We start from the raw sequence: 72,089 nt of genomic DNA on the forward strand, positions 1-72,089 counted from the left end.
AGATGCATCGGCCAATGGTGCTATTTTGTCGAAGTCTTACGATGAAGCATTTGAGATTTTGGAGACCATTGCAAGTAACAACTACCAATGGTCCAACACTAGAGCTCCAACAAGTAGAAAAGTGGCGGGAGTCCTTGAGGTGGATGCAATAACAGCTTTGACAGCTCAAATGGCTTCCATGACGAATGTTTTGAAAAATTTGCGTATTGGGAACGCTAAAAATATTCAACCAGCTGCTGCCATTCAAAGTGATGATGTCTCATGTGTGTTTTGTGGAGAAGGGCATGTGTTTGAGAAGTGTCCATCTAATCCGGAGTCCGTTTGTTACATGGGAAATCAGAATTTTAACAGAAACAGTGGGGCATTCTCAAACTCTTACAATCAATCTTGGAAGAATCATCCTAACTTGTCTTGGGGGGGTCAAGGAGCAAGCTCAAGCACTGCACCAGCCCAAGGAAGACAAGCATATCCACCGGGTTTTTCACAACAACCGCGACATCCACAACATGCTCAAAATTCCCAACCAAGTTCTTTGGAGAATCTAATGCGGGATTATATGGCCAAAAATGATGCGGTGATACAAAGTCAAGCTGCCTCTCTTCGAAACTTAGAGTTGCAACTTGGACATTTGGCCAATGAATTAAAAGCTAGGCCGCAAGGTTCTTTGCCTAGCGACACGGAAAATCCAAGGAGGGATGGGAAGGAACAATGCAAATCCATTCACTTGAGGAGTGGCAAGCATCTGAAAAATTCCGAGGAGGAAATAAAGGGTAGTGGGGAGCCCATTTCAATCCAAAACGACGAAAAAATGAGTAAAAAAACTGCCCAGGAAATTGCTGATACCAGACCAGTTGATACAGCATCGGGTCAGCAATCCGCACCAGTATGTACTAAACCACCCCTTCCATTTCCTCAAAGATTTCGGAAACAGCAGCAAGATGGGCAATTCAAGAAGTTTTTAGATGTGTTGAAGCAGCTCCATATCAATATTCCCTTGGTGGAAGCATTGGAGCAAATGCCGAACTATGTCAAGTTCTTAAAAGACATTTTGACAAAGAAAAGGAGGTTGGGGGAGTTTGAAACTGTAGCTCTTACCGAAGGATGCAGCGCCATGTTGAAAAGTAAGATTCCACTGAAGTTGAAGGATCCGGGTAGTTTTACAATCCCTTGTTCTATTGGGGGGCGTGATGTTGGAAGAGCTTTATGTGATTTGGGTGCAAGCATCAACCTCATGCCTATGTCGATCTTTAAGAAATTGGGTATTGGTGAAGCACGTCCTACAACTGTTACATTGCAACTTGCTGACAGGTCCATGGCCCATCCGGAAGGCAAAATAGAAGATGTTCTAGTACAGGTTGACAAGTTCATTTTTCCAGCTGATTTCATCATCCTAGACTATGAAGCTGATAGAGATGTGCCTATTATCTTGGGTCGACCGTTCCTTGCTACCGGGAGAACTCTGATTGATGTGCAAAATGGGGAGCTCACAATGAGGGTGAATGACCAAAAAGTCACCTTTAATGTGTTCAATGCTATGAGATTTCCGGATGAGATAGAAGAGTGCTCCCGCATAAGTGTAATTGACTCGATAGTGGCTGAAAAATTTCACAAGGAAGCTTGGAAAGATGAGAAATTTATAAGTTCTTTTGATGAGCTTGAAGACTTGAGTGAAGATGAAGACAACCAAGTTGCTTGGGTGGAGCCATTGCAACCTATGCCTAAATTCAAGAAGCCCTTTGAATCTTTGGAGTTGAAGGAAAGTAATTTTAAGCCTCCAAAACCCTCCATCCAAGAACCACCGAAGTTGGAGTTGAAACCCTTCCCAAGCCATCTGAAGTATGCCTATTTGGGGGAGAATGACACGCTACCAGTTATTATAGCATCAAACTTGGTAGTTGAAGATGAAGGTGCCTTGCTAGAGGTGTTAAAAAAGCATAAGAAAGCAATCGGGTGGACTATGGCGGACATAAGGGGTATTAGTCCAACGATTTGCACGCACAAGATACTTTTAGAAGCTGGTTGTAGCAATTCTGTTGAGCATCAGCGAAGATTGAATCCCGTCATGAAAGAAGTGGTGCGAAAAGAAGTGATCAAGTGGCTGGATTATGGTATTGTGTACCCAATTTCGGATAGCTCATGGGTGAGTCTTGTTCAATGTGTGCCCAAGAAAGGAGGAGTCACGGTGGTGGCTAATGCAAACAATGAGTTGATTCCTACTCGAACCGTGACCGGTTGGAGGGTGTGTATGGACTACAGGAAGCTAAACAATGCTACTCGGAAGGATCATTTCCCGCTGCCATTTATTGACCAAATGTTGGATCGTTTGGCGGGAAAAGAGTTTTATTGCTTTCTTGATGGATATTCGGGTTACAATCAGATTTCTATAGCACCAGAAGATCAAGAGAAAACCACCTTCACTTGTCCATATGGTACCTTTGCCTTTAGGAGGATGCCATTTGGATTGTGCAATGCTCCCGCGACTTTCCAAAGGTGTATGATGGCTATTTTCTCGGATATGGCTGAGAGTATTTTGGAGATATTCATGGATGACTTCTTTATCTACGGGGATTCATTTGGGGTTTGTCTGGAGAATTTGGAAAGAGTGTTAGCAAGATGTGAAGAAACCAACTTGGTGCTTAATTGGGAGAAATGCCACTTCATGGTTCAAGAGGGTATTGTGTTGGGTCACAAAGTGTCTAGCAAGGGGATAGAAGTTGACAAGGCAAAGCTAGAAGTGATTGAGAAGTTACCAGCCCCTACCACAGTGAAAGGCATAAGAAGCTTCCTTGGACACGCGGGTTTCTATAGGCGTTTCATTAAAGACTTTTCTAATGTGTCCAAACCCTTGTGTAACTTGCTGGAACAAAATAGACCATTTGAGTTTACCGCTGAATGTAATGAAGCATTTTTGAAGTTGAAGACAGCTCTTGTTACGGCCCCCGTGATTGTAGCACCCGATTGGTCATTGCCCTTTGAACTCATGTGTGATGCAAGTGATTTTACCGTTGGGGCTGTTCTTGGGCAGCGGAAGAATAAGATCTTTCATTCCATTTATTATGCAAGCAAAACTCTTGTTGATGCCCAAATTAACTACACCACTACTGAGAAAGAGTTGCTAGCGGTGGTTTTTGCCTTTGAGAAATTCAGATCGTATCTTGTGGGAACCAATGTTGTTGTGTATACTGACCACTCGGCAATCAAGTATTTGATAACCAAGAAAGATTCTAAACCGAGGCTTATTCGTTGGGTTTTGTTGCTACAAGAGTTTGACTTGGAAATTCGAGACAGAAAAGGGACAGAAAACAAAGTAGCGGATCATCTCTCTAGGTTGGAAACAAACAATCACAGCAGCCACTTAGAGGGAGAATTACAAATTCAAGACTCATTCCCAGATGAGCAACTGCTAGTGGTAGAGCAAACACGGGTACCATAGTATGCAGACATTGTCAATTACTTAGTTGGAGGTGCCTATCCACCTGATTTTACCAAGCAGCAGCTCAAAAAGTTCCTTCATGATAGTAAGTTTTATTTTTGGGATGAGCCATACTTGTACAAGCAGTGCCCAGATCGTATCATGCGGAGATGTGTGCCAATGGGTGAAGTTAAAAGCATCTTGGAGCATTGTCATTCAGCTCCTTATGGTGGCCATTTTGGTGGACAACGCACGACGGCCAAGGTTTTTCAATCCGGGTATTATTGGCCCTCTATTTTTAAAGATGCTCATGCTTTTGTTCAACAATGTGATCGATGCCAGCGAGTGGGAAATATCTCTGCCAGGAATGAGATGCCTCTTAATTGTATTTTGGAGGTGGAGTTGTTTGACGTTTGGGGTATCGACTTTATGGGACCTTTCCCACAATCCTTTGGGAATCTCTACATTCTAGTGGCGGTGGATTATGTGTCAAAGTGGGCGGAGGCAATTGCTAGTCCCAAGAATGATGCTCGAGTGGTTATGAAATTCCTTCATAAACATGTCTTTGCAAGGTTTGGGACTCCTAGAGCTTTGATAAGTGATGAGGGAACAGACTTTGTGAACAAAGTGTTGGCTGCCCTCTTGGCAAAATATAGTGTAAAATACAAAATTGCTACTGCCTATCACCCACAGACTAACGGGCAAGCTGAAATATCTAATCGGGAAATTAAAGGCATATTGGAGAAGGTTGTAAATCCCAACAGAAAAGATTGGTCCCAACGCCTCGATGATGCACTTTGGGCGTATAGGACAGCATATAAAACTCCTCTAGGCATGTCTCCATATCGCCTAGTTTATGGGAAAGCATGCCATCTTCCCGTGGAGTTAGAACACAAGGCGTTTTGGGCACTAAAAAATCTCAATATGGATATTTCAGCAGCTGGAGAAGCAAGAAAGTTACAGTTGAACGAGTTGGATGAATTGCGTTTGTTTTCATATGAGAATGCTAAATTGTATAAGGAAAAGACAAAGAGATGGCATGATGATAGAATCAAGGAAAGAGTTTTTGCAAAAGGACAAGAAGTGTTACTCTTTAATTCAAGGCTCAAACTCTTTCCTGGAAAATTAAAGTCCCGTTGGTCTCCGTTCTTGTGCAAGAAGTGACTCCTTTTGGTGCGATTACAGTGAAAGATCAACAATCCGGGAGGGAATTTAAAGTGAACGGGCAGCGGCTGAAACACTATTGGAGAGGCGAGGTCAACCGAGAGAAGACCTCGATTTCTTTGAAAGATGCTTGATCATTGTAATTTGGGGTGCCTAAAAAAAAAGAAAAAAAAAGAGACAAAAAAAAAAAAAGATTGATTGAATTGAAAAAAAAAAAAAAAATTCTCAGTGAAAGGCACCCCTTGGAAAAAAAAAAGAAAAAGAAAAGCAAAAGAAAAAAAAATACATATATAAAAAAAAAAAACAGAAATTATATATATATACTATAATTAAGTCTAAATAATTGTCATGGTGAAATTGAGATTGTGTTCTTTTCTGTGTGCAGAGAACCAAGTGAAAAAGGCTGTGGAAGTGAAGAAGTTTTGAATTGGGCAAAAGCATTAAGTTTGGGGTGGCAGGTTGCTGTTCAGTTGCTATAGCAAAAGCTTAGCAAGAAGTGTTTTGGTACTAGGCTGATCAAATGAACTGGGGTTTGAATAAAAATAAAGTGAATGGTCTGTTAGAAAAAAAAAAAACATGTGATTGCCATGTTGTTCATGATGCAATCATTGGAAAATTCTATTTTTGTTCATATAATCATTTGGGGTGTACTTAGTTTTGAATTGAGTGAGCCCAATTGATTTTGGAGATACAAAGACCCCACTTTAATCAGTTTGGGCCTGATTTCTTTTTGGTTAACTGGGCCCCAGCCAATGTTGACCCGCCCACTTAGCATTCAACCCTAGACTACACCCATCCTCATCATCACATTCACTTCCCTCTTCTCAGCCGTTTGCCTTCACTCAACCTTCGAACCACCAAGTCACCTGCACCCGTAGCCACAGAAATCGCACCAGCAGCTCGCCATTCGCACCACCTCCGTTTGACTTTCACCACCTCACTCATCAACCACGAACCAAGCACCAAGCCGAGCCATTGCATAGAGTCTCAGTCGACCCACCACCGTCGCACCTTCACTCAACCTAGAAACCCCCATTCACTCAAACAGTAACCCAGGAACTCATACCAGAGCCATTCACAACCAGGTGCACCAACTCAAACCCACTGCCCCTCCGTGCACACAAGTCGACCCAACAACATCTCGACCCAGCTTCTATTCGCCGAGCCCTTCCAGCAATCACCCTTTCACTCGCGCCAACCACGACCTCACCATCACCTCGCACCAGCAGCTCACCATTCGAACCTAACCCAGTTGAATTCCACTTCTGTTCGCGCACACACAGAGCGCATCAAATCTCACATACAGTCGAGCCTTCCCCAGTCGACACTCATTCAATCTAGTTCAAATTAATCACCCACACTGTCCCGAAGAAGCCTGCACCATCCTCATTTCCATCCATGTTCAACGACAAGCAGTCAAGAGTGAGTTTTTGTAACACCCTAACTAACATAGGCGTATTACGTGATTTTTAAACATACTGTGCAGCTCGTTGCTAATCAACGAGGTTTATGGAAAAACGTGATTAATTAAAATTTTGCTTTTTAATTAAACTTATAAAACAATATTACAAAAGACTCGGGATCCCGATTATAAAATCATTTACAAAAAGATTTAACTGTTTAACTGTTACATAAAATAAAAGTCGTCTAACGACCAGTTACAAAAATCAGCCTCGCTGTCCCGATGATCGTACGCTCCAGGCCTAACCGCCCCGACATGTACAATCTTCTCAAGCTTGCTCACGGTCCATCAGCTTTAGCCTTGCCTTTACCTACACATAAACGTAGATCTGTGAGTCGACAGACTCAGTAAGAAAAGCATAATAATACTCATACATAAATCTAACTGCCGTGTCCAACACGATACTGAGTCCCGCTACTGCCATGTCCAACATGGTACTGAGCCACTACTGCCATGTCCAACATGGTGCGAGTTCGAACGTTCATAGGGACGGTACTATTGACACGTAACGGCTGATCGGTCGAGCCGGTCATACTCATTTCTTGGTCATACTCCGGCTGTACCGACGTGTTACTATATCCACACGATCGGTCGAGCCGGTCATACTCCGGCTGTACCGACGGGATACGTCAATAGTACGGAACCACCAACCAAGTGTCGGCTGATCGGTCGAGCCGGTCATACTCATTCTTGGTCATACTCCGGCTGTCTCGACGTGACAGGGTTGGATGGTTCGAAGCCAACATACATAACTAATGTAATCTAACAGGCTTCCTACATGCACGCTAAACATGTAATCTACATATGGATACTGTTATACTAATCTTACCTGGATTCCGAATTCAGGTGTGCGGTCAACTTTGGAACCGAAGGCCGAGCGGCGGACATCGGCTCCTAAACCATAAAAATCACAACGCTATAAGTGACACGCTAAATCACTTCCCGGGGACTTAAACTAGGAACTAAAAGTTTCCCTATCGATAAAAAGCATGGCAATACCCCTAAAAACATAAAAACGAGGAAAAACACGGGTTCTGAAAATTCCCCAACCTAGGCCAGGTTGCCCAACCGAATTCGGTTACGGGAAAGTCGGGACCCTCATCCGAATTCCGGATGCACAACCGAATCGGTTCCTCGCGACGACAACATCAAATTTTCATAACTCGACCAATTCAATCCCAAATTGATTCAAACTTTCCAGACCTGTTCTATACCTTCCCTAGAACATTTCTAAGGCCTCAAAACAACCCAGAAAACACAAAAACAAAAATCACCATTGGAGCTCAAGCTTTGAGTTCTAAACTCAAACTTGAGCAAAACCACCTAATCATGCATTCCACTAGCTTAATTCTACTTAAACTAGCATAAAATCATCTCTGAAAACTATTAACAACAACAACAATAATTCAGAAACAGATTCACAACATTTTCTTCCAAAAACCACATTTTTGCATAGAAAACTCAAAGCTTCAAAAAACCTAACTAACATGCTTCAAACAGCTCAATTAACATCAATTAAACATGCTTTAAACCTCAGAAATCTACAACAAAATACAGCAATAGCAACAGCCACAAAAAGCATGCATTTACTCAACTTTTCACCATTTTCTTCAAGAAAATAAAGGAGGAAAATTAAGAAACACTTACCACAAACAAGAGTTCCAAAGTTATGATGAATCTAGCTTGAATTTTGATGAAAAACCCAGCCTTTGAACCACATGCACCCAGCCAAAAATGAGAAGGAAAAGAGAGAGGTTTTCTTTTTCAAAGTTTTTTCTAATTTTTGCTAAGTGTTGAAATGAGGAAAATAAAAGAGTAATGCCACTTAATCCATTTTATTTCAGCCACTAAATCAATTAAAATAAACATTAATTCCATTTAATAACTCACATAAGACAAAACACTAATGGGGCAAAAAGACCATTTTGCCCCTCCACCATAAAATCACATAAATCATACTAAAGGGGTATTTTTGGGAAATTCTAAATTCCCGGCCAATCCCGACATTCCCAATGTCTAAAACCCGTCCCCAAACTACTAACATACTAAGTTGTGATTTCTACTGAGCCAAACGCCGAGTTCCAAAATACCGGGCACCGGAAATGCAAAATATGAAAACTACTGAATAACATAACCATGCATTTCTGAATTCCATAAATAACAGTATAATAAATTATTTAAATAGCTATAAATAATTTCATAATTAATCATAAACAGCTGCTAATTTCCAAATTAACTAAGCGGGCTTTACAGTTTTGATTTTTAATTTTTTTTTTTTTTGGACAAATTACTGGCTGTTGTATATAGTTTGAGGAGTGGATGTTGCAATTTGGTTAATATTGATAGTTTGGAGTTATTGGGAGGGTTCGGCTGAGTGGAGTAATGTTGCGAACAATTTTTTATGTGTTTTTTGTGCATTAACAAGGGTGCCACGATGAATAGATGCTGAGTGTTGGTGTGAGAATTTTCACTTTGAATTGGTAATCAATTGTGGTGGGATATTGAAGTTCTCTTGTGGTTTTGAACAATGAATTGCCTGGTTGTCATTATTTGAGTTGCATTGGAGATTTAGTGTAGTATTGACAGTGTTGTGGCTTTTAGACGGATCATTGTTAGAAGTTTTGGTGTTGTTGCTGGAGTAGTGTCGAATTGAAAAGAAGCAGGGCACTTTTGTTGTGGCTGCCGAGAGTAAAAAAAAAACAAACAAAAAAAAACAAAGTAAATTAAAAAAAATAATAAACTTGGTGTGAGGGCCTTGAATTTTAGTTGGTGTGGTTCGGAAAGAGTGGTGATTTGTGAACAAGATTGGGTTGGGGACAGTGAAGTGCATTGTAAGAGTTATTATTGTGTTGAGGGGCAGCAAAGAGAAATTCATTGTGTTGGGGTAGTGTGCAAGTGAAAAGAAAAGAAAATGCCAAAAGTTAAGAAGACCGCCAACAAGAATAAAAAGAAATCACTGCATGAAATTCCTAAGTTTCATTGCCCGGCAGCTGAGACAAAGTATCACGAAAAGGTGGAAAATCGGGAATTTTATATGGAGCGTGGATTAGTAGCCAATATTGAGGATATTGATGAGTTGCCCGAATGGGTCAGTGCCACGGTTCATAAGCGAGATTGGGGACTTTTTGTCCAGCAAAGAGAGCCGGCGGTCATGGAAGTTGTCAAGGAATTTTACGCCAACTTCCTATCCCAAGAATGGCCCACTGTAGTGGTGGTGCGTGAAGTCCCAGTCTCATTTTCAGCTGTAGCAATCAACAACCTGTTTGAATTAAACTCTGTCGAGTGCCAATACTCCGCGCAAAAAGGGCAGGTGAGCGACGAGACTGTGGGTGACATGATGCCGATGCTTGCTAAGCCAGGGTCCGAATGGGGTTTCGATAATTATGGCAATCTTCGATTTCGGCGCACTGACTTAGAGCACGAGTTGAAATGTTGGTATACATTCGTGCAAACTGCCCTCTGCCCCACCTCACACGATTCGACCGTCAGCAGAGACCGCGCCTTGATGCTCTATTGCCTTAGAATGGGTTGGGATGTTGATGTAGGGGCTGTCCTTGCCCAAGAGATTGCTGATTATGCACACAGGGGGAAGGGGAAGTTATTCCTCCCTGCTACCATCACTGTTCTTTGCCGCGAGGTAGGTGTACCCATATGGAAGGAAGAAGGCGCCCTGAATCCTTGGGGGCCTATCAATTTTGGTCCACCTCGAGCTCCGAAAACAACGCCTACCCCAGCGACGTCCTCAGCCACGGAGCCTCCCGTAGATCGCTTTGCTCGCTTTGAGCAAGTGCAACAACAAATGTGTGGCCGATTGCACGCGATGTGGGATTATGAGCAGAAGCGCGACGCCATCATGGAACGTGCATTCAAGAGGACTACGCCCCGTTTTGATCCCAAGTTCCCGGACTTCCCTCAGCACATTCTAGACCCGTGGGGAGGCCCATCAGCTTCGAACACCGAGGAGCCCCACGAGGACTCCGAGTAGAGGGAGTTTTTCTCATACCTAAGCTATTTTTTATATTTTTCTGTTTTGTGTTGTTTGTTTTTCTATTGTATTGTGCTAGTTGTGTGTTGTTTTTTGTTTGTGCTTGGAACTTTTATTCTATGTTGTTTATGTGGTTGTTAGTTTGGCATTGAGAGTTTTTTGAGTTTTTCTGTGGCCTAGTGTTCTGCTCGATGATGATACTTTCCGCCCATTCCATTATTGTTGCTGCCTAATTTTACTTGTTGCCTTATCATGCTGCATTGTTGGATATTATGGATGTTTCCCTTTAGTCTCTCCTCACTAGTTTATACTTGTATTTATTCCACCATGCTTTGCCTTTCTCATACGATTATTTCACATGTAATTTTAGCATCTAGAATTGGTTAGTGCATCTCCTTGACGCGAAATCCTAGTTAGACTTGTCCCTAAGAAATGATTTAGGCCTTCCTTGGACGTTTGAGCCTTTCTAACCCTCCCTATCAATCAATTTTTCCCTAGTCACCCAAGTTTGAGCCGTTAGCCTCGTTTTGTTGTGCAACCCAATCATACATATCACATCCATCCTAAATTGCATTTCCACCTATGTCCTAACTTAATTGGTCACTTGTCAAGAGCCAAGTTTTACATTAAGTTTGGGGTGAGTGCGGTGAGTGTCATTTGTGGCGAGCTAATTCAAGATTATACTTTTAGCCACATTGGGGACAATGTTGGGTTGTAAGTTTGGGGTGGGGGAATTAGCTCACAAGGTATATTAGTATGCATTTTTAATTAAATTTCTCTTGCTATATATAAGTATAATATAGTACTAAATTCCTTTCTAACATATATAAAAAAAAAAAAAAATCAGCAAAGAAAAAAAAAAGAAAAAAAAATACATATATTTATATACTTGCAACTAAGTTTGGGGTGTTCCACCCATTTTAGTTTTTTTTTAAAAAAAAGAGAATAAACATAGCAAGAGAAGTCAATTTTAATATCAAGTACTTGTGAGTATTGAATTAGGGAAGTGAGTCAAAAAAAAAATCATAAGGAAGAGGTTCGGTTTTTGACAAGTGAAGTGGTTAGGTGTTGAGCTAGCTAAAATACATCCTTTACCATACCCTAACCCAAGCCTAACAGTACAAGCCTAATAAAGTCCTATTGATCAAGGGGATAAGTTTAGACTACATTAGTAGAGAGGAGTGCACTAATCCAACTTATGGAGCTTGAATGAATGAAAAAGAAAAAAAAAAGTTTAAGGTAGTTGTAGAAAGTTCAAAGTTTAGGTGGGATATACTTGTATAAATTGTTGATTAGGTGACTTTTGGGAAATATTAATGTTATCCAATGACAAAAACTTTAAAGGGGCAACATATAAAGTTACGGCAAGCAATTTCCTATTCCATTTAATTCCATTTTTTCTGAGAGCATCAATGTTCGCTAGGCCAACTTGAATTTCTATGAAATCTCTCATTTGTCTTGTATGTTGAGTCTTTGTGTAAAAATTTGTTGTTGTGTTTTATTTTGTTTAGTTTGTATTGTCATTGCTCGAGGACGAGCAAGATTCTAAGTTTGGGGTGTTGATAACTCTAAGATTTAGAGTTATTTTCATATCTTTAAGCTTGAATTTAATGTGAATTGTAGAGCAATTAATGTCTATACTATGTAATTGTGTTTAGTTTGTTGTGTCTTTGTAATAAATGGAAGTGTGTGTGTTAGTAAGTGTTAAATAGACTTATGTTATTGTTTTTATGTGTTTTAAGCAGAAAAAATACAAGAATAGGTATTTGGAAATATTTGGGACAAGGAGAAAAATGAGCAGAAAAATGATTATTGCTTACTGGCATTGCTATAGCAATCATCGCGTAGCAATTTGTCAGCCCAGTAAGTTTATTTGGGCAGATAGTCTAGCTGGCTTTAATGAAAAGAAAAACGAGCTGAGGTGACGGAATTTGGCTATTGACTCATCAAACATGTGGAAAATGAAGGACAAGTGGGTGGTGACTTGGATTTCCAATTAGGGTAAACTTTAGTACCCTAGTTGGGGGGCAAAAAGAAAAAGAGGAGGACAATAGATATGGTGGCTGCACTTTGAAAGGGGGGTACGAAAATTACAGCAGAAAGATAGAAAAGTACAGAGAAAGAGAGTACAAAGAAGAAGAAGATTGAGAAGAAGGAGAAGAAGGCAACTTCCAAAGAAAGGATTTGAGCTCACCACTCATTTCTCTTGCTCTCCACTTCATTTTGTATCATTTTCTCCTCTCTAATTTGCTCTTTAACTCCATGAACAATTTATTTTCTGGTTTGTTGTTTTTAATTTCAGCTATGAACTAAACTCTTTGAGATTTGGGTGGTTATGAACCCTTGTATGGACTAGTGTTCTTATTTTGCAATGATGAAGTAATCTTGTCTTAGTTCAATTAGTTGTGATGAAAGGTTGAATGAATGTTAATTTTTGGCCCTTTTTTAACATTTAGCAAGCTAGATCTTACTTGGAAAAGCAAGACCTAGTTGAACCCCTCTAATTGATGCATGATTTTTACCTTTTCTTTTAGGTATTAATTAGTAGTGAAATAGGAATATTTTGCTACCATGCATAACTAAAGATTTGATACTTTATTGGACTATTTGTGATCTAATCTGATGTAGGAATGCATTATTGAGATTATGAATAGTATATTGCATGTTTTGGAAAAAGCTTGCTGGTTTTTTTGAAATTTGTTAACTCTGCCAGGATTGCTGAGTCATTGCTGGGTCATTGCTGTATCAACTGGGACATACAAGTGGAAATTAATCACCCAAGTCTAATTTCCGAATCTGAAATTACCACCATTTTAATTACTTTTAGATTCTCATTTTTAGTTTATTTAGCTTAAAAAGTTAGTTCTCAAGTTTAGAATCAAGGCTATAAATTTTTCTCGTGCATTAATGTGTGACTTTATTTTATTTTTATTTGAAATTCTTGAAATTACTTTTAGTTGATTTAACATTATTTAGTAAAAAGTCCCTGTGGAGACGAACTTTGATTACTTATCATTGTATTACTTGTTTGTGATTGTGTACACTTGCGCAATTATAAAGCAATATAATTTTCACAACACTCCCAAAGAGGCGTACAATTCCTCTCCTTGGGAGATGGATTAGTACACAAATAATTTTTGGAATTATGACAATCTTTGGAAGTACGAGACGAACCATCGCCTCCAGAGTGTTCCAAGTTTGTTCTGGAATAGGCTCTCCATCCTTAAGGAGTCACCCTATAAATGTGCGGACGACTTCGACGTCTGGAGTTGGGCCTATGTTGAGATGGAATCCCATTTTCCACTTAAGAGCTACGTCGCCAACTTATTTGCAGTAGTAGGCATTTCCCCTTTCCAATTCATTCCCCAAATTTAAAAACTGCTTGAGGGTTGGTTTGTGCTTTGAAAAGCCAAGAAGTTGGAGGTCCCTACTCTAGAAGAGATTTTCTATTTTTATCAAGTAAAACCTCAACCTATGCAGAAGAACAAGAGCAAAATAGTCTTCTACCAGCTTGAGAAGCACTTCAAGTCTTTGATCTATCCAACCAGTTTCATGAGGCACACACACGACTTCCGAGACAATTAGTTTTTCACTATGGGTATCCCGTTGAAGAGGGTTCAACCCCCTCTTTAGATTTTTGTATTGCAAGTAAGTGAACTTACTCTCTTATTTGATTCCTCTCCCCATCCTTCTTTTTAGTCTCTAATTAGGATCATTTTGCCTCTTTATTTCTAGAACAACCACCCCTTTCTTGGAGGCCAGACAAGATTTATACTAGGGCTTTCCTCCTGAATACTTGTAGGTGGAAAATCTTGTTACTACAGCCAACCTTAGGCAAGTTGGTTTGCTTGCTCCTCATCAGAGCATAGATGCCTTTCACGTCAAATACTTCGTTCATGGTGACTCTCCAGATCTTAAAGAGGTTATTACAGAGATAGTTGTTGATGAAGCATGAAAAACCATAAAAAAAAAAACCAGAGATGGCTGGAAGAATGGTCCTGACTTCATTTGGAGCGATGAGCGAAGAAGTAGAGCTTGAGGTTTGCTTTAAGGTGATTTTTTGAATGGAGGCACTCTGAGAGCAAGTACATCTAGAAGAGGTAATTCTCCCTTCCGTTTAATCTGTGATCCAAGTCTAGCAGACTTGAATCGAGTTGATCAAGGGGCTTTGACCCATACCTCTTGGAGTTAGATCCTCATAGATATCTCATGATTCGATGCCTCAATAGGATATATGAGATGGTCAGTAGCGCAAATCATTTCCTTTCGCCTACGCAGAGTGTTAGAGTAGACCCATTCCTTTTAATAAAGTATTCTGGGTTCTTCCAGTATGGTAGCTTCTTAGGCAGGGAGGATATCTCCTCATTTTATTGTGGGGATTCCAAGTATAATAGTGTTAATGGTTAGAACCAAACTTGAGCTTTTCATTTGGTTATGGTATATTTTTTATTGATTGCTTCTGTGTGACTAACTCTTTCATATTTTTTGCACAGAATCCTCAAACTGTCCAGATGGGTCTCCTAAATAATTTCATAGGGAGCATTTCCAAAAGGACTACGGAGGCTACGGAAGCTGCCAAGACTTCCAATGGGAAGGGAAGGTTTGGATCATCTTCCTCGGCAAGAACTAAAGAACTAGAACCTTTGACAAAAGGGTAAGAGGTCGTTCCTCAGGTTCCTACTTCAGAATCTATTCCGAGATCTTAGGCTTCTGTGGTTGTTGTGGAAGCTTCTATTCAAGAATCTGTTCCTGAATCTTAGCCAACATAGGTCATGGTGGAAACCCAATCTCAAGGAGCAATTACAATAACTACCCTTTCAGTGGTTCCTTTGTAGAAGGTGCCAATTGATGTTGATGAGGAAGACAAAAAAGAAGACGCTGAGGGACTTGTCTTTAAAAACTAAAAAAGGTTAGGGTCTAACCTTGGTAGAGAGATCAAGAAGAAAGCTAAGGAGGCTCTCCAGCAGTTGGCTGCTCGTCAGAAGCAGAGAAAAGAGGTTGTCGTACAGAAGAAGGTGGAGCCTCAAGGTGTACTAGAACCTAGGAAGAGCTCCCGTAGTTGGAAGGAAGCTTCGTACCTTGAGTCCCAAAATATGCAACCAACTTCCAGTACAAATATTCAAAACCAATCTGAGAGGACAAACCTTCCTCCACTCCCAGATTATTCTCTGAGTTTTCCTGTTCCCCGCTAGAGTTATCAAAAGTGGAGTGCATCCAGTTGGAGGTGTCGAGCCAATTTTTCCAGAAGAAGTTTGAGGCTGAGGGGGCTAAAGTTTAGAAGCGCACAACTATGATTTCCACTAGGCAGAATGTTGAGTTGGATAATTTGGCAGTTAGATCTGAAGCGTCCCTTCCGGTCTTTGACCGTCAGGCAATCATAGAGAGGCTTTGAACAAGGATTGGCAGTGATCTAGCTACATTTGTAGTAGATCTTCTGGATCAAACCAATAACACCTACTGTGGACTTTGTGTGGAGAGATGGGCTATGGTGGCCAGTGAAGATTTGATCATTCTTGTTGACTGTCTTCGACACAACCAAGTTGGGGTAAGTATTTTTAACTTTACTTAACAATGACTTTTTTTTTAACACTTGTCTTGTATTTAATCACTTTCCATTCTTCCAGGGGAACTTATTGGCGGAGAGGTGCTCTGCAGTCATGGCCAAGATGTCTATGGAGTTAGAGACTCTTAGGAGGGAGTGAGCCGCTTCTGACTCAAAGAAGGAAGAGGCCATGGCTACGATGAAGGAAGCCCAAGCCCAAGTTGACAGGTTAGTGGAGCAGCGAGTCAAGGCAAGGGTTGAGGCAAACCTCAACAATGATGTGGCCAGCTATAAGGATGAAGCCAAGAAGCAGTAGAGAAGTACAGATGACTATAAAGAGAAATACCAAAAATCTCAATCTTGGGTCGGAGTGCTGAAGAGTCAGGTGGAAGAGCCAAAGCTGATAGTTCAAGACTTGGAGAGGAAGATCAATGCCCCTTCACAAGAAGTAGATCGATTGGGTGGAGTGATTAATGAGAAAATCATCAAAATTCATACCCTAGAGAAGAGTAATGAGCATTTGACCAGTCTTCGAAATCTTGCGGTGGATGCCAAAATTGATCTTAAAAACAAGATGGCTATAGTGGAATCTAACTTTTCAGTCAAGCTTTCTTAAGTGGAGCACGATCTAAAAGAGTCGAGAGCAAGGTGAAGGCGGAGCTGGAAGCCCAACTAAAACTTGGGGAAGAGAAGAGGTAGGTGGAAGAGGAGCTGATTGAAACCAGAGAGGAACTAGCTAAGACCAAGGCTAAAAGAGTTGAAGAATTATCTCATGCCCTTATAACTACTCTCTATCTGCTTTGGCAAAGGGATATCCCAATTTTGTGGAGATTCTTAGGGAAGAAAAGGAAAAATATCGCCCTAAGATCCTAGAGATCGAGAGGTTGGAAAATCTCTCTAAAGAAAAAACTGTAGATTCCAGATCTGGAACAATTCTTCTGGCTAATGAACCACCAGTGGAACCTTCTCTTCTGGCTTTCAACGTAGATCGAGCTACTGATTCGTCTGCACTTCAAGATAAAACCATCCAGCCTGATTCATCTGCTCAGGGAGACATATCTGCCAAATATGAACTTTTTTCTTTATTTTTAACTTTTCTTTAGGGGGACAAGGGTCCCTCTTTTTATTTACGCAGAGACAATTTCCCTGTGCGCTTACTGCATGGGCCTTTTGACATGTTAATATTTAGCCTTTAATTTTCTGGAGGTGTAAACTGCTTTTATTTATCATATCGCTTTCGTTTAAATTCATTAAGCATATTATTACTACTTGAATGATTTTTTATTTGCTAAGCTAGTTTACTTCTGGATTCCCTAAGGTTCTGGCTCCAACGACTTGGACCTTGAGATTTCAATATCTTTATTATTAACATAAACAAAAATTTGCTTACTTACAGATTCCTTAAGGTTTTGGTTCCAAGGGCCTAAACCTCTTGGGTTTCAACTTTGTTTTCTTTTTTGAAGCCTGGACTTCTTTATGATTAGTCAACCTGGATTGACTTAATTATTAATCTTAAGTATGGTAAGATAGCGCCTTATTCCAGTTCCCTGAGGTTCCAGTTTTAGGCAATACTTTCTACTCCCATACTAATTAATTGACTTAGTGGATTTATTAATCTTAGGTATGGTAAGATAAGTGGCTTACTTCTAGTTCCCTGAGGCTCCGATTTTAGGCAATGCTTTCTACTCTCATACTAATTAATGTTGATTCACATTTTGTAATTTAGAGAGATACATAATACATGCTACCCCCCAGTGATCTGAGAGTCTAGGCTCTTGGTCACTTATTACAATTCAACAAAAAATTACAAAAGACTTTAAATTTACTTTAAAACTTTCTCTGTTTTTATTTAAATATTTCTTGCCCTGAGGCGTACATGGAAAAGAGGAAAAAATAAAATGTAGATAAATAAGAAGATCTGGCCACCCCCAGTTTACTAATAGTATCAGTGCAGGTGGTCCGCATTCCATGCTCGTGGAAATTCCAATCTATCAAGTCTTTTGAGTTCGTACATTCTATCACGCACTTCATGTTATATTTCATATGTCCATTCACAGTTAGGTTCGAGGACCCCCATTCCTGGCTCCTGAGATGTCGGAAACACTCTTCTTAAGACAAGGTCACCAACTTTAAACTTCCGGCTTTTAACTTTTGAGTTGAAGTGTCGAGAAATTTTGTTTTGGTACAGTTTAAGCTGGACTTATAATTTTTCCCAGAGTTCTTTGATTAAATCTAACGATTTCTGAAGTAAAGCATGGTTCCGGTGGGATCATAAGTCTCTCTTATGTGAAAAGAAACAGTGTTTTCTACTGGGATTACAACTTCACATTCGTAGGCCATTTAATACAAAGTGTGCCCCATTGAGGTTCTTTATGTGGTCTGGTATACCCAAAGAACTCTTGGAAGTTCTTTTAGCCAGTGAGCTTTGGATGCCTGAAGCTTTTTCTTCAACGTGGTCTTTAAGATTTTATTTACAGCTTCTACATGTCTGTTTGCTTGTGGTCTGGCCACAGCTGAAAAACTCTTTATGATTCCATGCTTGACACCAAAATTAGTGAAGTGATCACTATCAAATTGTTTTCTATTGTCAGACACTATCTTATGTGGATGTCCATAACAACATACTATGTCTTTGATGACAAAGTCTAGAGCCTTTTTGGAGGTGTCGATATTCATAGGTTTTGCTTGAACCGTTTTGGTGAAGTAGTCAACAGCAACGATGAAGAATTTGACACCTCCTTTTCTGATTGGAAGAGAGCCTATTAAGTCAATTCCACATATAGCAAAAGGCCACAGACTGTTCATCAATGATATTTCTGTTGGTGAAGCCCTTGGAACCTTTGAATTATGTTGGCACTGTTCACATTTCTAGACATAATTGATACAATCCTTCTTCATGGTTGGCAAGAAGTATCCTTGCCAGATGATCTTCTTGGTCAAACTTGGTTCGAATGTATGATCTCCAAAGAAACTTTCGTGCGCTTCATGGATTACAACACTTATTTCGGTTCCAGATATACACCTCAGCTATGGTACCCATAACCCTCTTTGGTATAACTTTCCGTCAAGGAGCACATATCTCGGAGCTTGGTACTGAATCTTCTGGTGGCTGCCCTATCATTTGGAAGCTCTCCAAAACTCAAGAACTTGTGGAGGGGGCCTATCGAGGAACAACTTATCATAAGCTTTAACAAGATCAATTTTAAGAGCAAAAATACCTCATTTTCCTTTTTTCCTCTTGAATGAATGAATGACCTCCTATAAAAGAACATTATTACCATGAATGGAATGCCTGGGACAAAAGCAGTTTACACTGAGAAAATGAGATTAGGCAAGAGAGGTTGCATACTGGCCGCAATAATTTTTGAGATTACCTTGTAAAAGACGTTGCATAAAGCAATGTGTCTAAATTGGGTAACCTCTCCACCTTAGGGATGAGGACTAGATTAGAATAATTTAACCTTTGTGCATGACCCTAGAGTGGAAGAAGGCAGAAATAGCATTGTAGAAACTCTCACCCATAGTTTCCCAATAAGTTTGTAAAAGAGGAGAGGAATACGGGCCTAGGGCCTTGAAACTTCCCATGGAAAATATAGCTTCGATCCCTAATATCATCATGGCTGGGAATGTGAATCAAATTCATGTGAAGATTAGCAATGAACAACGATCTAGCTAAATGACCAAAATCAAGTAGGACAACAAAATTCTTCTTAGTAAATAATCTTTTGAAGTAGTCAAGAAACTCCATACCAATAAGATGCTCATTAGATAACCACGCACCACGAACAGTCTTTATACAATCCACAAAATTTCTCCTCCTCCAGATACATGTAGTAATAAAGTGATATCGAGTACATCTATCACCATCTTTAAGCCAATCGATTCTATACTTTTGTCTTTAATGAATGCACTTGCGAGTAAGGAGTTCATCAAGGGACTTTATAAGATTCAATTTAGTTTCATATAAGATACTCAAGTCATAATCTTTCATACATGATTCTTGTCCTAATTTCTATTGTTCTATTTGTCATTATGCCAAACAAAGGAAATTACCTTTTGTTTCCAATCAAAACATTGCTAAAGAATGTTTTGACTTGATTCACATTGACTTATACGGACCATACAATACTCTTAATATTGGGGGACATAAGTATTTTATCACTATTATTGATGATCATTCTAAGTACACTTCAGTTCACTTTATCAAAACTAAGTCTGAAGAACAAACTGCCATTCCCAATTTTATTCAGTTTGTTAAAACTCAGCACCAAAAGACCATCAAAGGTGTTAGGTGTGATATTGCAAAAGAATTGTAATTTGTTGATTTGTTTAGTTCCCTTGAAATTGTGCATTATCATTGTTGCATTCATAGACCTCAACAAAATTCTGTTGTTGAAAGAAAATATCAACACTTACTAAATGCAGCTAGGGCACTTTTATTTCAGTCTTACATTCCTTTAAATTATTGTAATGAGTGTGTTACTACTGCTGCATATGTAATCAGCAAAACACCCACACCAAATTTACAAAATGCTTCCCCTTTCGAGGTTCTTAAATCCAAACCTCCCACAAATGACCATTTGAGGGCTTTTGGGTGTCTTGCATATGCTTCCACCTTATTTTCATCTAGAACTAAGTTCTCACCTAGAGCAACCCCTTGCATATTTTAGGATAGCCCACTGGTATGAAGGCATACAAACTTTTGGATCTTAATTCAAACAAAGTCTTTTGTTATAGAGATGTTCAGTTTCATGAAACAATTTTTCCCTTTCATACTACTGATCATTTTCCTGATGCATATAATGATTTTTTTTTCTTCTAATCATTATTCAATTTCTCATACTCTTGATATTCAATATACTGATCATCATACATCTGATATTTAACATACTAATTTTTTTGATGTTTTTTCTTCTCATACCAATCTTATTTGAACCTCCAAAAAGCCTTCATATTTGTAAGATTATCATTGTTTTATTGCCACTGCTAATCCATCTGGTTTGTCACAGGATTCTTCCTCTGTTACTCCATATTCCATTTCACAAGTTCTTGATTATAGCAAGACAGCACCCCATTTTTCGTGCCGCTCTTTTTGGCCATTTCTAGCCATCATGAACCTGAGTTTTTTTAATCAAGCACAAGGCATACCAGAATGGGACAATGCCATGGTTAGTGAAATTGATGCTCTGAGAAAAATTACACTTGAATAGTGGTAACCTTGCCTGCTAGACATTATGCTATTGGATACAAATGGGTCTACAAGACAAATTATAATGATGATGGTTCTATAGAGAGATTTAAGGTAAGACTTGTGGCAAAGAGGTACAATCAGAAAGAGGCCTAGACTACACTTATACGTTTGCTCCAGTAACTAAGTTGGTTACTGTCAAGCTTGTTCTAGCACTTGCAGCCATAAATGGATGGCATCTTCATCAACTCAATGTCAATAATGCATTTTTACATAGTAACTTACATGAAGATGTGTATATGACTCCAAGGTATAGTCCTAAGGGGGAGCTTCCACCTCATTCAGTATGTAAACTCAACAAATCTTTGTATGGCTTGAAACAAGCCTCAAGACAAGGGTTTGAAAAGTTTTCTAGTGCATTAGTTGAAGAAGGATTTCACCATTTAGCCACAAATCATTCTTTGTTTATGAGACAAGTTTGGGAGAATTTCTTCATTCTCCTCATCTATGTGGATGATGTCATAAGGTCAAGTAATAGCTTGGATGAATTGGAAGCCTTATAGGTCAAGTTCAATAGCAGATTTTAGCTCAAAGACCTAAGAAAACTCAAGTATTTCTTAGGTTTGGAGGTGGCCAGATATGCAAAAGGGATTTTCATATCCCAAAGACCCTATGCTTTGTAATTACTTGAAGATCTTGGACACTTAGGTTGCAAACCAGTTAATACACCAATGGAAGCCAATCTGAAATTAAGTCAAGATAAGAAAGAAAAGTTGGCTGATCCTTAGTTGTACAGAAAGATTGTTGGTAAGCTTTAATACCTAACCATTACCAGATCAGACATATCGTTTTATGTAAATAAACTAAGATAATTTCTGTCCACACCTCAATCTAAGCATCTTAAGGCAGCACAAAGGGTGCTACAGTATGTCAAACACTATCCTGGACATGGGTTATTCTTTCCTACAAATTTTGAAGTGAAACTCAAGGCTTATACTGATGCAGATTGGACTGCTTGCCCAAACAACAGAAAATCTACTACTGGGTTTTGTATTTTTCTTGAAGATTCCTTAATATCTTGGAAACGTAAGAAACAACAGACCATTTCTAGGTCTTCTGCAGAGGTTGAATATAAGGCCATGACAAATACAACATGTGAACGTGTATGGCTGTTATCAGTCCTTAAAGAGCTCAACATTGAACACCAAGGACCTGCCATGTTGTACTGTGATAACAAAACAACACAACATATAGATGCTAGTCCAATTTTTCACGAAAGAGCCAAGCATATTGAAATAGATTGTCACTTAGTTCGGAAAAAAGTGCAGCAGGGAATTATTAAAACTAGTCATGTTTCATCAAAATGTTTTCACCAAAGCTCTCTTCCCTACTCAGTTTAATAGCTTCAAAGACAAGATGAGATTAATGAGCATTAGCTCTCCATCTTGAGGAGGATTATCAAGAGTTTGAAGTTAGTTAGGGAAGGTAGTTTAGTTAGTTAGTTGACTGTTATGTGTTGAGCTAGTTGACTAGCTTTATAACTGTTTTCAGTTACTAGTTTTGTACTAAGAGCTTGAGCTATATAAGACTCACTCTTTTCTAATCTCGATGGATTTAATATAATACAATTCATCCATTGCTTCTTTTCTTTTACTCTCTGTTTTGTAATAATAATGGAGGTACTTAAATTAATGCAACTTACATGTAGAGAATAAATAGTGCATTCTTTAAATTTATTTTCATGATATTTATGAATAATGTAAATATGTGCAAAAGTTATTATTTTAATAGAGTAGAAAATAAAAATAATATTAATTTAATGATATAGATAAGGCTGTGCATAAATTATCTAATCCAGTGACAACCTACCGATCCAATAACAACCGACCACAAAAAATTAGATATTCAATCATGATCGAATCGGATAATATTTTTGAAAATTCAATATTGGATCTACCGGTTGTTGGGTGACATGTGAATCTAATGAATCCAACGGAAGGATCCAATCCAATAACCATCCAATATCATCTAATTATAATTAATATTTATATATAATTTTAAAATATATTATTATTTTATTATGGAACATTGAAAAGGAAAACCCAAAGTCAAACCACTTTTGTTATTTCATTTTTGAGACACCTAAACTATAGTCTCGTCTTCCTCTCTTTCATCTCATTGTCGCCGCCGGTGCCAGCCAACAGCCACGGCCATCTCCGGCTCCGCCCAACAGCCCAAATTTTCCTCCCTCACTCATAGATAACGGCAGACTCCTCACTCACAAACGAGTCGACGACGAAGACGCAGCTCCCTCACTCGCAGATGGAAACGACAAAGGTACGGATCTTCTTGATTTGCCTCTCTAGTACTGGTATTATTTTTGTACCAATTAGCAGTAACTGATTTTGGTTCTCGGAATCAATGGCTCATTCTCTGCAACCATAATCTTTAGTTTTGTGTAGTAGAAGTACCAGATTGTATTACATATGTATATAGTCAAGTTTTGCAGATACTAATTTGTTCAGAGATGATTACTTGACTTTTTATGTTTGCATTTAGTGATCTTTTTGTGTTCTTTTCATAACTTGAGATGTGGCTGGCTCATTCATAATCAATAAATTCAGATCCTAATGGTATGTTTTCTCAACTCTCATCTCTGTATTTGACTTCTCTGTATGCCCTTTAGATTTTCATTTGAATTTGAGGTTGAAGCATTTAATTACTGAAAATACAAAACCCATCTGAATTTTTTCTGGGAAAGTTGAGTTCTTTAATGTAAAGTTTTGATTTTTCATATGAGTTTGAAAGAAAAATAAAACCAATGAATAATTTTTTCTGTGAAAGTTGAGTTCTTTATTCTGTAGTTGTATGATAAGATTAAGCTTATTTTCATTTTATTAGTTTATAGTTTTTAATTAAAGGGGTACGTCTATATATATAATGCTTCAATTTTTGAGAGTTGATCAAATTCATTATGTATAGAGAATTAGTTTTTACTATCATTGATCTTCTAGTATGAGGAGTTAGATTTTCTACAATTAGTATATGCAGTATATATATAGTCATTGGTTCAATCTTTTGATAGATATTATTTCTCATTGAAAGCATCAATACATGTTACGCTAATTATATGCATTGTGTATTGAAATGATAATAGTATTGCCTAGAAATATAAGGATTAGGTAACTTGTACCATTAACAAAGGGCATTTCAAAAGCAAATATTTAGAAATTTTTCACAGAGGTAAGTAAATCACTCTTTAGATGACAAAAGTATAATGTAAAAGTATGTTACTAAATATAAAAAGGAAAATTGTAGTGATGTATTTGAAAAGATAGAGCAGAAAGTGAGCATGAGTATTTTTTAGCATTTCTCACAACTATAAATGACAGGACAAAACAAATGCCAAGTCATCGATCTGAGTTAGAAATAGAATAGCTTGCTTCCCATGGACTTCGGTTGCACACTCCTCACCTTCAATCTCTCACTCCTGATCTTTTTCCTCTCCTATCCTTCCGTATCAGAATCAAACCAGGTCAGTCTTCTATTTGGTTCACGAGAAAACAAGATAGAAAAAACAAGAAAGAAAAAAATTGCATGCTTTGTATGTGGCAAATTTGTTTTGACTGAATTGAATATGTTATTTCTTTCAGTTTTGTGATGTTGGAATTGGAGATGGTCACTCCACCTGCAGGTTTTCGACTAAATCTTTGTCGAAAATTCTGATCAAGGGAGGTACCGTTGTGAACGCTCATCACGAGGAGGTTGCTGATGTTTATGTTGAGGATGACATCATTGTGGCCGTAAAGCCTCATATTAACGTATGCTTTGAGCATTCGATGTTCAATTCATTCTTTCTTTTCTCTTTTCCTGAATGATTTTGAAATTGAATATTATAGTTTTCTGTGCTAGCTTTGGTTGTTGACTTTGCAACGATTGTTTTTAACTATGCCTTTTTTTTTTGATTGGTTTCATGCCTTTATTATTATTATTATTCATTGTCTATTAATTGGTAAATTAATATTAAACTAAGTGACTGTGAAAGATGAATGTTTATTAAAGTTTATAACTTTGCTCATTAATTTTGATTTTACCGTTACATCATACATTAGGTGCAACTTTTTTCCTGGAATGCTTACACAGTTCTTTTCTTTTCAATTCTGCATGATATTTATGTATCCAATTTCTGTACATGTCAAACTGTTAATATAGTTTGGTTTTTCAGTACTTCTAAATTGTTTCTATTTTTCTTTTTTTTATCATGTGCGTCAAATTTATTACAATAGCTAAACTGAGTTAAACTTTGTTTGTCTGCGTAGCCATCTGTAGAATGTTAAAACTTAAAAGTTTGTAGTATTTTGTTTTCCTTGGGATTCCTATTAATATGGCTTTTTTTTTTTTTTTGAATCTTTATGATTTAATGTGCAACCTAATTTGTTTATGCCATATGCAGGTTGGTGATGATGTCACTGTGATTGATGCTGCTGGAAAGTTTGTTATGCCAGGTTAGATTCTTTTTAGAGTGCATAACTGCATACAACATAGTTGTATTTTTTAGAGCAGGGGGAGAATAATGCAAGCATCGAGTAAATAGTTCCATGCTAGACAAACTCCCACACATTTTTATTAAAGTGTTGCAGCCCGATCTTGGTCATTTTGTCTCCACTAAGTGTTGTCTTAGTTGGTTTTAGTTGTTAATTGGAATAGTTTCACAAGTCTCTTGTCTTCTGTGGTATCATGAACTTAGATCATAAGGCATAAAAATACCGTTATTGTCACTACATTGGCGTTTTGATTTCTTACTTTTGGAAAATTAACTAAAGGCGTTTGTTTTTTCTGCAACAACAATTAGTAAAATGGTGCTTCTTTCATGAGTAGTAATATGTTCTAACATTAACAGGAGGCATCGATCCTCATGTGCACCTTGCCATGGACTTCATGGGTACCCAAAGCATTGATGATTTTTTCAGTGGTCAGGCAGCAGCACTAGCAGGTGGAACAACTATGCATATTGACTTTGTTTTACCTGTTGATGGAAGTTTGATGGCCGGATTTGAATCTTATGAAAAGAAGTCCAGGAATTCCTGCATGGACTATGGTTTCCATATGGCGGTCACAAAATGGGATGAAACAGTCTCAAAAGAAATGGAAATAATGGTTCAGGAAAAAGGTTTGTAATTAATGCCTCTATGGTAAAGTGTAAGTTATGGTATCTATATTAATATTTCTTACAAGTGTAGTTATATTGATTTGTGTCTTTTCAAAATACCAGGGATAAACTCTTTCAAGTTTTTTCTTGCTTACAAGGGATCTTTCATGATTAGTGACGAGCTTCTATTACAAGCATTTAAGAAGTGCAAATCTCTTGGTGCTTTAGCTATGGTCCATGCAGAAAATGGAGATGCTGTGTATGAAGGACAGAAAAGAATGATAGAACTTGGTATTACTGGTCCCGAGGGACATGCTCTTTCAAGGCCCCCAGTGGTAATTATGAAATATGTTCTTTATGCAAAATAATCTTGGCCGATGACTTTGCTTTCCTTAGGGGCCATGTTTATGGTCAGATGTATTCAATACATTATTGATGTCCTATTGATCTTGCATAAGTTGAGCTCATGTAAATCCATTGCTCACAGTTGCAGCACTTTACTGTTTTTCCTGTATAGTAAGTATTAATATTATACGGAGGAGTGTTCATCAATAAAAAAGTAGGATTTTTTGGGGGGTGGGATGTGATGCACTATAGAAGGATAGCTATAATCCCTTTATTCTACCATACTAGTTTGACAAAGTCATTGCTCATTTTTTTTTCTTTGAATTTGTCATATTATGTTTGCTTGAAATGATCTTATAGAATATTCAAAAGATATTTTTATGCATTTGATCCTTATATTTCACATAATTTCTGTAGCTGGAAGGAGAGGCAACCGCTCGAGCTATTCGATTGGCAGAGTTTGTTAACACACCTCTCTATGTAGTTCATGTGATGAGCATTGATGCTATGGAAGAGGTTGCTAAAGCTCGAAAATCAGGTCCTCTAAGACCATAAAATGTATTTATTAAGTACATTAATTTCACAGCAGCATGATTTTCTTTCCACTCATTGTTATAAGTTCTACGTTTGGCTGGTTTCTTTATACCGTTGCAATTGCTTAGACTGATTGCAATTTCAATACTGCAGTCTGCAGTATTCACTCTGCTGTGCTGAAGTGATAAGTTTTCTTTTTTCTTTTTTCTTTTTAAAGTTAGAATCTTCATCATCATTTTAGAATAGAAATAATAAGTGAAATTCTCTTGAGCTTTCTTGTTTTTTAATTATTACAAATAGTAAGCTTTTGAGAGGCTTGCAATCTCTTATTCCCAATATCCCGAGAGAATGGAGCTCTCCACAATGAGACTAATCTCTAATCATTCCATACCCCAAATGAAAGCTATTCTTATCTATATAGTCTTTGGTTCAAAAATTATCCCATTCCACTAACCTAGAATTACAGTAGTACCCTTCATAAAAAGACTCTCCTAGAATAAAACCTTGAGGCTTTTTCTTGTATTAAGTTTATCATGAAGTTCTTCTGGCTTTCTTTGAACTTCAAGAACTAAGAAAAATGGGAAAGAAGCAGTTATGTGCTTTTACCAGCTGTAAATATGGAATAAACTGTGACAATTTACATCCTTTTATTCAGAACGAAGTGCAAAAGTCTATACAAATTAGGAGCATGTTATTTGTGTACTATTGGTGTATAAAGTTGAAAGAATAGCTATAAGTTAGTATGTTCTCATTGTCACCCTCTGCTTAAAGTTCAATATCTTTTTAGATATTTTATCATGATGCAAATTAAAGAAGTTGAGATTTTTTTTTTTTAAAAGAGACGGAGGTGTCTAAGACTGTTCTCCTCCCAAATTTATTAGGGAGGCCCTCACTTTTGGTGGAGGAAAACTGTGGTAACAAAACAAACTATAACATTAGAATGCTTGACATAACACATCAAAATGCGTAGGCCTAAAGATCTTAAAGCATCATTCGAACACAAATAGCAATATAGCTATTAAGCAAAAGTAAAAGTACCTTGGTAGAGAATACTTCCCCAATCTCTGTTGAGGTCTTGGAAAGATAGAACTTCAAATCCTTTTTCTCTTATAAACCCAGGTTGCAGCCCAAAATTAAAGAAGATAGGATTTCTTATAATTAATTAACTCGAAATATTTTGGATTTTTTTAGTAGTTATAGTTTTTCGATATGTTTTGAGTTCTTAGAATTAGTATTCTAGTTGATTTCCTGTCAATAAACAGACCTAAGTGATATTAATTATCTGTAGACTGTTTTTGAAAGTAGACACTGTTCAGAGTTGAAAATATTTCGGTGGATTGAACTTTAGCACTTTGTAAAATGTTAATCATCACTAATTTCCTCTCTAATATTAGTTTTGGAGAAGGATCTGATTATATTGCCAAGCTTTCTATGTGTTAATCTTGGAGCCAGAAAGGTAGTTCCAGTGGAAAAGAGCATAATATTTTTTTAAAAAAAATTATGGTGTTTACACAAATTGTGGGATATAAGTTTGCCAATTTGGTGATTGGTTCATTTATTATTCATCCATTTTCTTCAAAATCTTATCTTGATATACTGAAATATCTTAATTATTTGTCTGATTGGGTTATTTTATTTCAACCTACAGGGCTGAGGGTTATTGGAGAAACTGTAGTATCTGCCTTAGTCCTTGATGATTCTTGGCTTTGGCATCCTGACTTTTCCATTGCGGCAAAGTAATAAGCTGGACATTATTTTATCATTAATGATAGTTCCTTCTATCATTACTATTGGTAATGCTTTGTAAACCATATCAAACTTCCCATGTTTCAGGTATGTAATGAGTCCTCCCATTAGAGCATCAGGACATAACAAGGCTCTTCAAGCTGCACTTTCAATGGGAGTTCTACAGGTTCTCCTTCATCATTACAAAATATTGTGAATTTAATCAATTGAGCATTAGAATAGACTAGATTTCCATCATATCTTCAGATTCTTGGCTTTGCCATTTCTGATATTTAAAATTATATATAACTTTGTGCTGCAAAGAGTAGCACAATAGCACATGGGTTCTGATTAAGCATTGCTCTCAATTTTTGCAGCTGTTGTGACTAGCAGTTTGTGACCTTGATTGAGCGTAGTTATAACTTATACCGTTGTGACCTTATTACTCATTGCTAGAGGAAGATTGTTCTACTCTCTGTTGACCCGTATTATAGTTTTCTATTCTACAAATTATGTATCTCATATAAGTTAGAAATCATATTAGGACCATTAGAAGAAAAAAGAATGGTATAACACGAGAAAAGCTAATACACCCTTATTTAGGAACAGGAGTGAGTGTAACTAAAGAGTTCATGTCTTGTGTGGTGATATGGATGGGATCTTTAGGTTCCATTGGTTTCCTCTTTGTGGCATTAATTTCTTAAACAAAGAGATTTTGTTAACTCAGCCCCACTCAAGACAGCAATCAATGAATCCAAGAGAATAGAACAAGGAGAATTGCTCAGTTGGATTTACTTAGCCATCTTTACTCACCTGCATAGTTTGACTACAGAATTTCTCATGATGTTTCTTGGAGTATTCGGTCTACCTAGTACTCACATTTTTTCTCATTGTTCTTACAAGAAAAGATCCTATCAGCAAACAACTTTAGTATGATTGTGATTGGTTCTTAGGACTCAATCATGTCAGAAAGTAAATAGATTGAATGAAATTGCTAGAATTCTTTATTAATCTTGCTGAAATGGAATACAAATTTCCAAGTATTCAAGAAGCTTGATGTCTCCAAGATGACCTAGACAAACCAATTTTCCCGATAAGCCACTAATGTTCTAGGTCCTCTTGTTTATACAATCAGCCCCAAAGTTTGTAATTACATAGGATTCATAGGACATAATGTTTAGGCCTTTTCAAATTCCTTATTTTATGTGATACAAGTCCTATTATTATATTTCCTTCTAGAATAGGTAAACTCTGTTAGTGGCCTACAACTACAAGGGATAGCAAATTATTAACTACAAGGGATAGCAAATTATTAACCATCTCACGTGCCTATTTGCTGTGAATTTATAATATTTATTTTATACTCATTTGTTACTTTGTATTTTCTCAAATAATAGGTTTGGTATCCTGTATTTTTAATAATGCTCTCAGTTATATTGAATTACATAATTAAATTTGAATTTGAAACTCGTATAATTGAAGACAGTTTGATCGTATTGATAAAATTTGATTGATCAAATCTGAATATAAGGTACTAATATGTACGATTTGAAAACAGGGTATGAGATGAGTATTATTGGAAATACAGGGTATCAAACTTGTATTTAAGTAAAACACACGTACCAAATGAGTACACGCCCTTCTTATTATTAACTAGTCTTACCTTTACCTTTTCACTAAAAATCTATGAGAGGAGGGTGCCTTTCTTAACTTTCTATCTTCCCTTCCTTTCATAACTTTCTTTCGTATTTGTCTTGGTTTCCTCTCTCAACAACTAGAAGATATTGTGTGTGGTAATCCACTTTTTATAATAAGTTGAGATGATATATATCATGGCAATAATAACTTTATGAGACACTAAAATACTTAATACCATGTCAAATCTGATATTGACTGCATTGTATCAAAATTATGGAACTTCTTTCTTCAATAAATTTCTTTATTTTCAGCTTGTAGGAACCGACCATTGTACCTTCAATTCCACACAGAAGGCTTTTGGGATTGATGATTTCCGGAAAATCCCAAATGGTGTCAATGGTAATAAATAATATTGCATTATTTATAATTTTTTTGTACCCAAAATGCTGAGTTAATGATTGGCTAAAAATTTTAATTTTCTTGTTGATGTGTGATTTGTCATAGGTATTGAGGAGCGGATGCATATTGTCTGGGACACAATGGTGGTGAGCTCCAATAGATTATTTCTTTAAATATTTTATACTTTCTAAAATCACTGTTTTAGAAATGGGTTTTTCTCTTATGTTTGCATATCCATCAGGAATCTGGTCAAATTTCTGTTACCGATTATGTTCGAGTAACGAGCACAGAATGGTATTACTCTTCTTCCTTTGATAATGTATTCTCTAAATATTCAGTTTTGTTTTTCCAAATACAACAGTACATGTTCACATCATAAATCCTTGTAGAAACTGTCTATTACATGAATAACCTCCATATTCCATTTTTTTTTTCAGTGCTAGAATCTTTAATATATATCCAAGGAAGGGAGCAATTCTTGCTGGGTCTGATGCAGATATAATTGTCTTCAATCCAAATTCTAGCGTGGAAATAAGTGCTAAGTCTCATCACTCTAAATCTGACACAAATGTCTATGAAGGAAGGAGAGTAAAGGTAAATCTTAATTGCTATTCTCTCATGAAATTGTTATTTGGTTTGTTGCAATTTGAGAAGGATACGTCATCACTATCCATAGGAAAGGCTGAGATGCCTATTTAAAATAAAATAATACATCACCACTTCCCTGATATATGGTCCTCAAATAGAAACCAGATATCTATGTTCTTGTTTGTTGTTATAAGAAGTGAAGGAATAATATTCACATTTTCTATATTAAGTGATGCGCATCTATACACACCTATAAAATCTTAGGAAACTAGAAATAAGCTAAATGACAACTTGTTACCTATAATTTATAGTGTACGTAGGAAATTAGAATTAAGCTAAATTACAACTTGTCACGTTATCTATAATTTATAGCTAACACTACGTCTCAAGTTGGAGCATAGACATTAATTATGTCGGACTTGTTATGAAGATAATTAACTCCAACCCCATTTAAAGAAGTTTTTGTGAAGATATCCCCTAGTTGTTCTCTAGTCTTAACATATTATGAAAACCACGCCTTGTTGAATTTTTTTATAAACAAAATAACAATCAGTTTCAATATGCTTAATTTGAAGAGTGTTAGATATTAGCTGTAAAAGAATTAGATGTTTAGTAGATATTTAGTAGTTTCCTATTTTTTTGGTAGTTTCCCTTTTATGTCTCCTAACTTTGTATATAAATATGTATTATTCTATGAAATCAATACACAATTCGAATCACTATTTTAGCATTGTGATTCAAAATTCGAAATTCGAAATTAGGTTTCTTAAAAAAAAAATAAATAAAATAAAAAAAAATTAGGGTTTGAGTTTAGGGTTTTTCGGAAACCCTATTTGGAGTGCGAATTTAGTCTCACCGCCCACTCAGCCGTGTTGCCCAGCCGCCGATCTACGAAACCCCGAAGTCCGGTCGCCGGATTCCTCGCGCGTGGGGCTCACGCGCCGCCTAAAGCTTCTGCGCGTGGGGCTCACGCGCCGGCGCGTGGAGGCGCGTGTGACGGCGCCTTCGACGGCGTTCTGTTGCCGATTCATCACTGGGTTCTTCTAAGCCCACTCGCATCTGTTCTAGGTTGTAATTCGGTATTTGTTTGTCTTCTTTGTGTTTGGGTGTTCATTCTTTGGTGTTCTTTTGTTCTTTTTCTCTGTCCTTTGTGTTTGCTTTTGAGATTATGGCAGAGATAAGATCAGATTCAAAATCAGTTGTTGTTTCTGATGTTGTTCCCGTGATGTCTAAAATCACGGACCATAAGTTGATTGGTTCGAATTATTTGGAATGGAGTAAGAGGATTCGACTGTATTTGAGGAGTATTGACAAAGATGATCACTTGACTGACGATCATCCTGAAGAAACAAACGATTCAAGGAAAATATGGCTCCGTGAGGATGCTCGCTTGTTCCTTCAAATTCGAAATTCTATCGATAATGAGGTAATTAGTTTGATTAATCATTGTGAATTGGTTAAAGAACTAATGGGTTACTTGGAGTTTTTGTATTCTGGCAAAGACAACATCTCTCGCATATATGATGTTTGCAAAGCTTTTTATCGCGCGGAAAAACAAGATAAGTCTCTTATGAATTATTTTATGGCTTTCAAGAAAACATATGAAGAACTTAATGTGCTATTACCCTTTAGTCCTGATGTAAAAGTTCAACAGCGCCAACGAGAACAGATGGCTATTATGAGTTTTCTTGCAGGACTCTCATCTGAATTTGACTCTGCAAAGTCACAAGTTCTCTCTGGTTCTGATGTCTCCTCTTTACAAGATGTGTTTACTCGTGTTCTTCGCACAGAGACTACCTCTTCAACTCCTCTTAATAGCGCCTTGGTGAGTCGTAATAATTACGCACCGGAAAGAAACTCTACTCCAAGTGGATTTAAAGGAGGTAATTCGAAGGACACGATAACCGCACACCAAATTCCGGGAGCATCATGTGCACTTATTGTAAGAAACCGAGGCCACACCAAGTTTGAGTGTAGGAAGTTACAATTTAAGAATCGACAACAACACTCGCCAATATTGCAAGCACTAGTGATGCATCCGACAAATCGGTCCTTATTTCGCCGATGAATTTGCCAAGTTCTCAAGGTATCGTGAAACACTTAAGTCTTCATCTTCTTCCATCACATTGCGATTCTTGATTCGGGTAACTCTAATGCCTGCCTTCTTTCCAAATCCTCAAAATGGGTCATTGATTACGGTGCCACGGATCATATGACAGTAATTCCGTCTCTTTTCCACTTTTCGGTCTCACGGTCCCACTTCGTTGTCACCTTAGGTGATGGGTCAACGGCTTCGTTCTTGGATCCGGCACTATTGTTCCTACACCTATGCTATCTTTATCATCGGTCTTACATTTACCCGATTTGTCCTTTAATTTGCTTTCTCGTTAGTCAACTCACTCGTAATCTAAATTGTTGCATCTCATTCTTTCCACGATCATTGTTTGTTTCAGGATCTTATGACGAAGAAGATTATTGGTAAAGGACATGAATTCGGTGGCTTGTATGTTCTTGACCCACTTCCGCCAACCTCTATTGCTTGTTCGAGTGTTGCTTCCGCTTTTGAGGCTCATTGTCGTTTAGGTCATCCATCCCTTCCTTTGCTCAAGAAACTGTGTCCCCAATATAGTAGTTTATCTTCGTTAGAATGTGAGTCATGTCAGTTTGCCAAACATCATCGTGTTAGTTTGAGTCCACGTGTCAATAAACGTGCTAGTGTTCCTTTTGAGTTAGTTCATTCGATGTTTGGGGTCCTTCTCCTATTTTGTCTCAACTCCGGATTCGGGTATTTTGTTACTTTTGTGGATGATCATTCTCGTTTAACTTGGTTATATTTAATGAAAAATCGTTCTGAGTTGTTTTCTATATTCTGTGCTTTTTGTGCTGAGATTCAAACTCAATTTAATGTATCTATTCGTACTTTGAGAAGTGATAATGCCAAAGAGTACATGTCTGCTCAATTTCAATCTTATATTACCTCTAATGGCATGCTTCATGAAACTTCTTGTGTTGATACGGCACCTCAGAATGGTGTTGCAGAACGTAAAAACGTACATCTTCTTGAAGCCGCACGTGCTCTCTTGTTTCAAATGAAAGTCCCTAAACCTTTTTGGGCCGATGCAGTTTCCACGGCATGCTTTCTTATTAATCGCATGCCCTCCTCTGTTCTTAATGGTGAAATTCCATTTAAAATTCTTTTTCCTAATAAGTCATTATTTCCAGTTGCTCCGCAAGTATTTGGTAGTGTTTGTTTTGCTCGCGATGTCCGTCCATCTGTCACCAAATTAGACCCTAAGGCACTAAAGTGTGTCTTTCTTGGTTATTCTCGTCTTCAGAAAGGGTATAGGTGTTACTGTCCTGATCTCAACAAATATCTTGTTTCTATTGATGTTACTTTTGTAGAAAATACACCTTATTTTTCATCTTCCACTACTTCTACTAGTCAGGGGGAGGATGATGATTTGTTGGTTTATTCTGTCACATCCTATGCGCCTGCTCCATGTTCTGGCGGGTCTCTTGTTCCTTCACCTGCCTCGGTCGTCACCCCCACAATGTCTACACCTCCACCACCTCCACCACCTCTACCACCTCCACCACTCCCTCGGCCTCCTATAGTGTACACCAGGCGCCCCCCTCCTCCACCTCCTGTTTCATGTCCTGCACCTGCATCTTCGTCATCAGATCTGGACATCTCAGATGATCTTCCCATTGCACTAGGTAAAGGTAAACGCCAATGTACTTTTCCTATTACTTCTTCTGTGTCTTATAATCATCTCTCCTCTTCTTCTTGTTCTTTTATTGCTTCTCTTGATTCTATCACTATTCCTAAAACTGTTCGAGAAGCGATGTCTCATCCTGGTTGGCTTCTTTGCAATGATAGAAGAGATGAATGCTTTGGTTGCGAATGGTACTTGGGTCTTGGTTGATTTACCTTCCGGAAAACGAGGCCATCGGGTGTAAATGGGTGTTCACGGTTAAATTCAATCCGGACGGCACGGTTGCTCGCTTAAAGGCCCGTCTTGTTGCCAAGGGTTATGCTCAAACCTATGGAGTGGACTATTGTGATACTTTTTCTCCTGTTGCTAAACTCACATCCGTTCGACCGTTCATTTCCATGGCTTACTCATCATTGGCCTTTGCATCAGCTTGATATTAAAAATGCTTTTCTTCATGGAGATCTTGAGGAAGAAGTATATATGGAGCAACCTCCTGGGTTTGTTGCTCAGGGGGAGTTAGGGCGAGTTTGTCATCTTCGCAAATCTTTATATGGATTGAAGCAAAGCCCTCGTGCTTGGTTTGGTAAATTTAGTCAGACTGTTGAGAAGTTTGGTTTGTTGAAAAGTAAGTCAGATCATTCTGTGTTTTATAAAAGATCAACTGTTGGTATCATTTTGTTAGTGGTGTATGTTGATGACATCGTTATTACTGGAAATGATACTGAAGGCATCTCATCCCTTAAGTCTTTCATTCACACCCAGTTTAACACGAAAGATTTAGGGGAACTCAAGTATTTCTTGGGGATTGAAGTTACTCGGAGTAAACACGGTATTTTTCTGTCTCAAAGAAAGTATGTACTTGATTTGTTAACTGAGACAGGGAAATTGGGATCAAAACCTTGCAATGCTCCAATGAATCCAGCTGTGCATCTTACACGTGATGGGAAACCATTTGAAGATCCTGAGAAATATCGCAGGTTAGTTGGAAAGTTGAATTATTTAACTGTGACTCGTCCAGATATTGCATTTCCAGTTAGCGTTATCAGTCAGTTCATGTCTTCCCCAACAATTCATCATTGGGCAGCATTAGAACAAATTTTATGTTACTTAAAAGGAGCACCAGGACGAGGTATAGTTTACAAGGATCATGGACATACACAGATTGAGTGTTTTTCTGATGCCGATTGGGCAGGCTCCAAGGTAGATAGACGATCCACTTCAGGATATTGTGTATTTGTTGGGGGCAATCTGGTCTCTTGGAAGAGTAAGAAACAAAATGTTGTATCTAGATCCGATCTTTGAATCGAATATAGAGCTATGGCCCAGTCCGTGTGTGAGGTAATATGGATTTATCAGCTTTTGACTGAATTCGGGTTTAAGACTTCTATTCCAGCAAAATTATGGTGTGATAATCAAGCTGCTCTTCATATTGCCTCGAATCCCGTATTCCACGAGCGAACTAAGCACATTGAGATTGATTGTCATTTTGTTCGTGAGAAAATTCAACAAGGTCTGATCTCCACAGGATATGTGAAGACCGGAGAACAACTAGGAGATATTTTTACAAAGGCTTTGAATGGGGTGCGGGTCGATTATCTTTGTAACAAGCTGGGCATGATTAACATCTATGTTCCAGCTTGAGGGGGAGTGTTAGATATTAGCTGTAAAAGAATTAGATGTTTAGTAGATATTTAGTAGTTTCCTATTTTTTTGGTAGTTTCCCTTTTATGTCTCCTAACTTTGTATATAAATATGTATTATTCTATGAAATCAATACACAATTCGAATCACTATTTTCTACAAAGAGCAGCCTGGCTTTCACACCATAATTTTGTTGGTATTTAAATCTTGTCCCACTTCATCAATATATCCACATTACCTCACACACATACTGTGTCTGCGCTAGATCATGACAACACATATTTGCTTCTTATTCTTCTATGAGACCAAATTCCCTCCACAAATATATAATATCCTGAAGTGGATCTTCTATTCATTTTGAAAGTTGCTCGATCTAAAATGGTCGAGCACACCCACATGCGCTAATGCATGGAGAAGCAACCGATGGTGCATTAGGTCCACTCGCAACGAATCTAAGCTCCAGACTTCGGGGTTTAGTTGGTTAGTGTCTGGACAATCTTTCTGTGCCTGAGGTGAGAATCCAAGTGCACTCCAAATAGGGTGTCCAAAAAAAGAAACCCTAAGAAAGATAAATACCAAACTCTAGTTTTGTGATAAACCCTAATTTAAATTTTGAATACTAATCTTGGAATGTTCTTATACCATGTTATAAAAAGTGAAGGAATAATATTCACTTTTTCTTTATTAAGTGATGCACATATATATACACACCTATAAATCTATCTTAGGAATCTAGAAATAAGCTATCTGAAAACTTATTACATATATAGTAGAGCTAACATTATTAATACCATCCTTAATTTTAGCCAGAATTCAGCTCCCTAAACAATGGGTGCTTAGGATGAAATTGTTGTTACGAGAAGAATTAACAATCCATCTGGAGTTTTTGTTCATAAAAAATAGGCTGTTATTTAGTATAGAATGTAATTTATTGATGTGATTTTGAAATGATCAAGATTATAATGGAAACGCTAGCAAATGATATCTAACGGCTGCGCTTGTTTTCAAGTGATCTTTAGGAACTAGGAAGTTGTACCAAGTGATAAAAAGATTTTAACATGTCATTAGCAATCTTGCATAGAACTCTTGTAGAACATAACTTTGTGTAATTGCGAGAAGAAATTGGTATTTCAATAATTACTTTTGAAGTATTCTTTTTTTAGTTAACAACTTATTTTATAATAAAAGTATTTTTACTTTTTTATTTTGGTGTTAAAGAATTCACGATAGGAGAGATCCCATTTAAAATTAAAAAATTGCTGAAAGAAGTGCTTTACCTATTGCTGTTTTTCCACAGTTTAAAAGTATTTGTTTGACAAAAGGTCTTTCCTACCTTATTGCATTGGCAAGATAAATATAAATGACATTACTTTCAAATCTCATCCAATTATGAAATAATTAGCTATTCGTTTTAGCAACTGTTTTTAAATGCGTTTAGTTGTCACACCTATCATTCAATTCTTCTACTTAATCTCTCTGCTTAAGAACTTCTTTCGTTGATACGAAAATGCCTAATTATTCATGTATTCACAAAACTTTAAACCTGTTTGGTGTTTGCGCATCTGTTCTCAAGATCTTGTTCATGGTATTCTTAGTATTTCAAGTTCCTGTGATCTTTCTCAGGGAAAGGTTGAAGTAACCATAGCTGGTGGAAGAATTGTTTGGCAAAATGATGAACTGAAGGTTGTTCCAGGTTCTGGAAAGTACATAGAGATGCCGCCTTTCGGTTACCTTTTCGAAGGAATGGACAAAGCAGAAGCAAGTTACTTATCTTCTCTACGGGCTCCAGTTAAAAGATCCAAATCGACAACTTAGTTTGTTTTCTTGTAAAATATTAGATCAGCTGATCAAGAAAAGAAAAGGCAACAATGACAAGAAAGAACCAATTATTTGAAATGTTGGAGTGTCTCATATAATTAGCCTAAATAATAAGTTAATGAGGTTACGTGTTCATATCAATAAATTAGATTCATCTCTTGCTTTTTGTGATTAAACAATACATATTTGTGTGTATAGTTTTTTTTTTCTTTTAATTTAAATATGTATCAAACGAATTTCAAAGTTACGTTATAGTTAATATGTATGTAGTTATATTGCACACAAAAGAGAATTATAGAAACTTCTGATTAGTATTCTGGTGATAAACAAATCTCATCCATAAATTTACAAGCCATTAATAGAAGACAAATGACTGAAAGTTTTACTGATAGCTTCGGTGCTTAAGCAATCAAATATTTTGGAGAATGCTTGATGAGGTGGAAAGCTTATGTGGTAAAATATAGAGATGCTATACCATTGGAGATAAAAGAATGTTATTCTTGAAATTTGCATTGATGTCACACAATGACATTGATGCTATGTCTTTTTTGTACAATAAAAAATTAAAAGTGCAATATATATATAATAGTTTAATAAAGAAAAAAATTTATATATCTTTATATATTAAAAGTGCCTATGTAACGGCAATTCTTGGTTTAACAGAATATTCTTTACAAATAAAAGAATATTCTGTTAAATTTAACCCCAAAAAAATCAATGTTAAATTTAACCCAAAAAAATCGTATCGTCCCTACCGCACGAGAGAGTCTTCTGTCTCTCTACAAACCCCCAAACCCCAACAAACACAAGCTAAACCTTCTCAATCCCTCTCTTTCGCGACCCAGAAATGGCCGCCACAGCCTCCTCCTCATAAACCCATTCACCTTGTTCCTCCTCTTCTTTCGCAGATTCTTTCTCTTTGGGTTTTGTTTTTGTCGGAGAGTTTGATTTGGGAATCCGATCTTTTTCTTCATCGATCTTCAGTACCGGTTGTTTGGGGGTTTCTTTTCGGGTGAAAGTTAGGGTTTTAGGGTTTGGTTTTACTGCAATCTTACCGGACCAGAAAAAACTCGAACTATAGATACAAGCCCTGTCGTAAAAATTTGATCTTTTTATTGTTTAGGTTAAACTTCCTTAGGCTTGGATTGTCGTGGGTCAGCTAGAAATTTTTCGAGCAAATCACATGATTATTAGATTCATAGAAGAAAATCTTGGATGGGATGATATTCAACTATATTAATTACTGCAATTTTGATTTTTTTTTGAAACAAACTGCAATTTTTATTTGGTTATAGAAGATTTCTACATTTGATTTACTTTGAATTTAAATGTTCCTGGTTTTTAGGATTCAGACTGTATTAACTAATAACATGTGAGTTATTGAATAGACTTAAATATTTTCTATGGTTTCAGATTGTTCATCGCATGGAACTCTTAGACTACAATGACAGCCAACAATGGACTTGTTGGAGGAGTGGAAATTCTTGTTTCCAATCTCAGCAGTCTTCAGGTCTCCGCTGCTTCTCTGGAGCCCTTCCACTAAACCCATTTTCTTCCATTACCTGGATGAGCTATTTGAACAAAAGGGTGAGGTTGCCAAATTTGTGTCAGATGAACTTGAGAAGGTATGGTGAAAACTCTTCTTTGGTATTTTTGTAAAACTTCAAATACATTTTGTGTAATTACTTTTATCTTCTTTTGACTTATGATTTTAACTTATGATTTTGATATGTTTATATATCTATCTTTGGAATGTAGTAAGTGCACTTAGAATTGTATGGTGTTCATTACTGATCTGCAAGTGCAAATGTTTATGGTTGAATCTAATTCAGTACTATTTTTCAATTTGTGTGCTATAGACTTTTTAATTTATTTTTTTATTTTGTTGAACAGGCTATATTAAAGATAATCAAGCATTGCAAGGAGTTTAACTCATTCATATTTGTAAGTCAATTTCACTCTTTTAAGCATGTTTAATCTTATGAGCCAAGTGCTTTGGGCCTTTTTTCTGATTTGAGTGTTATTTTTTTGAAACTCACAATAATTTAATTTGGGTTCTGTATAACAATGTTTAAAAAGTATTTCAAAGTTAACATACATAAGCAATCTTGTAAATTTGGGTGCTTTGGGTCTTTTTCCTGATTTGAGTGTTATTATTTGGTATGTCAATATTACTCTTGGTAAATCTGTGTTAATTGAATCATTTTTCCTATTCATTTACAGAGTATACTAAATGCAGCTGAAAATCTTGTGTTCATGATCTAAAAAAAGAATGAAAATGTTAATTTTTTTTTTTTACTTATGGGTGCCAATTTGTTTCTACGAGAACTTACATTTGAGCTAGATTAAATATTGGTTAATGTGTTAGTATTATTATTATTTCTGAGACGGTTTGATAATGAAAAAGCTACGTTCTAAGTGTATTTGGGTTTGTTTCATTTCAGGCATTTAAATGTAAATTTAGTGGCACAATTTAGTATTTGTATAAAAAGTGACATTGTTTGCTGTTTATCTTATTAAACACCACTGTGTTCATTCTTGACAACTGCATATTAGAAATGAGCCTGTTGAAATCTGGGAAGAAAGTTAAATGCTTGGATTTCTTGAATTCTGTATTTTTTTGTGTTTTGGATAAAGAGTTGTTGGGTAAACAAAAAAGAATGAAAATGCTAATTGTTTTTTTTTTAGGTGCCAATTTGTTTCTACGACAACTTACATTTGAGCTAGATTATTATATTGGTTAATGTGTTGTTTTAATGATATCTTTAAGCATTCCTTATATAATTTATCCTTAATTTTAGGGTTTTGTTTATTTGAGTGTCTTGGGAAAAAAGGATTATGGATTATTTGGGGTGATTGGGAGTGGGGTCATTCGATTTTATTCCCTCGATTGGAGTCGACGATTGACGGCATAAAGAACGTTTTGGATTCTCCCAATCGACGATTTTTCTTTTTTTCAGATTCGTGTGTTTGATGATGATGTTGTGGAGAGCTCAGAAGTCACAACAGGTGTTACCAAAAATGTGGTAATTTTTAAGGTTGAAAAATATGGTGCAACAGTTTCAGGAAGTATAAGTTGCATTCTTGTAATTTTTGAAATGATTTCTTTAGTTTAGTTATTAATCTGATGGCTTTTTATGATTGTTAAGCTTGGAGAATCGTTCAATCAATATAGGTGAGTCGTTATGTTTATAGCTCAAGTTTAATAGTTGATTCCCCTCATTAATTGATAATAACAACTTTGTTTGAAATATTTTTTAGGGAATGATTGCTTTCATCATATTTTCTACTAATCTAGGGAGCTTTGATCTTTGCCAAAGTGAGATTCAGGGAAAATTAGTAATGGTATATTATGTCTACCAACTTTTCATTTTGTATGTTATAGCATGAATACTTCAATTAAGCTGGGTTAAGATTGATTTTGTAGGTTCAAGTCAACATGTGGACACAATAAAAATGAAATGGCAAAGAAATAGATTAGGTATGACTATGCAACTTCCTTGAATATGAATTTGACTTTTGACTTTAGTATGTGTATGGTATAGATGAAAAGTGTAGTTAAATTACTCACATGTCTTTTATTGTGAAAGTCCCAACAAGCATTGTTGGAATATATAGTGAAACCAACCAATGGATGAAAATGCGGAATAATAGTCGAATTTCGTCATTAGCTATGAGACCACGTGCTTCAATGGCTGCACCGAAAATTCAGCCACTGAGTAAATTTGTCTCTAACATCCGAATCATGGTTTGCCTCACCAACTTATCTGTATTCCCTTAGTTCTTGTACTTAACTTAGATTTGTGACGAATATCATATGAATCTTGTTTTGTCATCAATTAGGTAAATGGTTGTACTGGAAAAAGAGGTCAGGCTGTTATTAATGCAGCAGATTCTCGCCGGGTCTTAACATTGTTCCCGTATCATTTGGCTCTAAAGAATAGTCTGGGACGATTGTGCAAGTTTGTGGGAAAGATATCACGGTGCAAGGCCCTTCTAAAAGAGAAAGCACTCTGGCCTCTCTTTATACTGAGTATCCAAATTTGATTGTTGTGGATTACACTGTGCCTGCAGCAGTCAATGGTATTTTCTCCAATAAAAGCTAACTAGATAAAGATAAATGATATATATTCTGTACTTCTTTTGAAAATTTTGTTTAGTATTTAGTTTAAATTTCAAGAAAGAAAGTGGGTTATTGTGTGAGAATCCATTTAGTTTTCTTTTCCCCCTTTTAGTTTAAATTTTGTTTTTGCTTTTTGTATTAAGGATTCATTTCCCCTAATGGTAATTGTAAAGTATTATATTGTTTAATCTTGTGTAGTAATATGACTTTCGGTGTAATTATACGTGTGGAAAGTGAAGCATTTCAGGTAATTGTTTGCATATTATAAGCCTCTTTTAGTATATTTCTTTTCTTTCTTATTTATGGTACTGTAATACAGTATCTGTGAAAGATGTTGTTAGGATTGTCGAGGGACCTTGCAGAGTGAGATCTCTATATCTTTGGCTTCTTTATCTGCTTGCAAGATTTGGGATGAATTCATGTAATCTGATAATTGTTGTTGTCAGACCAGGGAAAACAAGGTCCAGTTGAACAAATATACAAGGGTGTTCTATTCATCTATCACCGCCACCACCTTGAGCATGCTGGTTTTATTTGTGCCAAGTCTTAGTCTTGTGTTGTTATGGGAGGATCACGTTCAAATGGTTGAGCAAAATGATTAGCAGTTTTGATATGGTACCTCCTGCTTCTGCAATGTTAGTTACTGCTGTAGCTTGTTTGGGATGATTATTATTATGTCAAAAATCCAAACATAAACATGTGGCTTACCATGACACATGTAAACCCATTTAATAAATGCTTAAATGTGTTTTTTAATTGCTATTTAAAATGTTTAGAGTGAGTTATGCTTGTATCATGCTGACATGACACTACCTTTTTACTTAAATGTATCATGTGTCACTTTCGAGTTAAATGTATGTCTCATCATTATTTATGTTCATATTGCATATGTCGAATGTTGGTTTGTCATATTGCATACGTAAAATCATACCTTTAGATACAATCTAAATAAAAAAAGACCTAAACCTTAAATAAAACTAATATTTACGTGCCTCGGCACGTAACTTCTAACTAGTATATATTAATATGTGATATCATAATTATAGTATTTTTATAAGGTATTATACCATTAGAGTGTTTTTAAAAGTAAAGATGCCAAAAATAATGTGAAAGAAAAATAAAATAAAATATTATATTTTGGATGATGTGGAGATATAGAACATCATCAAAAATGTTTTCCTTCGGTAAGAAATTATTACATTGAAAATATAAATTGACACTTACAAAAATATCTCTATAAGGTGTGGATAATATTTATACATTTTATGTGATTTTAATTACCAAAATACCTCTTACACTATCACTTACACAATCAGATCATGGTTGTTGGGTAGTTGCTGCGTGCTTGCGCAGTGGTTACATCAGACGAAAGTTTCAATCAGATGATGGTTGTAGGGTGGTTGGTCGAAGATTGCATCAAACGAAAGTTTCAATCAGATGAAAGTTTATGGGTGGTTGGTCGAAGGTTGCATTAGACAAAGGTTTCAATCAGACAAAATAACTGTTACCAAAATGTTTATGCAACTGTTATGAAACATTAAAAATCAGAACAGTATTTTCACGTACGTAACTCTATCTACATGTCTATTTATTAATATGAACAAATTCACCATTAGAAATTTAGAAAACAACGAAAAATACACTAGGATAAATATTTTACTATAGTATTGATGTAATTTTTTTTTGGATTATACTTGAGTTAGATTGTTTGGGAACTCCAATTCAACTTTTTAAGATTTACCTTTCATAAATCTATAAATTGAAGTTAAGACATTAGTATTATGCAAATTAAACTAGATTTCTAGTTAAACTTTAGTTTTGTAGTAGTTTTTTTTTTCATGAATTTGAAACAACCCATGTTTTGATTGATTCTGGTCGTCTTCTTAGGTGAAGTCGCTGGAATTAATGGTGGTTCTATTTCTAGTTGAATTTTCGTTTTGGTTGCACTGGGTTGCTGCATGGTTGCGCGATAGTTGTCCAGGAAGCATGGATCCTGGGTTGAATGTGTGTGTAAGTGGATTTGTGTATTTTTTTTATTTGGGCTGTATATTTGTTTATTTGGCTAGCTGAAAGTATTTTTGTAATATTATTACTTTTTTTGGTTAAAACTGAAAAAAAAAACCCTTTTAAAAATAGTTTTTCTGTTTTTTAATAAAAAAAATCAACAATTTAAAATAAAATCATGTTTGGTAAAATATTTTTGTTTTCTATTTTTTTAAATTTAAAATCAAATTTATGTAAATTTTAAAACTAAATTTTTTACGATTTTAAAAATAAAAACACTTTTTCCCCTTTTCTCTCTTCTCTCTCTCGCTCTCCCTTGCTCTCCTTTAACTATGCGATTTCAAAGGGAGATTAAAAGGCCCGGTAGATACAAAAATATGGTAGCATTTGCACTTCTAGTAATTGATGATGACGTCCCATGCACTTACAGAGAAGTCGTGCAGAGTGTTGACTGCAAGAAATGAAAGTTGGAAATGGATGAAGAGATGAAGTCTCTACACTAGAATCATACATGGGTGTTGGTTCGACCTCCTAAAGGAAAGAAGGTTATTGACTGCAAATGGGTCTGTGCCAAGAAGGAAGGAGTTCCTGGTAGAGACAATATTCGATACATATCAAAAGGTTATGCCCAGAAAGAAGGAATAGATTACAAAGAGGTATTCTCACCTGTCGTCAAGCATTCATCTATTCAAATTTTGTTGGCTTTGGTAGCACAGTTTGATCTCAAGTTAGCTCAACTCGATGTCAAAACATCTTTTCTCCATGGAACTTTAGATGAAGAGATTTACATGTCTCAACCAGATGGTTACAAAGTTCCAGGACATGAGAATTAAGTTTGCAAGCTGAGCAAGTCACTATATGGTTTGAAGCAGTCACCGTGATAGTGGCACAAACGTTTTGACAGCTTCATCAGAGTGTAGAAGTACACTCGTAGCCAATTTGATCATTGTGTATACTTCCATAAATTCCAAGATGGTACTTTTATTTATTTGCTCTTATATGTTGATGATATGTTAATTACATCTAAGAGCAATGTGGACATTGCTAGGCTAAAGACTCAGCTAAGTTCAGAATTTGAAATGAAATATCTTGGAGAAGCTAAGAAGATTCTTGGGATGGAGATCACAAGAAACAGAGTTGCATGCATAGTCTGTCTGACACAAACTCAGCATCTGAACAAAGTATTGCAAAGGTTTGACATGGACGAGAAGACTAAACATGTCAGTACACCACTCGCACCTCATTTTAAGTTAAGTGCAAAGATGTCACCTAGCACTACCGATGAGAAGAAGCAAATGGACCGTATTCCATATGCAAATGTTGTTTGTGCCCTGATGTATGCAATGGTATGCACCAGACCTGATATTTTACATGTTGTTAGTATGGTAATTCGCTACATGCACAATCTCGGTAAAGGTCACTGGCAAGCAATAAATTGGATTCTATGGTATATCTATGGTACTATGGATATGTTTGAAATATTTTACCAGGATATAGATTTACTACCATGTATGTTTCATTAACATCCTAATATGAATTCTAAAACAATGAAATAAACACATATAAAGTTTAGGAAACCTTACATTGGGTGCAGCGGAATATAATGACTCCTTCCATTCAGATCTCTAGCCCTTGATTCCTTTCTGTAGCAGAGCATTATCAAGATCTGAATCTGGATCTCTTTCTCTCCTTCCTTTGATGCTGATTCTCCTTCTTGTTGTTTAGAATCTCTTACAGTCTTACACACTATGATTGAGATACCACTTGGTGTGTGTGGGCACTACTCTATCACTCAAAGATTTCAAAATTGAAGAAGAAAAGAAGAGAGAAGGTGGCGGCTAGAAGATTTTCTCTGAAGGAATAAGATGCATCATCTTTTTCCTGAAGCCATCACTACCTATTTATAGGTAACCACCTAGGTTAGGTTTAGGTTAGATTTATTTGGCATTAAAATAATGAAAAAATAAATGATAAAATCCATTAAGTGTGGCCGGTCATGGGCTTTGGATAATGGGCCTCACTTATGCAATTTTGCTGTTTTATCATTTCTGCATCTCATTTTCTCAAAAACGCCAATTTTCAAATTTAACCACTTAAATGCCAATTCCTATTATTTAATAACTAAAAATTAATTATTAAATAATATTTTCATTTAATATATTTATTAATTAGACATATAAAGTCTCTTAATTAATAAATAAACCTAGAATCTCTTTTCTTTACAATTTCGCCCTTGCTTAGTGAAAATTCATAAACTAGACATAGTCTAACTTTAGAATTATAATTGTTAATCAAAATCAATTAACTGAGTCTTACAAGCAGTATGGTCTCAACTAGTATGGGGACCTGGGCCTATATTTCCAAGCTTCCAATAAGTCCAACTGAATTTACCAAGTAAATTCCCTAACTTATTAATTCCTTATTGAATCCACACTTAGAACTTGGAATTGCACTCTAAGTCATATAGAACGCTCTATATGTTCCACGATATAGATACGTCATTAGTTATCCATTGTTATAATCCTAATTTGATCAATGACCCTCTAATAGATGATCTACATTGAATAGGCATTAAATTACCGCTACACCTTCAATGTATTTTATCCTTAAAACACTTAGCTCCGTATAAATGATATTTCAGCGAAGTGAAATGAGATCTCCACCATTTATCTCTGTTTAGCCAAGCTCGAAGGATATCATCGTTTCACTTCTAAATTCCTATAGAAGTTATAGACTCCATATTTATGTTAGCGCTCCCACTCAATTATACTATCATGTTCCCAAAATGTACTTATCACCCTGACCCAAAAGTAGGCTTAACTAACAAATCAAAGAACATGTATAATACTCTTGAGATCGAACCTAACCATATCAGGATTAAGATCATTTGATCTAGGATCAACGGGTGATATTGAATTGAATAGATATTACGGTAATTTTTAATATATCTAATCAAAGTTCAATATCGGTCCCTTCCGATGTATACTCTATACATCCGATACTGGTAAACTTTGCCAATGCCCTGGAAAGGACATAACACTTATCCAAGGTGTAAGAATACCTATCGCTGATTATACCATGCTAGTCTAAATCCAGTGTTCTGACAAATCAAGGAATAAACTTTTAAACACATAATGAAGATTATATTCCACTGTGCTGACAACACTAAAATTATTAACAAATTCATATGTTCTGGACTTAAATAGAATTCATACATTATGTATATATAATCATGAAATAAATCATGTGAATCATACAACATAAAATGTTATTTTCAGATCTTTATTAATAAGTAAATTTGATTATATTGAAATGGATTTTATTTAGGGCACAAAACCCAACATGATATTGGTTTGAAGTTTGAAAGAACCAAGACTGATGGCAAACATCTAGTCGGATATGTTGATTCTAACTACACTGGAGATTTGGATAAGCGTCAATCAACTACTGGTTATGTGTTCACAATGGCAAGAGGACCAGTCTGTTGGAGATCGACATTACAGTCAACTGTAGCTTTGTCTACTACAGAGGTAGAATATATGGCTGTAATAGAAGCATTCAAAGAAGCTATTTGGCTTCTTGGGTTGACCAATGATTTGGGTATTGCTCAAAAGAACGTGGAGATTTTCTGTGACAGTCAGAGTGCCATTTGTTTGGCAAAGAACCAAGTCCATCATGGTCGCACTAAGCACATCGATGTTCGATTTCATTTTGTTCGTGAAATTATTTGTAAAGACCGCTTGATTTAGATTTAGAAATTCGCAGATAATTAGAGTTTAATTATGAAAATTATTTATTTATATTTAAATAATTATTTATGTTGATCTATTTGAATTCAGAATGCATTTTATATGTTATATAGTGAAATTTCATAATTTTGTATTTTCGGTGCCCAGTAACATGGAACGCGGTGTATGGCTGAGTAGAATCACAATTTAGTATTTTAGTATAGCGGGATGGTTTTGTAGACATTGGGAATGTCAGGAGTGGTCAGGAATTTAGAATTTCCCAAAATACCCTTAAGTGCTTTTTAACCCTTTTAGTGTGGGAGGGGCAAAATGGTCTTTTTGCCCATTTATATTATGTCCTTTAGTGGACTTTATTTTAAGTCAATAATCAAATTTTTAAGTAAATAATAGGCTGATTATATTATGTAATCAAGTCATTTTATCATTTTATCAAAAATCAAAAGAAAGGAAAAATCATTTCATTTTCAAAGCTTTTTCTCTATCTCTCTCTTTCAGCCCCCTTTGTGCAGCAAGGGTTTGGTGTTTTCTTTGTGAATTCAAGCTGATTTTGAGGGAAATCCAAGTTCTAGGTATAGCTCTTGCACCCTCTCTTTAGTTTCTTGTAATTTAAGAAAGTTAATGTTTTGGATGCCTTGAGTTTATGCTTGCTGTGATTTCTGTGGTTGATTGTTGTTGTGTTCAGAGGTTAAAGCATGTTTGTTTGTGTTGATTTAATCAGGTTATAGTGGTTGTTGGTTGGATTTGAGTAGGTTTGGATTTTAAACTCAAAACTTTAGTTTTATGGTAAAATGGTGATTTAGCTACTGTGGTGGTTGTTTGTGTTGGGTTTGTTTTCTGAGGTTATATTATGATTTTATAAGGTGAATTAAGCAATTTTTGATAGCTAATTTGTGGGATGAGCAAGCTTGAGTTTTTGAACTCAAGCTTGGCTCATCAATGGTGATTTTTGTATTTGTGCATGAAGCCTTGTTTTGTTGCTTTAGAAATGATCTTTGGGGTCTAATTAGCAGGTCTGGAAAGTTTGAATTGGTTTGGGATTGAATTGGTCGAGTTATGAAATTTTGAAAAATTCTTGCACTGAACCGGAATTCCGGTTCAGGGAGGCCTGTAGGAACCGGTCTACCAGTTGGCTTCCAGGAACTTTTCCCAGAACCAGAATTTCGGTTGGGGAACTGGTCTACCGGTTGGGGCAGTTTTGGGAATCCTAGTTTTTCCCATTTTTGTGTTATTTAGGGTATTGCCATGCTATTCATCGATAAGGAAACTTTTAGTTTCAAGTTTAAGTCCCCGGGAAGTGATTTAGCATGTCACTTATCAGTGTTGTGATTGATGTGATTTAGGAGCCTGTAATTCGCCGAGCAGTTTGTTCCACTCAAGTTGACCGGCACACCTGAATTCGAAATCGAGGTAAGATTAGTATATCAGTATGCATATGTATTTACATGTTTAGCGTGCATGTTAGGAAGCCTGTTAGATTACATTAGATATGTATGTTGGCTTCGTACCATTCGACAGTATCACATCGGTACGGCTAGAGTATGACTAGCGTACCGAGTATAGGCTGATATTATGGTCGATGGTACCGTACTGTTTGACAGTATCACATCGGTATGGTCAGAGTATGACTGACATACCGAGTATAGGCTGATACAGTAACACATCGGTACGACTAGAGTATGACTAGCGTACCGAGTATAGGCTGTTACGATGTCAAAAGTACTATCGTACGAACTTTCAAGACTCAGTATCGTGTGGGACACAGGGATTAGGGTTGTGGTCAGGGGTATGGGTGTTCGATCATAACCCGGGATATATGTATGTTATATGATTTATGCTTTTCTTACTGAGTCTGTCGACTCACAGTGCTATGTTTGTGTGTAGGTAAGAGCAAGGCCAAAGCTGAGGAACCGTGAGGACAAGTAGATGGAGGTTATACATGTCGGGGCAGTTAGGCCTGGAGCGTACGATCCTCGGGACATCAGGGCTTTTGTAGTTAGTCGCTGGGCGACAAATATTTTGTATTGAAAGCAAACTTTTTGTAAAGTGTTATGTAAATGGGATCCCAAAGTATTTTGTATGCCATAATACTAATATTTAATTAAATAAGCAAGATTTTAATTAATCACGATTTTCATAAACCTCGTTGATTAGCAACGAGCTGGACAGTACGTTTAAAATCACGTTAACATGCCTATGCTAGTTAGGGTGTTACGTTATTGATGAAGGGAATGTTATTCTCCAGAAAGTCAGAATTGTAGACAACCCTACAGATATGCTTACAAAGGTGGTTACAGGGATCAAGTTTCAACACTGTTTGAACTTGATTAACATCTCTTGGACTTAGAGCGCCTAGGGCGCATGTGGAGGCAGCATTTTTTGGTTTGGTTTTTTCGCCAAGGTGGAGATTATTGGATTTGGTTCAAAAGTCAAATTGTCTTGAAGTTGCAAATATATTGTTCAACTTTCAAGAGATTTGGAACTTGTTATTTACCACATTTGTCAATGAAGCTATGCAATAGCTATTGACTTATGCTCTCTCATTTATTACATATGGTTAGAACTATCTCTCATCTATTACATATGGTTGGAACTATCTCTCATTAATTACATATGGTTGGGTAATGAACTACCTCTCATTATTATATATTGTTGGGAGATGTTTTCCTTCTATAAATATAGAGCTCTTTGAAGAGCATTTGCAATTTTCGGTGTGAACAATTTGGTCGGTACCATTTCGGTGTACAACTTGGTACAATCGGGTTCATTGAGAGAGAGAGAGAGAGAGAGAGAGAGAGAGAGAGAGAGAGAGAGAGAGAGAATCTGTATAGCTAAACTTTGGGAAACACTTGAGAATTATTATTGTAAGAAATCTGTATTTGTATTTTATATATTTTTTACTCAGATTAATAATATTAGTTGCCTCCCCGAACCACATAATTCTATGTGTTTTATTATTTACGGTTTGATATAGATATTTATCGCTATTTTCACTCTTTGTTGCTTCCGCGCAGTACAACACTCCTCTTTATTTTTGGCAAAAGTATGTTTACCATGCACCCCACACAATACACATACACACATTTATTAGAAAAAAAGAGTAGAATTATAAATTCTCTTAATGCGAAACCAGACGAAAAGATCACCCTAATTATTAAAACATGATAAACATAAAAGTAAGAAATGTTTCACGTGCTTCTTCTTTTTGATGGATTAGGCACTGTTTGTTTAAAAGACCAGACAGATCACATTCGATAGTAACACGTGTTATTTAATTAAGCAGTGTTCATCTGTTAGATAAGATAGGAGCACAAGCATATATTTTTAATTTCTTTTAATTTGTAGCCCCTACAACTCGCTCCATCATATACATTATTTTAGCTAAGTTATTTAATGGCTGAAAAACGACATAGCACCCTAAACTTCTTTCTGACCATTCTACTGAAAATTGAGATTGACATAAAAGGAAAATAGCTAAGACATATTTACATTCTTTCTAGAACTTATAAAGAAAGATGCAACAAAATTGACCTTCACTGCTTGAAGTTCAATTAACAGAGGTTCCATCTTCAACATTCAGACTCTTTGGGCGATACAAGACCGGCTGCTCGCCTGAATGCTGATGGTGTTGGGGGAGTTCTGGGAGACAGGTTAACAAACTCCAGGGCTTGTACTCTCACTTCTACAGGGTAGTCTGCAACACAACCGATTCTTGGGCCAGCTCCGGTTGACCATTTTAGTGAGAGCTGATTCCCTAACTGATAAGATTTGGCTGCCTTCTTTGAATTAATTCTTTCCAATAATTTGGCTTTTGGAACCTCAGCTCTTGGACTCTGAAGACCACCAGATAATGTCCTCTTGTAATTGCTTTTTGTTTCAATCTGGGAAGGTTTGGTAGATTGAGGTGATGAGGTACTCTGTGGTTCTTCTGGAGCTTTGACCTCGGCAGTTTCAGAGGCTGTTAAATTATCGAGCACAGTCCCAGCTGTCCTCACCTTGCTCTCGTCATATGTATCTGAATCTTCATTTGCCTTGCGTATCTGAAGACAAGGATGGCAAAAATATCATCAGCCAAAACAGAAAGAATCTAAAATAACATGGACGTGGAAATTCATTTAACTGAAAATTTGGCCAACGCATTAGCACCACTTGTCACATACATATTGGGTGAAAAGATTCACGGAAATACTAAACTATTGTTTTACCAATCATCATTGTCCAAACTTGTTTCTACTAATAACATCAAGCCTTTCGATTCGAGACCACTAACTAAGCAGTAAGGTCAGACTAAAGTATTACCTGGACTTCATTAAGGTTCACTCCATTTTCTTTGAGAATTGATAAGAAGGTGTCCAAACGATCATCTGTTGGTCGATAGTGGCCACTATATGCAGAAATGGACTGAAAAGTCAAAGCAATTGTTGATTAGACACCATAAATCAGAACAATAAGAACTTTGATTCGGTATTGCTAATATGTCTAGTTTGTATAAAGAGATAGAAGGTTCAAAAAAATAAATAAGGGTAACGGTTCAATTTAAACACGTCAAATATAAATAATGCATTACTCAGCACAAGCGAATTAATTTCATGCATAATAAAATTCTTCTAATGTATACCTTCAGCGTCCCAAGCTCTGCTTCTAGTCTCCCTGCAGCTAAGGTAGCCCCCCCAGCCAAGAAGCTAGAATGATGAAATACCCCTTTCTTTTTCTGAAAAATATGAAAAAGGAATCAGTGTTTCAGGAAAGACAATTCAAGCTCTGAAAACTGAACAAATTTTCTTTAAAATGAAAAATATAAGTCATCTCATGAGTCATTTCGTTTTTTTTTTTTTTGTATTCTCACCTCGCCAGCATACAGTTGCTTAAAGGTGCTCATAACAAATATCCACTTGGCCCCTTCCTGTCCTTCTTTTGTATCAAGGAGCTCTCCAGTTTGTTTGTGAATAATCTTTCCCTCCACAACAATGTATTCGTAATGTTCTCTCTCTTGCTAAAATCAGAACAAGCCAAAAAGATAAAAAGGAGTAAGTATAACTCAGTACAGCAGGAACTGGGGTTATAAGCTCATAAACTATGCATAAGATCAATCTGATCCTCTTTAGAACTTACAGGTCCAAGATATTTGATGCATTGTTGCCTAAGCTTTGATCTAGGACATTTTTCGAGGTCAATCTCTTTACCATCTCCTATGTCCAACCTACCAGACAAAATAACAATATAATTTACAAGATGAATCCGAGTACTGCTAAATCCATTACACAACTATAGAGATAATATATGAAATGGTAAATCTTCTCACCAGTAAAAGAATGGCTGACCAGCATCTGCTTTACACCACTCCTTGTAGTACAGATGCAAGCTATGACCATACCTATGCCTTGGATCAATCTACATAAATTATTGACAAGTATAAATACAAATCCAAAGTCATAAATACAGTAATAATATGGTTGAAATTGAAAGCTTCAAATTAAGCGAAAAACCAGATCATTCGACACATCAAAAAGGCCAAAACAATAAAAAATAATATAAGAAAGTCATTACAGCTTCAATCCAATGTTGGAAAGCCAGTTTTTGTGCTTTGGCGTCTTTAGACAAACCCTTTCCCACCTGGACAAAAAAGTCAAAGATTTCATAACTATTAATCACGGCAAAACTCATTCATAGCCGACTTCTTGTAAAAATAATAGTAGCCAAACGACAAGAAAAATTCAAAACCCACAAATATATTCCCTCATATTGTTCTGTATAATCAATCCAAACCCAATATAGCTTTAACAAAATAAATAAACCATACCTTAGAAGCATTTAAGCTAACACGATTCCACCTTTCAGCAGCGGTTTCAGGTTTTGAGAAATTGAAGAACGAAATCGTACTGTGATTCAGTCTAACGTAGTCCAAAGCTTGCCACCTACAGAAGAATTTAACATTTCTCTTCAATTAATTTCCCTAAAAAGAAAAGCTAAAATAATCGTTATCGTACTACTTGAACTGAAAACAGAGAAAAAGAGAGTGAGATTTCACGAACTTTACCAGAGCTCTTCCGCCACAACGGCAGTGTCCGCTAACCTACGCCGTATGCGATAACCCCTATAAACCTTCTGAAGTTTCACCGCAGCACTAGCTGACTCCTCACGCGTCGTCGAATCGCCGTCGACTACAGGAGCCTCGCTGCCATTTGAAGTAACATGCTGATCATGGACAGTCAAAGGAGATTCTGAGGCAGACATTCTAGGGCTGAGAAAGCCTAGGGAACGAGAGTCGGAGGAGGAAATGCTCAAGTCCCCGAGTGAGTATGGGAATGGCGGAGAAGACTTTGACTGGAGCTCGAAGCTCGAGAGCGACTGAGATTGTTGAACAACTTCCATTGAAAAAGAATCGGTCAAAGAAACGACTGAGTGAAACTATTCCAAAACTCGGTCCGAGTCACCGAGGATTCTAGAGAGAGAAAGTCCACGGCCGGAAAAATAAAATAAACGAATGGTGTTTATAGAGAGAGAAAGCTCTTCTTCAGTTTTCTGGACTGGATTTTCGAGGGTTATTTAACCGGGAAAAAAATAATTAATAAAATTAAAAAAAAAATTGAAAACGATAGGGCCTTGTGTCGGTGTGAGAGCCACGCGCTGAGCTCAGAGAAAAGAATTGGCAATTGGGGTGCTGAGCTGGTTAAATAAATAATAATGAGATAGAAAAGGAAAGGCATTTATTATAATGGTAGTAAGTAAGTAGTTAGAATGAAAAATAAAAATAATAAGGAAATTGTAGTATTTTTTTTGGCTTATTGAGTGAGACACTTTTTTTTCTTTCTTCATTTCGTTTATTTTTTCTAAGAAGAACAAAATGGGTTATCTTTAAAAGTAGTGAAAGATATTGACATAATTGACTGTGAATCACGTGGTGGGATTATGAGAGTGGAAAAAGCTACGAAATTGTTTGTGAAGTCAATATGAGTATGTAGAGCAAATAAGTTACCAAATCATTCATGGTCTTCATGAATTTCAGAATAATAATAATAATAATAAATTGTATGAATTTTCGACGTAGGTGAAGTAATTTTAACAAAATTTTGGGAAAAAAACGTGATTTTAAATAATAATGAAATTTCGTACGAGTCTTCCTAACTCGGTTGGTGTATGTAGGAGGAGTAGGAGTAGAGAGTTTTAAGGTTATAAAGCTTGAGTTAGCAAGAGCAGTACATATGGACGGTCCGGCCCATATATATAAACTCCATTTGATTTTTACAAAAATACTAAATTTTGAGTGAAAGTTTACATAAGTGTGTTCATTCAATTCAATTTGAACTATTTTGCTCATAGTGTATCCGATTTGCACTAAGTGCAGATTTAATATTTGAGATCCAATCTAATTCGCACAATAGCTCGAATCCAAAATTAAATTGGTTATTCTAAATTTGTTACTTTTCAATATTAAATTATTTAATATTTATGAAAAAAAAAATATTTTTTTTCACATAATTAACAATAAAATAAAATAAATTATTGTTATTTTATGTATCCAACAACAAATTAGAATAAATAAAACAACAAATAACAAATTTAAAGGAAGAAAAAAAATTATATGTATAAAGAAATGTTTAATTTTGTTTTAAATTGTATGTAAAAAAATTATATATAAGAATAAAATATACATGATCTATTAAGTTTTGAAATATATTTGTTGTAACGTCCTCGCTTCAAGCCAACATTGGGCCCTTACACCCACGGAATGAATGACTCTTATACACGAGTACGTCACTCTGGCTGCTTCATGGACTGATGACTGACCCTACAGACCAACACGAGTGTTTCCAGCATGCTTTGTCCTCACTTGCACGCTTCCTGGGAAAACTTCCCAGGCTGAAATTGCTCCAGGCCAAACACGCTTAATTGTGGAGTTCTTTCGAGATGGGCTACCGAAAAATAAGATGCACCTTGTTGATATAGGTAATACCAATCAATCTATTTAAGCCCTCTTCAACTGTGTAGTCCCATACCTACACAGTCTCAGAATCATCTCATTTGACCTTCCCCAGGCGGTGTGGGATTGCACAGCTTACCCGGTATTTCCCCTTACGGATCACAAGACTACTGACTGTCACAATCACCCCCCCCCCCTTACGAGGTCCGACGTCCTCGTTGACCACACTTCCAGCTGGGTCAAGGCTCTGATACCATTTGTAATATCCTCGCTTCAAGCCTCAATTGGGCCCTTACACCCACGGAATGAATGGCTCTTATACACGAGTACGTCACTCTGGCTGCTTCATGGACTGGTGACTGACCCTACAAACCAACACGAGTGTTTCCAGCATGCTTTGTCCTCACTCGCACGCTTCCAGGGAAAACTTCCCAAGAGGTCACCCATCCTGAAATTGCTCTGTGCCCAAGACGCTTAATCTGCAGTTCTTTCGAGATGGGCTACCGAAAAACAAGATGCACCTTGTTGATATAGGTAATACCAATCAATCCATTTAAGCCCTCTTCAACTGTGTAGTCCCATACCTACACAGTCTCAGAATCATCCCACTTGACCTTCCCCAGGCGGTGTGGGATTGCACAGCTTACCCGGTATTTCCCCTTACGGATCACGGGACTACTGACTGTCACATTTGTATTATATGTATTGGATTTTTAAATTATTATTTTCTTTACATTAAAATATTAATTGTATATATAATTTTTTTTTTTTTAAATGTGTGGATTAGATTGGATTAGATCAGTTACTTTTACATGTCAATCAACATCCAATCTACACAAGTGCGGATTTGGAATTTTCCAATCCGCACAAGTGCATCTATTCGAACTTTCCAGATTAGATTGAATCGGTTATTTTCTGAACACCCCTAGCCACACGGAAAAAATTATATTTTTACTGTTCTGGCTTTTTCTTTTTCTTTTATACTATAAACACCGAAAATAAAAAAAGAGATCTCCATCTTCCACACTCACAGACAGAACCACCACAACAATACCAGAACAGCCGAAAAATAATCATTAATTTCGGCGAGATGTTTAATGCTTGGGTTGTCATAGTTTTTCTAAAGTTGTTTTTGGGTTGTACTGTTGTTTTGTATGTTTAACAAATATTGGTTGCAAATTACAAGGTTAAACCAATCACTGAATATTTATTTGAGGTAATCGGAATGAAAGAATCAGTGACAGTAATAGTCTTACCTCCCATTGAAATGGTAAAATCTGGAAGACCAAAATAAAAAGAGGATGGAAGCTGGCTGGAAAAAGAAACAACATAACAAATACAGCAAATGTGGGGAGCTGGGACACAACAAGAGAATATACATGAGAAGGCATCAAAAATGAAAAGAAGTAGAATAATTAAAAAAAAATACCGGTGGAACAATGGAGAAAAACTGAACATATATTGGAGCATAGGATACTGAAAAAAATAACTTACATACAAATTTCATTAGTTTCCTATTACTATTAAAAATAGAGTTGTACAATAATATTTGAAAAAATGTGATAAAGAAATGAAAGAAAACAACAATAAAACAACCTTAAAATAATAATAAAACAATAACAAAATAACTAGTAATAGAAAAGGGTAAGTTGGAGAAAGACTTGGAAGTACGGTAAAGATGGAGCCAACGCTTTGAAACTAAGGAGACTGAAGAACATGAACTTAGTAGGAGTTTTTGAAAGATTTCTACAAGAAGCTCATCACAGAAGAAGTTCTACAGCTCTCTCATACACACAACCACACTCTTATTTCCCAAATTCTTCTTTTTCTTTTCCCTCTTTCACATACTCTTTTTTTTATTATTATATACTACAAAAGGAGAGAGTTAGCTTTTATTTAGGCAATGTTGTAGACTTGGGAAAAAAAAAAGCGAAGAAGAAGATGAACATTGGAGAAAGAGCTCAAATACATTGAAAAATAAATAATGTGTGTGTGTTTAGTGATTTGCTCAAGAGAAATATATATATATAAACACATATATTTTCTTGGGAAGGAGGAGATCATGTGGTGGGTTGTTGCCCAAATTTAAAAAAAAAAAATTGAAAAACACATAATAATGTGTATGAGAGGTCAACATCAACTTTAATCATCATTTAAGGAATGAGAAGATCATGTGATGGGCTGTTGCCTAAATTTAAAAAAAAAAATGAAATACACAAATAATAATGTATATGAGAGGTTAACATCAACTTTAATCATCATTTAAAAAAAATAACAAAAAAATAAAGAAGATAAAATATTGGTGACAAAATAGCATAAAATGGCAATATACATAATTTTATATTATACATAGTATACAATAAATAAAAAATACAGTAAAAAAATAAATTATGTCGTACTGCAGTATAAAAGAAATAAATTTAAAAAAAACAGTATGTGGTGTAAGAATCTATTTTTAAATATAAAGTCCAATTCAGCCTATATAAAATATTAATATATTTTTACAATATTAAATTAACACATAATATATATTTAAAAATAATTTTAAAAAAAATAAATTTATATGTTTTTAACTGTATAAATAAATAATTTAAGTATAAAAAAACTATATTTATGGATGTAATTTGTGTTTTTTATATTTGTAATTTCATGCTGTGCCTTTGTGTTTGACGTATCGTCATGTGCTTAAATTCATATTTTTCATGTCATACTAAATTTAAGTTTATATTTTTTTTTTGTATTGAGTCGTACCTATGCTTCCAAAATTTGTGCTAGTTTGATACCGTATCAAAAAGTCTAACCTGAATGTATAACTCTATAGCTTGAGTTGAGAGGAACAATATTCTAAAATTTAAGATAAGAAGTCAAAGCAATGTGTCAAATTTTGTTTTTTGTTTTTTTTTTTGTTGAATAATAATGAGAATTCATTAAATCAAATCTTCTAAAACCAAGGAAGTAATTACAGTAGGTATAACGCAACAGTACTAAAAGTACGGTCAGCTTCCGTAAGAGAAGATCGCGCCAGAGCGTGCACAACCTTATTCGCAGACCGCTTAACAAAGCTAAAAGAGACATTATCAATAGTGGCCAACAAAGCCTTACAATCTAAAATTATATGACCATAAGGAGGGGCCATATTTTTATTACTTTGTAAATCTAAAACAACTCTAAGACAATCAGACTTCACAATTACACTAGACCATTCGTTATCTTTAATCAAACTCAAAGCCTATTTTATTCCAATAGCTTCAACTTCATAAGGTTGTAAAGCACGAGGCTTCTTCAAAATTTTTGCTTGGATGACCGTACCAGTCTCACTTTGAGCCATGAAGCCAATACCAAAGATCCTCTCATTCCAATACCACTACCTGTATAAATTTTGTTTTTAAATTAAGTATACCAGCAAAATTATATTAAGTAGCTTATTAGTTTTACATTTCGTGGTTTTATAAGTATGAATTAATTTTATATTTTGAGTAAAGAATGAAAGAATAGTTTAATAATATTGTAGTTGGGATTTCAAGATCATTTTTGAGTATGTTTCAATCAAAAATATGTTATAAAGATCACGCCATGCACGTGTATCACATGATCACATCGACTGTCTAAATTAAATGTTAGGGAGACCAATTTTCACAAATGTAGAGAAGATTATGGGAAAATAGATGTAATGACTAATTGAGTATGGAAAAAGGTTAAATGGTACCAGTGGTTCTTAGTAGCTTCTTATGTGTCAGTATTGCGATTGGTTTAACTAAATATAGGGTCCCACATAGTTTAATATAATAGTTTTTAAGTTATATTACTAGTCAATCGCTACGTAACATATCGAAAAAATACTAGACATTATTGGTGCCTAATAGTTATCCTTATGCAAATAAAAGTAATTAAAGATATACCTCAATACTTTGTATAGCTAATAATCTAGTACCGCATGACATATTCTTTATAACTATTTTTACTCTTTGCCCACCACCCACATGACTCCGTGTACCTTTTTGTCCTTGCCCATAGAGATAAGGTTTGGGCTGTCTCAATAATGTGTTACCCGCCGTACGGCTTTCAAATAAGAACAAAACAAAATAAAAAAATTATGTTCAAAAATAATTTTTTAAGTAAAAAAAAATAGTACTTAACAAAAAAAAAAAAAAGTAAAAAAAAATAGTTATAATGTTAAATATTCTCCTAGTATTAAGGCTGATAATTAGTGTAATTGTGTTGACACGTTTATGATATGACAAGATTAAAGTAAATACAAATATGGTACGTTTATTAAACGTCTTGAATGTTAGAATTATTATTGTGGATTAATATAATCATGAGATTAATACTATAAACACAATCATTAACTATGTTCCCAATATTTGTTCATAACCATAATGAGATGGTTGATAAATTAATTAGGGGTATATTGAAAAATACCTCTTTTATTTATCAATTAGTCAAATCTACCTCTAATTTTATATTTAATTGAAATATACCTGTTTTTATATGTATTGTACCCAAAATACCCTGACATAAGAGAGTCACATGGAGACTATATTGAGGTGACAGGGGTAAAATCGGTAAAGTGTTTAAAAAAAGAGATAAAAATAATAGGATTTAAAAAAGAGGATAAAAATAAAAGAGGACAATATAAAAAAGGTATAGAGTCTAATTTCCTCAATTAATTATGTATTAGAGGCACATGAGATCACCCTTTATATTATAATTGGCTCATTAAATTATAGTATACCATAAAAGGACCACTTAAGCCCTATAAGTAAATAACCCCTTAGGGTTATAAGGGTATGGGATGTATATATATATATATATATATGTTATTGATGATAGAGTGGTTTTAAGGTGTATGGTAATAAGAAAAGAGGGGATGGCTCCACATTGTGGCTCTAAGGGCTTGGGTCCAATCTTGAGAACTTGCTAGTGATTCTTGTTGGAGGCATTAAAGCAAAATGGCTCATATGGATGGATTGAGATGTGTGTGTATTTATGAATTTGATGCTCTAAATAAATATTGATCTTGGTTGATGATTATGAGTAATAAAGATTAGCATTTAATGTGTTTTTGGTTAGCTCATAATCTGTAGAAAGATTAACAATTGGTATCAAGAGCCAAAGTTATTGATTTTAGAGCTCAAATTTTTCATAAATCCTTTTTTTTTTCCAAATCTAAAATTTGTGATAATTATTTTCGGATTAATATGTTTAATGTTGTATGAATATGAGTTCTATGATTTTAAATGTGTTCATATATGTTTTGGGAACCATTTTTTTTTTTTATATTTTCCATTGAGGTACATGGAAGTTTGACAATGGAGGATACCCATTTCGGATTTACCATTTTTGGTATATTATTTTGTGTTTTTTAAATTATATGGGTATTGTAAAATAATAGAGGGTTGAAAATGGAACAAAACCCGTCAAACGACGTCGGATTTGGTGGTCAAAGGTGGTATATCCGACCGGGTCACGAACCGGGTCGCGCCGATCCGGCTTGCAGACCCGCGGATCCGTGTGTGGGTTTTTTGGGTGAAAGGGACGACAGAAAACGACATGTCGTTTGCCACTGTCGGGCAAAAACGACATTTGGTTCAGCCCCCACCGAGCAAACATGATGAGTCGTTTTATTGGGCCTTTTGGATGTCGTTCGTGGCAAACGACATGTCGTTTTCCAAAAACGACATGTCGTACATACAGAATCTCAGCCCTTTGCAGCGAAAAACGACGGGTCGTTTATGACCCAGCTGCATGTCATTTTCACCAAACGACATGTCGTTTTTCATAAACGACACGTCGTACGTTAGTTAAAAAAAAGGAAGGAGCATGGGGGCACGTGCAAGGTCAAATTTTGGACCATTTTTCACCAATTTGTTTCATTTTTAGCATTCTATCATTCCCACATCTTAATTTTATGCATAATATTAATTCATGAATTTATTCATAATCTTAGTTATTAATATTATCTTGTTATGGCATAAATTAATGTTTATTTGAACAAATAGTGCTTATTTTCTTACCTATCGTAAGATTAAGCATGGAAAATTGTTTGGTAATGAGGAACATTTAAATATTGTATCTTCTTCCCATATAAGATTAAGATCCTTATAAATAATTAATTATCCTATTGATAATAATTACTTGCTAAGGATAATGCTTAATTTGGTGAAGAAAATTTATTAAATATTATGAATCACAATTTATTTATCCTTTCGATTGTAAATTAATGTATTTGATTATAATATTTAATAGATTGTTCTTACCTGTGTATGAGTTCTACTGTATTAATTTTGTCTAAGAACTCTAGCATACATGATGATCATTTGTTATTTTGCGATCATTTATTTATGAGAGAAAGAGCACAAATGACATGATTTTGTTAAAACATGCATTTAATGGTTATTGCTCTTATTTCTCATTCAGCTTTAAGCATTCCAAGAACCTCTGCCATGTTGACACTGAATGGAACCAACCACAAACAATGGGTAGAATCTCTCATGTTGAATTTGACTCTTATGAGAGTGGATTTTGCCTTGAGAATGGATGCACCGCCTAAACCTGCTGATGATGCCACTGAAAAGGATAAGAAATCCTATGAGGATTGGGAGCATTCCAATTGATGTTGTTTGATGCTTATGAGGTATCACATGGATGAGTCCATTCGTGATAGTATTCCTCAGATTGAAAATGCAAAGGATTTTCTTGCTGCCATTAAGGAAAAGTACAAAAAGTACTCAAAGAATGAGAAAAATGAGTACTTGACTTTGTTCCATCGCACTAATTATGCCAATATGGGTGATATTAAAGCCCACATTGATAAGCTCATGGGTTGTTACCAAAAGCTCAAGGGCATGGGATTGGATCTCGGTGAGGATTACATGGTATGGTTTGTGATGGAAACCATTCCTTCTCAATTTGATTCGATCAGATCAAGTTACAATGCTCAAAAAGAGCAGTGGACCATTGAGGAGATGACTGCTATTCTTGCCAAAGAAGAAGAAGACATGAAAAAGGGGAGAACAAGAAGTATCTCCATGGTGACCAATCCAAACAATTCTCACAAGAGAAAGTTCACTCCCAACAACTCTAGTGACCAAAGGTTTCATAAGAAGAAAGCCACCAATCCTAAGGGAAATGGACAAGCAAGCTCTTCTTCATCTGGTCATAAGAATGAGTTTTTCAAAGGGAAGTGCAACTTTTGTCAATGCTTCGGGCATAAGAAAGCTGATTGCCGAAAGCTCAAAGCTCACTTAGAGAAGAAAGGTAATTGTCTTGTGATGGTTTGTTTGGAATCTAATATTATTGATGTGCCCTCAAACACTTGGTGGTTAGATACTGGTTCTACAATTCATGTTACGAATTCTTTGCAGGCAGTGACAAGTCGAAGAAGGCCGAGTAGGTTGGAGGAGTATGTGTATGTTGGGTTTTGTGCCCTAAATAAAACCCATTTCAATATAATCAGATTTACTTATTAATAAAGATCAGAAATAACATTTTATGTTGCATGATTCACATGATTTATTTCATGATTATATATATAATGTATGAATTCTATTTAAGTCCAGAACATATGAATTGGTTAATGATTATAGTGTTGTTAGCACAGTACAATATAATCTTAATTATATGTTCGAAAGTTTATTCCCTGATTTGCCAGTTCACTGGATTTAGACTGACATGATAATCAGCGATAGGTATTCTTACACCTTGGATAAGTGTTATGTCCTTTCTAGGGCATTGGCAAAGTTTACCAGTATCGATGTATGGAGTATACATCGGAAGGTACCGATATTGAACTTTGATTAGATATATCAAAATTTACCGTAATATCTATTCAATTCAATATCACTTGTTGATCCTAGATCAAATGATCTTAATCCTGATATGATTAGGTTCGATCTCAAGAGTATTATACATGTTCTTTGATTTGTTAGTTAAGCCTACTTTTGGGTCAGGGTGATACGTACATTTTGGGAACATGATAGTATAATTCAGTGGGAGCGCTAACATAAATATGGAGTCTATAACTTCTATAGGAATTTAGAAGTGAAATGATGATATCCTTCGAGCTTGGCTAAACAGAGATAAATGGTGGAGATCTCATTTCACTTCGCTGAAATATCATTTATACGGAGCTAAGTGTTTTAAGGATAAAATACATTGAAGGTGTAACGGTAATTTAATTTCTATTCAATGTAGATCATCTATTAGAGGGTCATTGATCATATTAGGGTTATAATAATGGATAACTAATAGCGTATCTATATCGTGGAACATATAGAGCGTTCTATATAACTGAGAGTGCAATTCCAAGTTCTAAATGTGGATTCAATAAGGAATTAATAAGTTAGGGAATTTACTTGATAAATTCGGTTCAACTTATTGGAAGCTCGGTTAATATAGGCCCATGGTCCGCATACTAGTTGAGACCATACTGCTTGTAAGACTCAATTAATTGATTTTGTTTAATCATTTATAATTCTAAAGTTAGACTATGTCTAGTTTATGAATTTTCACTAAGCAAGGACGAAATTGTAAAGAAAAGAGATTCTAGGTTTATTTATTAATTAAGAGACTTTACATGTCTAAATTAATAAATATATTAAATGGCAATATTATTTAATAATTAATTTTTAGTTATTAAATAATTAGAATTGACATTTAAATGGTTGAATTGGAAAATTGGCATTTTTGAGAAAATGGGATTGAAAAATAACAAAATGGAAAGTTGCAAAGTGAGGCCCAATTTCCTTATATGGCCGGCCACTATGCAAGCCTTTTACCATTTATTTTTTCATTATTTTAATGCCATACAATTCTAACCTAAACCTAGTTGGCATTCTATAAATAGAAAGTGTTGGCTTCAGGAAACTATGACTTGCACATTGTTCCTTTCAGAGAAAGCCATAGCCGGCCCTATTCTCTTCTTCTTTCTCTCTTGAATTTCGAAATGCCTTGAGTGATAGAGTAGTGCCCGCACACATCAAGTGGTATCTCAATCATAGTGTGTAAGACTGAAGAATCCAAACAACAAGAAGGAGAATCAGCATCAAAGGAAGGAGAGAAAGAGATCCAGGTTCAGATCTTGATTATGCTCTACTACAGAAAGGAATCAAGGGCTAGAGATTTGAACGGAAGGAGCCATTATATTCCGCTGCACCCAATGTAAGGTTTCCTAAACTTTATATGTGTTTATTTCATTGTTTTAGAATTCATATTAGGATGTTAATGAAACATACATTTTAGTAAATCTAGATCCTGGTAAAATATTTTCAACAACTGGTATCAGAGCCATGGTAATGATTTACTTTTATGAAGTATGAATTAAAACGATGATATGTGTTGATTTGGATGGTTTCATGTTGATCTGTGTGTTATATGATGATTGATTGATGCTTGTGAAATTTTATGAAAAATAATTGAATTTTCGTTTCTGGAATTATTTTTATTGGATAGTTTGGAAAAAAATTAAGCAATTCACTTTTTTACAGAACTCAATTTCAATTTTATTTGAATTAGTTATGATTTTTTGAAGTTTTGAAAAAATCGGGGGTGGTGACACACCCTTGTGCGAGTGGCTGGCTGCTGGCAGCACCCTTTGTGCGCCCAAGCAGCCCCTCGCGCCCAAGAATGTGCACCCGTACAGCTCACAATTTTTTCGTTTATCTTCGATTTTTCATGCTATTTCATGGAATTAACTTCCGATTTTTTGTGTGGTTTTGTATTTTGATTTTTACTTTTCATATTTCAAATCTAATTATCATAAATAAATTAATTTGATTTTTTAAAATTAATTTTAGATATTAGTGTAATTTGAATTTGAAAATAGGTAAAAATCTTTTTTTGCTTACCTTTTTTTTTTTCTTATTTTTTTTTAAATTTGATTATTTTATCTTATTTTTAAATCTAAGGTCAGATATTAAATTCATTTTATAAAATATTCTATTTTAAGTAATTTGACCTTATTTAGATTTAAAATAAGATTACTATAATCATGGTATTTTAAATAGAAATAAGATATTTTTGCTAACTTTTAAATTTTGTTATTTTTTTCTTAAATTAAATTATAAAATCAGAAAAGGGTATGTATTTATCATTTTATTTTATTGAATATTTAATTTATAAAATAACATGAAATTTAAAAGGTGGTCAGCAAAATTTTTGAAATGATATTTAGGTTACTTGAAACCTAATTTTTCAAAATTGTAGGTTTAATTTTTAATTTTAATTTATTTTATTTTAAAACCGAAAATATTTTTTATTTAAATATTATTTTCGGAAATTTTTTTTATTAATTAATTTAAAATTAAATAAATCCTACATCCAACTATCCAAATTCAACTTGTTGCAGGAGTATGTGTTTTAGCTTGTTTGTAAGTTTTCTAAAACATATTATTGCTTGATCTAAATTGCCATGGTTAACTTGTTGACAGATCCAACGATTTGATTTTAACCCATGGTTCAATTGTCAATAGGTCAAGTAAATAATTTGTAACAGGTAATGTAAAGACCGCTTAGTTTAATTTGGAAATTAGCAGTTAATCATGTTTAATTATGAAAATTATTTATAGCTATTTAAATAATTATTTATACTGTTATTATTGAATTCTGAAATGCATTTTATGTCATTTAGTAGTTTTCATAATTTTGTATTTCCGGTGCCCGGTAACATGGAACTCGGTGTTTGTCTCAGTAAAATCACAACTTAGTATGTTAGTAGTGTGGGACGGTTTATTAGACATTGAGAATGTCGGAAATGGCCGAAAATTTAGAATTTCCCAAAATACCCCTTTAGTGTTATTCCCATTGTTAGTTTGTCTTTTTGTGGCTTAATAATTGAAAAATATATGTTTATTTAGTTATTATTTTGGCTGAAGTAAAATGAGTTAAGTAGCATTTAAATTTCATTTTTCTTTTCAAACTTAGAAAAAATAGAAAAAAATTTCAAAGCTCTCTCTCTCTCTCTCTCTCTCTCTCTCTCTCTCTCTCTCTCTCTCTCTCTCTCTCTCTCTCTCTCTCTCTCTCTCTCTCTCTCTCTCTTTTCGGCCACTTCTTGAGCAGCTGGTTTTGATGTGTTTCTTCTACATTTCTAGCAAGATTCATCTTGGTTTGAGGTGCTTAAACTTTAGGTATTTTCCCTTGTAGCTTGTCTTAGTGTTTTCTTGTGTTTTAAGGAAAAATTAGTGAATTGCATGCTTGATTTTGATGTGTTCTTGTTGCTGTATGTTGTGGTTAATTTTTGAAGTTTATTCTAGATTATTTGTGTTGATTTGAGCTGCTGGTAATGCATGATTAGTGGTGTGATTTAAGGTTATGGATTTTCTATGTAAAAGTTTAGTTTTCAAAGATAAAATTGGAATTGGTGGCTGTAGTTGTTGCATGAGTTAGGTTTTAGTTTCTGCAGTTTTTATATGCTTGAATATGAGTTTTTAATCAGGGTTTGATGCATGATTTGTTGCTTGGTCAAGTTTTAAGTTTTAGAACTCAATCTTTGACCTTTAATGGTGAAATGAGTTTCTGTGTGTGAAGCTCGGTTTTGTTGCTTTAGAAATATTCTAGGGGATATATAGAACAAGTCTGGAAGGTCTTGTGTGATTTGGATTGGATTTGATTGAGTTATGAATTTTTGAAATTCTGCCTGCGAGGAACCGGAATTTCGGTTGTGCATCCGGAATTCCGGATGGGTTTTGAAAATTCCCGGAACCGGAATTCTGGTTGGACAACCGGTTTGCCGGTTGGGTGATTTTCAGAAACCCTAGTTTTCCTCGTTTTTATGTTTTTGGGGTATTGCCATGCTTTTTATCGATAGGGAAACTTTTAGTTCCTAGTTTAAGTCCCCTGGAAGTGATTTAGCGTATCACTTATAGTGTTGTGATTTTTATGGTTTAGGAGCCTGTGATCCGCCGCGCAGATAGTTCCAGTCAGGTTGACCGGCACACCTGAATTCGGAATTGAGGTAAGATTAGTATAACAGTATGCATATATAGATTACATGTTTAGCGTGCATGTTAGGAAGCCTGTTAGATTACATTAGATATGTATGTTGGCTTCGAACCATCCGACTGTGTCACATCGGTACGAGCAGAGTATGACTAGCACCGGAGTATGACCGGTTGACCGAGTATAGGCCGACACCGTATCACATCGGCACAAAGCTAGAGTATGACTAGCACCGGAGTATGACCAAAGGTGCCGAGTATAGGCCGATACTTAGGTTGGTGGTTCCGTACTATTTGACGTATCACATCGGTACAGGCTAGAGTATGACTAGCAGCTGGAGTATGACCAGTTTGACCGAGTATAGGCTGATACTGTAACACATCGGTACAGGCTAGAGTATGACTAGCAGCTGGAGTATGACCAGTTCGACTGAGTATAGGCTGTTACTTGTCAATAGTACCGTCCTTATGAACGTTCAGACTCAGTATCGTGTTGGACACGGCAGTTAGGGTTATGGTCAGGGGTATGGGCGTCGGATCATGACCGGGATTTATGTATGATTATTATTATGCTTTTCTTACTGAGTCTGTCGACTCACAGTGCTATGTTTATGTGTAGGTAAGGGCAAGGCTAGGGCTGATGGACCGTGAGCGAGCCGGTGAAGATTGTACATGTCGGGGCGGTTAGGCCTGGAGCGTACGATCATCGGGACAGCGAGGCTATTTTTGTAATTAGTCGCTAGGCGACAAGTATTTTGTATAGACAGTAAACTTTTGTAAATGGTTTTGTAATCAGGATCCCGAGTATTTTGTATAAGTATTTTACAAGTTTAATTAAAAAGCAAAAAATTTTAATTAATCACGTTTTCCATAAACCTCGTTGATTAGCAACGAGCTGCACAGTATGTTTAAAAATCACGTAATACGCCTATGCTAGTTAGGGTGTTACAGGTAAATTTTACATTCTTCTTTCATCTGTGTATGACCTAGTAACATGATAGGATCCATCCAAATCTGTATGCCTGTGTGAGCCTATATGTTTACTTTATGTTTAGATGCATATAGGTTGTTGCTAAATAAAATGTCACACCATGATAGATTTTATTTAGGCCCATTTAGTTTTTGGGCCTATTCAATTAATAATAGTTGTTCATTTTAAGGTTAAATTCCTCTCTTTTGGGCCTTGTGTGAGAGTTGGGGGCCAATAGAAGTGGGTACGACATACTGAACCCAGGTTCCCCTCACATGAACTACCCCAATTGTGAAGGCCCATTTGCCTGATTTGGATAACTGTGCTAGGTTAATTAAATTAGTTTAACCTAATAAAATTGATTAGCAACATAACTAACTTTTAAAATATATGAAATTTATTTTTTAAAGTTAATTTTAAGAAAAACACTCTTAGTTTAAGATATTCCGCATCAAAGGAATCAGCATAGTGTGTAAGACTGTGAAGAATGCAAACAACAAGAAGGAGAATTAGCATCAAAGGAAGGAGAGAAAGAGATCCAGGTTCAGATCTTGATTATGCTGTGCTACAGAAAGGAATCAAGGGCTAGAGATCTGAACGGAAGGAGTCATTATATTCCGCTGCACCCAATGTAAGGTTTCCTAAAACTTTATATATGTTTATTTCATTGTTTTAGAATTCATATTAGGATGTTAATGAAACATACATGGTAGTAAATCTAGATCCTGGTAAAATATTTCCAACAGTGTACATGGGAGACGATACTAAAGTCAGAGTTGAATTTTTTGGGACTGTTAATCTGCAGCTGAATACTGGACATTTTTTGGAGTTGCATGATGTTGCTTATTTACCCTCTATTAGGAGAAATTTGATGTCTGTATCTATTTTGGATAGACTAGGTTATAGTCTTCATTTTGGAACTGGAAAACTGACTTTGTATCGTTACTCTATGTTGATTGGAAATGGAACTTTATGTGGAAACTTATATAAGCTTGATTTACATGATGTTGTTCCTATTACTTCTCCCTCTTGTCCTTCTTCTTCTTCTCTTAATGCTGTTGTTGTTTCTAAACGTGCAAGATCAGATTGGAAATCTTCCATGCTTTGGCATAAACATTTAGGCCATATTTCTAGAGATAGAATGGAAAGATTGGTGAAAGATGGTGTGCTTCAGGATCTTGATTTTTTTGATTTTACTGCCTGTGTTGATTGTGTAAAAGAAAAGTTGACTGCCAAAGTTAGAAAAAGTAAGTCAGACAGATGTGCAGATGTGTTAGAGCTTATTCATACTGATATTTGTGGGCCTTTTGTTCCACCTACTATGGGTGGTTATAAATACTTTATCACCTTCATCGATGATTTTTCCCGATATGGCCGTGTTGAGTTCATTCGTGAAAAATCTAAATCTTTAGATGCTTTCAAGATTTTCAAGACGAATGTTGAGCTTCAAAAGGGAAAGAAAATTAAAGCTGTCAATTCTGATAGAGGTGGAGAGTATTATGGGTGTTATGATGAAACTGGAAGGAACCCCGGGCCTTTTGCCAAATACTTGCAAGAATATGGTATTGATGCAAGATATACAATGCCAGGAATACCCCAGCAAAATGGAGTTGCTGAAAGAAGGAATCACACACTTCTTGACGTGGTACGTTGTATGTTGATTCATTCTAGCTTGCTAGAATTTTTGTGGGGTGAGGCATTAAGGACTGTTGCTTATATCTTGAATCAAGTACCTAGAAAGTTTGTCCCAAAGACACCATACGAGTTGTGGTCAGGCAAGAAACCGAGTTTGCGTCATTTTCATGTTTGGGGATGTAAAGCTGAAGTAAGACCCTATAATCCACAATCCAAGAAGCTTGATCTGAAGACTATCAGTGGCTATTTTCTAGGCTACACTATTGGTTCGAGGGGTTCTAGATTCTATTGTCCTTCTCACACCACCAGGCTGATAGAATCAGATAGAGATGTCTATTTTGAAGCTGAATTTGGTTCAAGTCAAGGGTCAAGAGAAATTGTGTTCAGGGAAGAACGTATTTATGTCCCTGTACCTGTTGCTTCCGCTTCCGCTCCTACTATTGATCCTGTGACTGAACAAATTCCTACAGAAGCTCATGATGAACCTCAGAATCATATGCAAGATGAAAATCCTGACATTGAGGGTGATGAAGTTGTGCTGAAAAGATCAGAGAGAGCTCGCAAACCTGCTATTCATGATGACTACCTTGTCTATTTACAAGAACATGATTATGATGTGGGAGACGCTTCTGAACCAGTTACTTATCAAGAAGCCATGAGGAGTCATCAATCTAAGTTATGGTTGAATGCAATGACAGATGAGTCAAGTTCCATGTAGCGAAACAAAGTATGGAATTTAGTTGTCCTACCGAAAGGTTGCAGACCCATTGGGTGCAAATGGGTTTACAAGATCAAATGTGACTCAAGTGGGCAGCCAGTAAAGTATAAGACCAGACTTGTTGCTAAAGGATATAGCCAGAGAGAAGGTATTGATTTCAAAGAAACATTCTCACCTGTCTCTACCAAAGATTCTTTGCGAATCATCATGGCTATGGTTGCTCATTTTGATTTGGAACTTGAACAAATGGATGTGAAAATTGCCTTTCTAAATGGAGATTTGTATGAAGATATCTACATGACTCAACCTGTTGGTTTTGAGGAGCCTGGCAAGGAGCATATGGTTTGCAAGCTCAATAAGTCTATTTATGGACTTAAACAAGCATCAAGACAGTGGTATCTCAAGTTTGATGCATTTGCCTTTACAAATGGTTTCATCGAGAATAAAGTTGATCAATGTATATATATGAAGGTCAGTGGGAAAAACTTCATCTTCCTGGTACTGTATGTTGATGATATTTTGCTTGCTTCTAATGATAAAAATTTGTTGTCCGAGACAAAGCAATTGTTATCTGATCATTTTGATATGAAAGACCTTGGTGAGGCTTCGTATGTACTTGGGATATAGATCATTTGGGATAGAACTAAAGGTATTCTTCGTTTGTCTCAGAGAACTTACATTGATCGGATTTTGAAAAGATTCAATATGCATACTTGTTCACCTGGAAAGG

The 72,089-nt window shown here is 35.9% G+C and overlaps 3 protein-coding genes and 1 long non-coding RNA gene across 17 annotated transcripts; 2 read left to right on the plus strand and 2 right to left on the minus strand.

The window, feature by feature from the left end:
* Positions 1-17,935: 17,935 nt before the first annotated feature.
* LOC115710736 (uncharacterized) lies at positions 17,936-19,087 on the minus strand. The gene is made up of 3 exons (XM_030639090.2): positions 19,027-19,087; positions 18,784-18,857; positions 17,936-18,421 (listed from the first exon to the last, which is right to left on the minus strand). The coding sequence occupies exons 1-3, from the start codon at positions 19,085-19,087 to the stop codon at positions 17,936-17,938; spliced, it is 621 nt and encodes a 206-aa protein (XP_030494950.2).
* Positions 19,088-22,811: 3,724 nt separating this feature from the next.
* Positions 22,812-38,593, plus strand: LOC115709025 (dihydropyrimidinase). Of its 3 annotated transcripts, none has more exons than XM_030637057.2 (15): positions 22,831-23,090; positions 23,313-23,386; positions 24,146-24,288; positions 24,407-24,574; positions 25,207-25,258; positions 25,654-25,923; positions 26,026-26,237; positions 26,665-26,785; positions 28,430-28,517; positions 28,615-28,693; positions 30,456-30,543; positions 30,649-30,689; positions 30,785-30,837; positions 30,981-31,137; positions 38,112-38,593. In XM_030637057.2, exons 3-15 carry the CDS (start codon positions 24,202-24,204, stop codon positions 38,301-38,303), a joined length of 1,608 nt encoding a protein of 535 aa, XP_030492917.2. In that variant the 5' UTR covers positions 22,831-23,090; positions 23,313-23,386; positions 24,146-24,201; the 3' UTR covers positions 38,304-38,593. The 3 variants fall into 3 exon arrangements, with proteins under 3 accessions (XP_030492920.2, XP_030492917.2, XP_030492918.2); XM_030637058.2 differs by having other exon boundaries at positions 22,836-23,090; positions 23,344-23,386; XM_030637060.2 differs by lacking the exon at positions 23,313-23,386 and having other exon boundaries at positions 22,812-23,090.
* Positions 38,594-39,002: 409 nt separating this feature from the next.
* On the plus strand, positions 39,003-43,064 carry LOC133035616 (uncharacterized). 12 transcript variants are annotated; one of them, XR_009686759.1, is made up of 10 exons: positions 39,008-39,931; positions 40,200-40,250; positions 41,108-41,344; positions 41,456-41,481; positions 41,568-41,651; positions 41,734-41,787; positions 41,897-42,054; positions 42,150-42,389; positions 42,628-42,676; positions 42,876-43,064. It is a non-coding gene; the product is annotated as an uncharacterized LOC133035616 (long non-coding RNA). The 12 variants fall into 12 exon arrangements; XR_009686764.1 differs by having other exon boundaries at positions 41,108-41,332; XR_009686762.1 differs by adding an exon at positions 42,749-42,792 and having other exon boundaries at positions 41,267-41,481.
* An 8,421-nt stretch (positions 43,065-51,485) lies between these two features.
* LOC115709961 (IQ domain-containing protein IQM3) lies at positions 51,486-54,997 on the minus strand. Its single transcript, XM_030638238.2, has 9 exons — positions 54,217-54,997; positions 53,980-54,094; positions 53,727-53,792; positions 53,482-53,570; positions 53,292-53,379; positions 53,026-53,172; positions 52,798-52,890; positions 52,479-52,580; positions 51,486-52,219 (listed from the first exon to the last, which is right to left on the minus strand). Exons 1-9 carry the CDS (start codon positions 54,549-54,551, stop codon positions 51,749-51,751), a joined length of 1,506 nt encoding a protein of 501 aa, XP_030494098.2. The 5' UTR covers positions 54,552-54,997; the 3' UTR covers positions 51,486-51,748.
* Between the last annotated feature and the right edge of the window lie 17,092 nt (positions 54,998-72,089).

Source organism: Cannabis sativa, chromosome 3 (assembly GCF_029168945.1).
Source record: "Cannabis sativa cultivar Pink pepper isolate KNU-18-1 chromosome 3, ASM2916894v1, whole genome shotgun sequence".
Taxonomy (NCBI): domain Eukaryota; kingdom Viridiplantae; phylum Streptophyta; class Magnoliopsida; order Rosales; family Cannabaceae; genus Cannabis; species Cannabis sativa.

Coding starts and splice junctions, on each gene's coding strand:
- LOC115709025 (XM_030637060.2), top strand. CDS start 24,202: ATGGACTTCGGTTGCACACTCCTCACCTTCAATCTCTCACTCCTGATC. Junction 25,259..25,653: donor TGGAAAGTTTGTTATGCCAG/GTTAGATTCTTT, acceptor TAACATTAACAG/GAGGCATCGATCCTCATGTG. Junction 28,518..28,614: donor GACTTTTCCATTGCGGCAAA/GTAATAAGCTGG, acceptor CCCATGTTTCAG/GTATGTAATGAGTCCTCCCA.
- LOC115710736 (XM_030639090.2), bottom strand. CDS start 19,087: ATGGGTGAGAGTTTCTACAATGCTATTTCTGCCTTCTTCCACTCTAGG. Junction 18,858..19,026: donor CTCTAGGGTCATGCACAAAG/GTTAAATTATTC, acceptor CTTTTGTCCCAG/GCATTCCATTCATGGTAATA. Junction 18,422..18,783: donor GAGGAAAAAAGGAAAATGAG/GTATTTTTGCTC, acceptor AAATGTGAACAG/TGCCAACATAATTCAAAGGT.
- LOC115709961 (XM_030638238.2), bottom strand. CDS start 54,551: ATGGAAGTTGTTCAACAATCTCAGTCGCTCTCGAGCTTCGAGCTCCAG. Junction 53,571..53,726: donor TCCAACATTGGATTGAAGCT/GTAATGACTTTC, acceptor TAATTTATGTAG/ATTGATCCAAGGCATAGGTA. Junction 52,891..53,025: donor AGCAACTGTATGCTGGCGAG/GTGAGAATACAA, acceptor CATATTTTTCAG/AAAAAGAAAGGGGTATTTCA.